We start from the raw sequence: 72,089 nt of genomic DNA on the forward strand, positions 1-72,089 counted from the left end.
CATCATCCCAAATGATCACCACTGATCTCAAGGTCGCTTTTGTCTTTCTGGCCTCTGCCTGTCTGGAAGATCTCTGCTGTGTCCACAACACAGAGGGAGGCTTGGGTACATCTGTAGCCTAGCTGAGAACACATCTTGGTGGCCTGTGATGAGCCACACAGCTGTTTACTATGTGGGGGCATGTCACTTCCTTGGACTCTGTCTGGGGAAAAGGCACAAAACCTCACTCTCTGAATCAAGCCTCCTTCCGTCCCTCTCACCTCATCTGGGGGATCTGTTTTTTGGTTGCCATAGAAATCTCACCTTTTTTCAGAGATACAGCCTGGTTCCCAAGGGAACTCTAGCCCAGGACCAATTCTTATAATGGCTCAAGATTCCAGTTCTCTCATAAACATGGGTTCATCTCCGAGTCAGTCACTAAATGTAGGGTGGATTCCTTTCAGATCCTGTTATGAGACAGTGTCTGCATCCTTCAACATTGCAGGTATGCCCATTTATATAAGCCATAGTCCCAGGCAGCAGCCACAACTTTCTTTTGGCCATATTTCAGAGGCTAGTGAGCCCTGCGCCTGCCCCAAGTTTCATGCAATTAACTTAACTCTGGTTTCCTGCCATGCACATGGAGCTCTGGCTGCATCCAGACCCAGAGCTCAGCAGGCTTTGGCTCCAGTCCCTGATTACTAACTTACCACTATGAACTTGTACTCCCTTTCTGGTCCATGGAGATATTGTTTTGAGTTCAGCATATCTTAATCATTTTCTTGCTCTTTAATCTTTAATCTTTGCTTGCTGTGTTTAGAGTTGATGGAGAAGTTCAAGCTTAAACTCATAATGTCATCCTGACCCTTCATCCCCAATTTTAAGTTTTGGATTATCTTTTCTCAGAGTAAATTCAGATACTGTGCACATGAAGACCCAAGTAGACAGGCAAGTTAGCACTCCATCCTGTCCCCAGCTCACCTGAGCCAGGAGAGAAGATTAAAGTGCACTGTTTTCCACAACACACTTCATGTGAGAGGCAAAGAATTAAACTGCGGAGGGTATTTTTTCATAATGAAGCCCTTGCTTAAAAACAAAATCCCAAGAAGAGTTGTGACTGAATTTTCTTAAAGAATATTTCCAGGCATGGACTTGCCTCAGGGATTTTGCTGTTGTGCCTAATTGCACTCCCAGTCCACATCACCTTCAGGGCGCTGGCTGGACAGTCAGAGTCGGTGATTATAGAATCCCTCTTCCAGCTTGAACATTAACAAATGTGTGAGGGATGACAGGGAAACCCCAAACCCTTCACAGCTTGTCTCCCCAGTGTAAAATGAGAATATTAATCCTTGCCAATACCGTGGTATGGCTATGAAAAACCAAGGAAACATGGCCGAATGATATAACAAATCTATGTTTTGAGACTATGCTCAGCAAACTTACCCACAAGTAAAATTTTAGCCTTAATTGCATTCATTTTAAAAGAGAGTTAAAAAAAGTGTAGCTAAGCATTAAATTAAAAAAATCTAGGAAAATAACCTCAGAATAAATAATACAGTAAACACATATTAAAATTATTCAACCAAAAAAAGTTTTTTTTTTAACATGTGAATGGAATTAAGACAAGATCTTAGATATTTCATTTTACTGAGGGTAATGCTGAAAAATGATAATACCTTTGTGCTTTCCTTGTGTCTTTACAAGATGACATTAGGAATAATTTTATGAGTAAAAAACCTTGAAAGTGTTAGAGAAAATTACTTTTTTCCTAGAGAAAATATAACTATCAAAAATGGCATCAGAAAAAAAAAACAGCCAACTTAAACAAGTCAAATATTATTAAGAATCAAAATTCCAAATGCCCTAGTATTCACCTGACTGTGTTAATTGTGACTCTGGCCAAACCACCAAGGAATGGATAATCCTTATATAGTATCACCTTTCCAGATTATAAAAAGAGGAAAAATGATCTAACAAACTTTATTTTGGCTTTAATTTTTGATTGTAAGATTGTTCATTTGCTGATAAATTATTGGAATCATTATATATATTATATATATATTAGTATACATTATTTTATATGTAATATATTACATGCCAATATAATTATTTATTATACAATCATTACATAATATAATGTTCATATTATATATGAATTATAATTATATTTTATATATTTATATATGTATACATAATTATACTCATATATATTATTCAGAGTTCATTATTTTTCTGAAAAACCAGATTGATATACAAAGGTCAATAGAATAGCAGAGTCAGCAGTAATAACAACAAAAAAGGGTAGAGTCAGAAAACAAATATTCATTATATCAGAAAAAACTAAGACACTAGGAATCTGACAGGATGAAAGCAAATAATTATAGAAAAATAATTATAAAACTTTAGTGAACGATATACATGAAAACCAAAACAAACAGTGAAGGTCTCATTATTATGGACAGGAAAATTCATGACAGTAAGACTGTCAGCTTTTCCAAAATTAAAGTACAACCTACCACAATAATTTTTCTAGGATATAACAAACTAATTTTATACTTAATCTGAATGCATAATATCCAGAAATACCCCAAATGTCTGGTAGTGGGCCTGCCCTAACAGATATAATTTTTTTGCAAAGTTATAATAATTAGCACAGGGGAATATTGGCACAGAAAGAGACAAATATGAGAAATTGAGAGCTGATGTAGAGACTCAAGTTTATAAAGTTTTTCTGCTAAACAGCTTTGTGTTTTCACATATGTACATTTTACATATAAAACTTGCATATGTTTAAAGCAGTAATTTGATGTTTTGACATTCAAGTAAACCTATGTAATCACCATAATCATACATTTTTGTGATCCTCCACAAAAATTTCCTCTTCTTCCTTTTCAGTCCCCTCCCAAGGCCTTCTTCATCTAGGAATCAAATGATCTCCTTTCTATCATTACAGATTAGATCGCATTTTCAAGCATTTTATGAGTCATACTGCATGTATTCTCTTTTTGTCTGGCTTTTTTCACTCAGAATAAGAGATTCATCAGCAGTGTTACCTGTATCAATAGTCAATTATTTTTATTGCTGAGCAGTATTCCATTGTATGGATGTACCACAGCTTTTCTGTTTATGCATTGATGGATATTTGGGTCACTTCTGGTTTTGGCTATTATAGTAAAAGACTTTGTATAGACGTATGCTTTCATTTCTCTTGGGTGCAAATTTAGCAGTGAAGTGATGGGATCATATGGTAGGTGAATCTTTCACTTTTTAAGAAACAACCAAATCATTTTCCAAATTAGAATAGATTAGAGTGAATTTTTCTCTGCACTTTCTTGACATAGATTGGCATAGTCAACCTATTTTATTATAATCATTATAGCAAGTGTGCAGTGTACCTCATTGTGGTTTTAATTTACATTTCTCTGATGACTAAGGATGTTGAGCATCTCTTCTTGGCATTATTTACCATACATATATATTTTTTTCCAGTAGAAAGTGTCAGTTCAGATAGTTTGTCCATTTTTACTTTGTTTTATGCTTTCTTATTACTGAGTTTTAAGAGGTCATTATATATTCCAGATAGAATTTCTTTATCAGATACATGATTTGTAATATTTTTTTACTGTTACAGTTTGTCTTTTAATTTTCATAATTGTTTTTCTAAGAGCAGATGAAAGCTTCTAACATGAAAAAATTAGAACCAAAACATAGAGATGTAATGTGACTTGAAAGAACAGAAATCAATGCAGGGAGAAGAATAATTTTTAAAAATCTTGTCAAGTATTAATATCCCCATAGAGATAAGAGAAGATACTGTGTTTTGGGGGGAAAAAAGAATAGGATACTAGAAAAAAAAAGAATATTCAGAAAATAAAAAGCAACTCTTAGAGTTTAAAAACATGATAGCTGAAATGAAAATACTTTGTAAAAAATAAAAAGATTAAAAAATAAATTTTGGAAAACATCCCAGAATCAACAGAGAAATGGAAAATAAGAGTGAAATAATAAGACAATTAGAGCATCAGTGGAGGAGGTCCCTGGTGTTTAATAGGAATTCCAGAGAGAACAAGAAAGCAAACAAACAAATAGAAGGTATAAAATAAACAACAAAATAACTAAAATTCCCAGAACTGAATGCTTTGAAGGACACATCAAGTGCCCAGCTCAGTGGATGAAGCTAGGCCCATACCAAGGTCTATCACTGTGAAATCTCAAAACACAGGATACAAAGAGGAAATCCTATAAGCTTTCAGAAAAGAGAGAGAGACTTCAAAATTCTGAAGTAAAATTATTTCCAATTTAGAATTCTATGACTAGGCAAAAAATAATAAAGGATAGGGCAAAAAAAGACACTTTCAGAAAAACAAAAGCTCAAAAAAATGTACCATCTATGCACCTTTTTTGGAAAGTTACTGAAAAGGTAAACAAAGCCAATAAAGAGAAGTTTCCATGAGAAAAGACAACTGGAGATTTAACACGGGAGAGCTCGATGAGACATCCCAGAAGGACAGTGGTACCATTAGAGCAGAGAGACTAGAGAAGCACAGGTGCACACTAGGGGCTGTCATCTCTCATATTTTTTAAGACACCAAGTCTACCAGCACCTTGATTTTGGACTGTCCAGCCTCCAAGATCTTTGTACATGAGAGTACACTTTTTCCCCATCTTTAAGAACCCCTGTGTACATTTTAGCATATCCAAATAGTTTTAAGAAACAGGGAAGCCTCTATTTGAGGAAAGTTTCTTCTTGCTACAGTTGAAGCTAAGAGAGTTTTTTTTCCTGGCACACAGCTAAAAATTAGCAAGGCCAGTACCTGAACCCAAAAGTTCCAGCTCCAAATCAAATGCTTTTTCTTTTTCTTTTTTTTTTTTTTTTTTGGCTATCTTCTGATTCTATTTATTGTAGCAGAGTTCATTGGTTAAGGGAGAAGTTTCCTGCCTGCCACTGAACTGGTGAATGGCATTTAATTAATTATCTGTTCATTCAAAAAATATTAGTTGAGTTCCTCTTGTAGTTCAGGTGTTACATAGGACTATGCAGGGGCAACATACCTGAAATCAAAAGTAACGTGAAGAATCATTTATTTATAATTTTAATAACTTATTTGAAACAGAAATGTAGATAGTATGACTGTATGAAAAAGGAAAGTTAACTTCGTTTAGGATGATAAGACCTCAAGGAACTTTAAGACTTCAGTGACAAGTAGGCACTTTTAGGACATTGAGCTTGTTATGAACAAAATGTTTGGATCCACAGTTTCATAGGCTGAAATCCTAACCATCAATGTGACAGTATTAGGAGGTGGTTCCTCTGGGAGATTATTAGGTCATGAAGGTGGAGCCTTCATAGATGGGATCAGTGCCTTTGTGAAAGAGACCCCAAAGAACTCTCTTGCCCTTCTGCTACGTGTGGATGCAGCAAGAAGATGGCTGCCTATGAACCAGCAGCCAGCCTTCACCAGACACCAAATCTGCCAGCACCTTGATTTTGGACTGTCCAGCCTCCAAGACAGTGAGAAATATATTTCTGTTGTTTATAAGCCACCCAGTCTATGGTCTTCTGTTATAGCAGCCTGAAGCCCAGACAAGGATGGACAGAATCTTTCCAAGAAGGACACATAACTTGATACAAGATCCTCACACCTTAAAGGAGATCTTCGTATGTTAGAAAAACTAAGTGAAGTCAAATGTGCGTGGACTATAATGAGTGAGGGGCTAGGCCATGTCTGTAGATGAAGAAAACTTCTGCTTCACATTCAACTTCCAAAGAGCCACTCTCTTATCTCCTGCTCCACGATGCCGATCTGCTTCTCTGTACCCAGGAGCAGTGATTACCTGGAACAGCTATTTCCCCTCGCAGCAGAGAAGCATTTTAAGTTTCATATATAATTCACAGTGCCATTGCAAACATTTCTGTGTAGATGTCTACTGTGCTACCTAGAGATGGAGAAATGGGAACAGATAAATAATCTAGCCGTAGAATTCTGGAACACTGTGTAAAGATTTAATTTCCTCTGGATTTCCATAGAGAGGATTTTCAAAAAGGAATGAAAATGAAGCTGCAGCCCAAAAGAAGTATGAAAAAAAAAAAAAGATACACACACTTTAAATTAGAATGTTTTTAAACTATCCACTTTATAACCTAGCCAAGCACTGAAGTCCCAGCAATTCTAAGGATCAGGGACTTGCAAAGGTGCCAACTGCTGAAACGGAAAAAAAATTTTTTTTCCTGTTTTCTCTTATAGTAAAACCATGGACCACAGCTTTTATTCCTCCTTCTCCCTGTTAGTTTATCTGTATTGAGGGGCCAGGTTTTTTTTTTTTTTAATCCTAATTAAGTTGCTTCTCATTGACATTACCTGTTCTCTGAAGTCTAAAGCCTGTGATTTTCTATGTCTGTATTCATTCTCTTCACTATTAGAAATTCCAGGAAGAGATGATAGGTTTCTCCCAAAGATTTCTCTCTATATTGCTAACCAGTTATCTTTTTTCCTTTTTGTTTAGGACTAATTTTGATGAAATAATTATATGCATATATTCAAATACCTTTAAGCTTTATTCACTGTCCTAATTCCACAAAAGACTACTTATAACCTAATTATGCAAAATTACTGGTGGTGCAAGTGCCAGCTTGGCAAACTGTTTGACAAATAATTACGTAGTCACCTATAAATTGGCTTGAGAAAGTGATATATGCTGGCATCTGTGAACAGCAACATCTTCATCCCTATCAGTATCAGGACTTATTCTGAAGCAGACAAAAAAACTCTGAAATAATCTATGAGTGAGCACTGCATGTAATATATCCATCTAGCACACTGAAAACTGACACAAAGCGAGAACTAACTGGCAATGCCAGACTTCAGCTTATGTCATCCATCTTCACTAAACAATATGAAAGGCCACGCGAAGTGCTGAGTTTAGCTCCCATTCTCAACACTGAACGCAGGGAAACACAGTTATACCCACAAAACTCACCTGCATGGACTGACCCTTCCTTGGTCATGCCAACTTCTACACTTCATGGGTGTCTCAGCTGATTTTTTATGACATTAACTCTGAACTGGATTTTCCAATGTTAGGAATAGTTCTGAACACACCCATTTATAACTACTTCTAGTCAAAATAACCTAACATTCATGGAACCTTTCCTATGTGCTAGACAAGTCTTTCTCAAAGTGTGGTACTCTTACTTCATGTAGTATACTATTTGGCTTAGGTATCCTATATTTATTTAAAAAAAACTATGAGTTATTTACTTTAATATATATTAGAAAAAAATAGCTGGCACTCTAAATTCAGGATTTAATGTTATGACAAATAGAAACTTCAAAAAATTAGTTAAATGAAAACATGAAATATTGCTGTAAGTGGCAGGCTTTTGACAATGGTTGCCGTGGTGTGTTCATCAGGAGGTATATAATGAATGCTTGTCTCACCTTTAATGAGGTTAGAAACTATAAATCCTGAATGCCTATACCCATTAATTCAAGAAAGTTTCTTAAATTATTGTTTTTGGTATTTGTAGTGATCCCTTGCTTTGATTTTCTCCTTATAGAATCCTGTAAGCCATATGTTGAATCTTCATCACCTATCTTCAATACTTGTCATTTCATTTTCTCTTTTTATCTCTTTGTTCATATTTTATTTTATTTTATTTTATTTTATTTCATTTCATTTCATTTCATTTCATTTCATTATTTTATTTCATTTCCCAATTATCATAGGATATTCTGATATCAGTAGATGACTCCCAGTGATCCCCACTTCTGGACATGCACATGCTTCTCTGGAGTGTGAGCTGAAATTAGGGAATCACTGCTAATAAATGGAATACATTGAAAACAATGGGATGCCACACTGAGGTTAGGTTACAAAAACACTGTGGTTCCACCTTGCTTGCCTCCTCTCACTCCCCCTTTTGTTTACTTGGAGAGGCCCACCTAGCTAGGAATCAATAAGTAGCCAACAGCTAGAAAGGAGGCCTGTGGCTTGCAATAGACACATGAATAAGCTTGAAAGCTGACTCTCCCCTACTGGGCCTGGAGATGACATCACTCAGGCTGACACCTTGATTTCATCCTCGAGACCCTGAGCTGAGCTAGAGACATCCAGTGAAACTGCACAATTTCTGACTTGCAGGCATTGTGAAACAAATGTTTTCTTTGTTTGAAATGGCTACGCTTGGGGATGATTCACTAAGCATCAATAGATAATTAATACAGGCATTATTTTCGTCTTTTTTCAGTCTTGTGTTTCCTCTACATTAGTATGCATTGCTTAAATTATTTTTTCTTCTATTTCTAGTTCATTCCCCCAGTTCGAGTATCTCATACTCAAGTTTTTGTAACTATGACTTATATTGTTGCTTCTTGTCTTTATCATTTTCTTAATGTCTGTTAGTAATTTTGGAACAGGTTATAGTTTTAATCTGTTCTGTAGTCGTGACTTTATTTCACAATTTCTGTAAAGATACTTTCATTCCTTATTCTTTCTCTTTTTATAATAACCTTATATAGAACTTGAGTTTGATGCCCACTGAATGCTCATTAGTCCTCCCGAGCTTTTTGAAAACATATTCAAGGTAGTTATTCAAACTTCACATAGTTCCATCTTGTCTGATTTTCATGCAGAGTAATACAGTATGGCAGCTTGCTTTCTGAGCTTTCCTGTCTCCGTTCTCGCTCCATCTGCAACTTTTTTTCTATTTCTGTTCTCTAACCTGCTCAGTTATTTTTCCCATTCCTGCAGTTTCTTCTCTGTGAGGTGTCATGTCCTCCACGGGGACCCCTGTTGGTCAGTTTTGAGAGTTCTCAGACCTTAGACTGATTCAGCCCTTTCAAGCCTTCCTGAGGGTCCTGTGTGCTCATTCACTATCAGAGTGGGCAAAATGTCTTCAGTGTCAGCTGTCATTCTCAAATTAGCTGTCAAACCTTTCCAGTAAACTCCTCCTGGCAGTTCTCTGGTTTTTAGGTTTATAATACTCCCCATTGCACCCCTCTGATACCAAATATTTCTGATACCAAATAAAATTTGTGACTATTGGTGGTTTTCTCTTACCACCAATCTTGAGGTTTATGTGGATAACTTGTACCTAGATTTGCTGTAAGTGTTCGTGGCTTTTTGATTTTGCTATCTAGCTCCTTTTTTATGTTTCTATGTGGAATTCCAAGAAGTTCAAAAATTCTGCCCCACTACTGCTACCGTCAGTCTGTACAGACTGTGCATTCAAATATTGTCTGCTACGTCTTCTCAAGACCAAGGGCACAGATTACAAGGGAGGGGCGCTAAAAGACAAAGTGGGAGGGTGGTTTAGTCTGCTACAATGAGGAAATATATCTTATTTTTTAATTTCTATAAAATATGATATCTAATAATTGATAACAATTAGCTATAAAATGCCTCTTCTTCCAGCCCCTCCACCTATGTTCCCCATGGCTGTCTTATTGCCCAGTAAACATGCTCTATCTTCCAAATGAGTCTGTTGAGAATAGAATGTTAATTTGTTTAGGCACACAGGCTTCAACAATGTCATGAAAGGGAAAAATGTATGCCAGCTCTTTATTTTTTTAATTGCTGAGAATGAAACTCTTAAGTCCTTGATAGAAAAACCCAGGTTCTCACATGTCACATCCATTAATAATAGACGAAGCAAGGTTAAAATACAGAAATTACCATTTCAGAAATAAAAATATAATGAAGAGCCAAACTGGGATCCCTCATTTTGCTTTTCTCTGATCCCTTTATTCCTTGGCCCGAGATTATTTAAAAGAGTTAGGAACGTCACCCTGTAAATGTTTAGCTTTTATACTACATGTCTTTAGATAACTCTTTTCTTTCTCGATAATGTGGCTGGGAAATGGATATAGCACTCAATTACCAAAGTCAAAATGCATGATCGAGTGCCCCTCTGGGCCGTAGGTCACACCCCCAAAGAGACCTGCTATTTACCGGCTTCCCTTTTTCCCTACACTTACGAGCCACTGCTCAGTATATGTAATATTGTGAATCCCATAAGAGCTGGCAGGAATGAGAAGGAGAGAATTTGTTGCAACAGAAATAGAATGGACTTGCTCCAAGGCCAGATCGGCTCTTTTGATTGTATATAAAAAATAAGGCTTTGAGCAACACAGTGCTAAGAGTTCAAATCATAGTCTAGATTGACAGCACCTTCACCCAGAATGCTCCCTGATAGTCACATCTATGCTACAAACAAATTTTGTTCCCCAAAACAATGGCCATAAAAACAAGTCAGAGACGTTTCAGTACATTGTGTTGTGTGTGTATTCTATGAATGTATTTGTGCATACATACACTCAGGCATATATATCTATATCCTTTAAGAAGTCAAAGAGAAGAAATGAAACAATGAGTCCATTAGAATGTATCTGATATTCAGCTGCTGAGAAATTTGCTTTGATATCTTTAAAGGAAGTAAAAGCTATTAAGCCTACTTTTCATTTGAGCAAGTGTTATTCTGCAGATCTTGAGGAACAACTGACAACCATGAGGAGTTGGAGGATTTTAATTTTATTTTTCTTTTTAACAGAACTCGAGAGAGAACAAGTGAACCACAGTACTAAATAATTGAAAAACTTCTGCTAGTAGCAACATAGAGATTTAAATATGTTTATAGTTTTGCTGTAAAATTAAGCAAAAAAAAGAAACAGCTAAGTATTATCCAGTGTCAACATTAATGATCTTATCCTAACATTACAATCATTGTACTTGCAAAAGCAATAGCTATTAAAATAGAGATTGTTTGCTCATTAACTATACTGAGGAATAGAAATCCAGAGATAAAATGCATTGCTATACATTGGCAACAATTTTGAGAATTCATGTTTGGTCTTCAGATATATAATATTACCTGAAGTTTCTATTTTTAATAGACATTTTGATTTTTAAAGACCTTCATTTCAAACATGCATATAAATACACAATGCTCTGGTATAAATCATAAGCACACAAAAAATGTTTGTAAATTTTTCTAATTTATAGCATGTACACTCTTAAAGGCATCCTTACTATCCAATAAAATATTTCTAAGTCCTTGCAGTGACAAACTTGTGTCAGGAAACAAATGGGATACATATTATTCACAACAGCTAAGACATGGAAGCAATCTAAGTGCCCATCAGTGGATGGATGGATTAAAAAAAAATGTAGTATATACACACAATGGAATATTACTCAGCCTTAGAAAAGAAAGCTATACTGCCATGTATGAAATCATGAATGAACCCAGAGGGTATTACGCTGAGTGAAATAAGCCAGACACAAAATGACAAATACTACATGGCATCACTTACATGAGGACTCTGAAGTAGTCAAACACATAGAAATAGAGAGTAGAATGGTGGTTGTGAGGAGCTGGAGGGAAGAGGGAAGAGGAGATACTATTGAAGGGGTACAAAGTCTCAGTTATACAACGTACATAAGTCCTAGAGGTCTACTGCACAACCTAGAGCCCACAGTTAACAGTACTGTATTGTACACTTAAAAGTTTACTAGAAGGTTATGTTAAGTTTTCTAACAGCAAAATAATAAGTTAAAGAGGATGGGAAGAAATTGTTGAAGGTCATGGATGTGTTTACAGCACAGGTTGTGGTCATGGTTTCATAGGCATATATTTATCCCCAAACTTGTCAGGTTATTTGTATGCATTACATACAGCTTTTTCTATGTCAACCATATCTCAGTAAAGTGGTTTCAAAACACTAAATGAAAATACAACAATGACTAACCAGTTTTAAAATTAGTCTCTATTTACACATCCTTCCACACATAACAATAGATTCTATTTTAGCTCCCATATTATGGCACCTTCTCTGTAGGTAGGTCTTTCCTATATTTAGCAATATAGTGAAAACGTAATTCAAATTAATTTCAAAGTAAAATATCGAATCTTGCAAAGATGCAGCGATTTACAAAGTCTCAAACTGGGATGTTGGATGTGATTGTTGGGTTTCTTAAATTACAGGTTAAATTAAAAAATTCAGATTAGGTAGAACTCTATTATTTAACAATCAAAGAAAATGAATCCACATGGATGATGACATGGTAGGTGCTCCAAAAGAGTAACGATTTTAATACCAAAGGAAAATTGACAAGCACCTTATATATTTTAATTTAAAAAAATTTATAACATGATATCAGTGTTAAAAAATGGCCTTTTATTTATTTTCCTTTCTCTAAGAAATAACTCACAGCTTCATTTAGAACTTAAATTTAAGTGAAGAATTAGACAAGAGTGCTTGCTTTCACCACTCCTATTCAATATAGTACTAGAAATCCTAGCTACACCAATCAGGCAAGAAAAAGAAATAAAAGGCATCAGATTTGAAAAGAAGGAAGTAAAACTTTCTCTATTTGCAGATAACATGATTTTAATGTAGAAAGTCCTAAATACTCCACCAAAAAGCTGTTAATTCTAAACAACAAATTGAGTAAATGCAAGATACAAATTATTACATAGTAATCAGTGATGTTCTACACATTAATAACAAACTATCTAAATAAAAAATAAAGAAAATGATCCCATTTATAATAAATAAAATACTTCAGAATAAATTGAACCAAGGGAGGTGAAAGACTGTCACACTGAAAACTACAAGACAATGATGAAAGAAATTGAAATCAAGATACAAATAATGTAAAAATATCCCTGATCTTTGGATTGGAAGAATTAATATTGTTAAAATGTCCAAACTACCCAAAACCGTCTACAGAGTCAATGCAATCCCCATCAAGATTTCAATGGCATTTTTTATGGAAGGAGAAAAAAACAATCCTAAATTTTATATGGAACTGCTCTAGACCCCCAATAGCCAAAGCAATTTTGAGAAAGAAGAATAAAGTGGGAGGTATCACACTCTCTGATTTCAAGTAATACTATAAAGCTATAGTAATCAAAACAGTGTGGCACTGGCATAAAGACAGACACATATATCAAAGGAACAGAACTTTGGAGCCCAGAAATAAACTCATGCATATATAGTCAACTAATATGACAAAGGAATCAAGAATACTCAATGGAAAACAGCCTCTTCAAAATGGTGGTGGGAAATTTGCACATCCACATGTAAAAGAATGAAACTGGATGCCCACCATACACTACTCACAAAAATTAGCTCAAGATAGATTAAATACTTAAGTCCCAAACCATAAAACTTCTGGGAGAAAACTTAGTTAAAAAAGCTCCTTCATGTGACTCATTAGTGATTTTTTGGATATCATACCAAAAGCACAAGCAACAAAATTAAAAATAAACAAGTGGAACTATATCAAACTAAAAGCTTATGCAAAGCAAAATAAATGACCAACAAAATGAAAAGACAATTTACAGAATGGGAAAAAAACTGCAAACCATAAATCTGATTAGGTATTAATATCTAAGATATATAAAGAACTCAAACACTCAATAACAAAAACAGAGCAAAGTAAAGCAAAACAAAACCAAACAAATAATCCAATTAAAAATGGGCAGAGGACCTAGACATTTTTTTTTCAACAAAGATACATGAATGGACAACAGGCACATGAAAAGGTGTTCAACATCACCAGTCATTAGGAAAAGGCAAATCAAAACCACGATGAGCTATCACCTCAAGCCTATTAAAATGGCTATTATCAAAAAGACAAGATACAACAAATGCTAGTGAGGATGTGGAGAAAGGAAAACCCTTGTGCTTTGATACTGGGATTGACTGTGTAGCCACTACAGAAAACAGTATAGATATTCTCAAAAAGTCAAAAATAGAACTACCATATGATCCAGTCATTCCACTACTGGGTATTTATCCAAAGGAAATAAAATCACTATGTCAAAGAGATACCTGCACCCCCATGTTCATAACAGCATTATGGACATTAGCCAAGACATGGAAATAACCTGTCTATCAACAGATGCCATTTGTGACAACATGGATGGATCTTGGGGGCATTATGCTCAGTGAAATAAGTCAGACCAAAAATAAAAAAATAAAAAAGACAAATAATGTATGATCTCACTTATATGTGAAATCTAAAAACAAAACCAAACTCTTAAAAAAAGAGATGAGATTTGTGATTATCAGAGTTAGAGGGTGAGGGGAAGCAGAATTGGATGAGGTGGTCCAAAAGTACAAATTTCCAGTTATAAGATAAATCAGTACTAGGGATGTAATGTACAAATGATGGCTGTAGTTAACACTGTTGTATGGTATATTTGAAAGTTGTTAAGAGTGCAAATCTTAAAATCCTAAGAGTTCTTATCATAGAAGAAAGACACCTTTTTCTTTTTCTTTTTCTTTTTCTTTTTTTTTTTAACTATATCTGATGATAGATGTTAACTAAACTTACTGTAGTAATCATTTTGCTAGGTAGTTAGATAAGCGGGGGCACCGGACAGACAGGTGGAGGAGAGGGAGGATGGTCTGGGAGATGACGTTATGCCTGCCTCCAGCATAAAGAGACATTACTTCTTCTAAATGAGTATCATCAAGAAACCAGTTAGAACCTGACAGCCATGACTGTGAGACAGCAGAAAGGACTTAACCGGACATGACCCTGTGCTCATTGTATTATAATTAGCATTGCAGTTTAGCCCCCATCTGCCACCACCCCCCCCCACCCCGGGCCCTGGCCGCCCATGGTTTTTCTGTGTACACCATGGGTAAGGACATGCGCAAAAGGGGCCAAACATGGCTAAGCATTCCAGGGACAAGAGCCGTCAATCAATCAAAAGACCACCTCTAAGCCAGGGTATAAGAGAAAGGGGAGGCAAAACCCCCGCTTTTCCTCCTTTGGGTCAGCCCACTTCCCGTTCTTGGAGGTGAACTTTTTCTTTTCTAAACAAGTCTTTTAAAATCTTTCACTACACAACGCACCATGTCCCGACTGTAAATGTATCTTTTGGGCATGACAAGAACTGGGGTCTTTCCCTTTTGGGGTAACAATTTCACAATATATGTGAGTTAAATTATTATGCTGTACATCTGAACCTTATACCATACTGTACGTGAATTATATCTCAATAAAAGTAGAGGAGGGGATCAAAGATACGTATTTAGTGATAGTCACTCTCATTTGTTAAAGTTAAAACCTCCCCCCTCCCCCAATTTACTAAACTATGTTGGTTTCTGTTTTAACGGAATCATAGTAGGAAGATTTTTCTTACCAACTGTCCTCTGATATTTCCACACTGCCCTTTGGAAGGCCATTCAACCATCTAAGTTTCTAATTCATTACTGTATAAAGGAAGGGATTGGAACAAGCAATATCTCATTCCCCACCTGAGCCTAGATTTTTAATTAAATAATCTTGTCAGTTATTTTATTACGATTCCTCTCACATGTGTTCTTTCTTCATGTTCCCACAGCTGCCCCCTCAGTTCGTGCTTGGACTATTATTCTACTTCATACCTTATACTTAATAGTCGTTGCAAAAATATCTCCTGAGCCAATACAGGCGACAATGTCAAGAGACAAGCATACACTAATACAATTACAAGAAATCCTTCCTACTTTAATTAATGATTGTTAAAAAGTTTTTTGATCGCTGTTGTACAAAAACATAAAATTGCTTTAAGCTATAGAAAAGTTCAGGGAAGCAGTTTATCATAATGGTTGAGAGTTTAAGCTTTGAAATTAGAGTCCTCAGATCAAAGTCCAGTTAGAGGCCAATTAAGTGCATGTTCTGGGGCAAGTTAAACCTCTCTAAGCCCTATCTATTCCTTAACTGAAAAACTGGAATATAACAGCCCTCAATATTAGTTGAGAAGGATTAAATAAGAACACTGCTCATGAGGGATACACAGTGACTGCCTAGTACACAGAGATCCCTCTATAAATGTTAGCTATTGGGAGTTTCATGACAAAGCTATGAGCATGACTTACTTTTTCATTTTCAGTTCACATGTAATATGTTTTATAAATGGATTATTTCTTGCAGATGGGGGTTGAACCAGGTTGGGTGCTGTTGAAAGCTGTAGCTTCCTGAGGCTTGAATAAGCTTTTCTCTGTCAATTTTCAGGTGGAAAAAGCAGTTTACCAAGTGATCAGTTTATCTAAATGAATAATAATATGTGTGGGTGTGACCAGGGTGATATTCAGAATACTTCTCAATACAGCTCCTGGTCAATCAGAATGCAAGCCAGTTACAAGCAACCTTATGGTTGTATCAATGCTTATCAACTGAATATCATCCTTAAATGTTACAAGTACATACTTTCTTACCTCTCATTATCACTGACCGCTGATTTAGTCACCGTTTGTTTTGCAAGTCCACTTTTCTTAAAGGTTGGGAAGTTGTGTGTAGCTAATAAACTCCCTCATCTTAAGCTTAGAGATAAGACAAACAGCCCACGATTGTCATTTAAAAAATACTCCTGGGGCCACATGAACGAAACTGGCATCCCCAAAGGTTGGGCCTGGGCATTAGCACAGTTTTAAAGCTCCCTGAGTGTCTCTAGTGAGTAGCTAGAAACTATAAACCACTGCTTTATGGTTTAACTGTCAGCCATCTATTTCTTAAAACTTAACCCATGAATTTTTGGTTGAATGAACTCTTAAAACATTTACTGTGTCTGCTGGGTGCAGTGGGGGTTGGGGAGAAGGGAAAGATGCAAAGATGACTAAAACAAGAGTTGCCCATCCATCGACTAAAACCTGTATTATGTTAACACTAGTGAAGCATCCTCTGCAGCACATAGCAGCCCTGTATTTATAAGAAAGTTACAGGGCACAGTACAGAACCACAAGACTAATAATTGCAGAGCTGTTATCACCTCTCAGGCTGAAGAAGCAGGTAGAAAGGGGTCCCTAGCCCTGGATGGAGAGAGTCCTATAGGGAGGGCCATCTTGAAAGGAACAGGACCATTTATTGGAAAAACGCAGCTAGTCCAGACCAGCCCTCTAGGGAGGGAGCCAGGGGACATAAAATTCTACTTTTAATGGAAAAAGATACGAAAATGAATGTATGTATGCATATGCAAGACTGGGACATTGTGCTCTACACCAGTGATTGACACATTGTAATTGACTGTACTTCAAAAAAAAAAAATCTACTTTTCTCTTTCCTTCCTCTGATCTCTTGCCATCACTTACTGGCCAAATGCTATCAGAAACCAGAAAGCAAAGGGCCTCCTTCATGGTGTTTATAAAGCTCAGACCCTTAAAACAAAATACAGAATCGAGATGGCTGGAGCATAGATCCAAAAGGGCAGGAAATAAATACCTGATACAACTAACTTGTCTCTTTTTATCTCATTCTCCAATCAAATATTTAATTCTGAGACCAAACAAATCTATGAATGGTTCTGACCTAAGTTGTCCTGTGATTTAAACCCTCACAAAAGGGCATATACTCCAAGAATGAAATAAATATGACACTGTCATTAGACCCTCCCTGTCTGAATTTTTCCCTTAGAAAAATTAAACGTCTGCTCTTCTTAATATTTAAACCATTATTACATTTTATATCAGTCCAGCCTTCAGACTGACACAGGAAGATTTAAAATATAGATCCTTCAACTTACCACAAAGATGTATTTTCCTTAAGTCAAAAGGAGAGAGTTATTGCAAACTTTGAATTGGAAAGGCACATTCAACATGCACATGAATAATTGACTCTGACTCTACCAGCCGAGGGCTCTCACAAATTTTAATAAAATATTATGAATTCCAAGTGAGAGACATTGCTTTGCCAACATTTATTTTTTTAATGCCAGTCGCTGACTCCACACTCCCCTGTAGGGAAACAGTAACAAATTGCAGGGAAAACCCACTAGAAAATAATGTTCCAAGATACAAATAGGGGAGTTAACGGAGCAGTAGAAATTTCCAATACCTTGTGAACACAGTAACCATCTCCCCAGAACAGTGGTAGGCAAATGGTTTGTGGAAGGCTGGGCACAGCTGGGCTCAAAGTTTATCAAGGAGGGATATGAAGGAAATACACCTGGACTCTCCCAAACAAAATGATTCCACTCACTGTGAGGTCCATGGGCTCGGAAGTGACATTATTAAAGACATTGTAAAAATGAGCAGGAAAATCTAAAAATTAGAAAAGGCAATGGAGTGTTACAGGACCACTCTACTTGTGGTGAATAAAAGTGTATTTTATAATGAAAACCAGAAAATTCTCCACAGGGTCTAAAAATCTCACTGTAAAATGGAATGAAAAAAATTGTCACTGGACCTTGTGAATCCCTTCAGATAGAGTAAGAAAGATGAGGTAGTCAGGCTAAAATATTAAGGAACATAAGATTGATGATCTGCTGTCAAAAAGACCATTCTGCACCCTCCTCCCCAGTAAACTGATATTTCAGTCTTCTTTAAAAAAATTTTTTTTTATTGAAGTATAGTTGATTTACAATGTTGTGTTAGTTTCAGGTGTACATCAAAGTGATTCAGTTATACATATATATATATATTCTTTTTTCCATTGTGGTTTATTACAGAATATTGAATATAGTTTCCTGTGCTATACAGTAGGACCTTGTTATTTATCTTATTGTAGTCTTCTTTGAGCAGTACACATTTTATTTCCTTATTGGATAAACTACCTAGTTATGGAAAATCCAAGGGATAGCTTTATTGAGAACCCTCTCAGGCCATAGGTGATTAAGGATTACCTCCAGAAAGTCCAAAATCCCCCTTGGATCCTCCCAAGGGTTCAAGGTCTTCATTTTCCTCCTGTCTATTCAACTTTGAAAAATGGTCCACAGAATGGAATATACTAGGGTAAGCCATTGACTAATTCTGTCCTCTCGATCTTGTGACACCTACAGAAGAGCAAAAGATTCTGCAAAAGAAAAACAACTATATGCTTCCTACAACCTGAACTTTTCCAAAATTTACAAAAGGGAGACTCAGTACTGAAATTTTAACTCTGAGAAGAGATTATTTCTAAACCATTTACATTACCAATTTGTGACATAGAAATCTTAGGTAATCTATGTAACAGTACTTTGTGTCCACATCTTCCCTGAAGTCACAGCAGCCACAGAGGAAACAGGAGTCGTGCCAGAAGGCAATCAGAAAGGTTTAGATATTCACTCCAGCCCAGATAAAGCCTAAATATTCAGTGCCAGGTTCAAAGGAAAAACAGGAAACTCAGAAAAACCGATGTTGCCTAGAGCTTCCCTACATGGATACAAGGAGCAAACAAAAATCTCCACTTGTTGGCATGAAAGTGATTTTTTTTTTAAAGCATCAACTGAAATTAAATTTTCAATACCTGTGCAATAAGATAATGAGTAAAAGCTTGCCAAATCACAATTTAACATTTTTAACAAAGTCAGTGATCGACTCAGCCATACTTATTTATTTTGCTTCCATTGCCATTGTGATTTTCCTGGAGAAGACAGGAATAAAACTTATCTTTATAGCTGGAAAGGATTCCTGCACTAAGAAGTGCTTTTGTGAATGTCTAATATTTTTGGTTCTCAATCGTCACTCTGCATCAAAATCAATTGCTTAGAAGATTAAAATAACAAACAAACAAACAAAAACAATATTCTGGTCCCACTCCTGGAGGGTCTCGTTCTATTGCTCTGGGATGGGGCTGGTCACTGGTATTAGGGTCTGTGTTCCCAAAGTAATTTGGTTGCACAGTGTGGGCTGATAACCACTGATCTAGTTGAACCTGGATCACCCACTTCATAATTAAGAGAAGGACTACAGAAGTTATGTGATCCACACAAAACCCCTGTTAGTAGAAAGAACACTGGACTTGTGGTCAGAAGATACTGGTTTGAGTCACAGCCTCCTCGCTGAATAATAATGCGAAACTGTGCAAATCACCTTAACTCTGAGTTTCAGGATACGCATAAGGAAAATGAAAATGAAATGCCTGCTTGACTTACTTCACAGGATTGTTGAGACGATCAGTATACATAAAACGTTGAGACCTACACTATGCAGAATGACTTCGTAAAAGGCAAAGTCCGACGCGTGTATCAGGACTTGTCTGTAGTGGAGGCAAGACCAGAACAGTAGTCTCTGTGATCTCCTAGTCCTTTTACGTTTGAAACCATTCTCTTTTTATACCACGGACTGTATGATGCCGCCAGTCATCAGGTATTATGTAAATCAGCACATACTGTTAACTAGCTTATGTTCAGACAGCGGTGACTGATTTTCACCATCGGGACCCAGATGCTCTGCATCCTCACTACCTGAAGTATGGTTGGCCTAAGAACCAGGAGCACCTGCACCACGAGGAAGCGTTCCAGAAGCAAGAATCTCACGCCTCACCTCGGACATACTGAATTGGAATCTTCAGTTTAACAAGGTCCCCAGGTGACTCAAAGCACATTAAAATTTGAAATGTACTGTTCTACAAGATCTTGAAATGTCTCTGGCATGATGAAACTAGGTTCAGCGCCATGTGAGCAATTCCTTTTCCATTTTAATGCTTCATAAACTAAAAATGCACATGATCTATACGTGGGTATAGAAATGTGATTCTGTCTGAAACTACTGGACTGAGTACCTGTCCCCTTTCTGTTTGGGCTGAATAACAGCAGTCATCGCCTTAATTTAATCAAACTCCCCTCAGATTTCCCCTCATAATAATCAATTCTTAGCAGCAATTTAGATTCTTTTGAGCTAATCACTATTAGGTCTTGTGGAAGCTTAGGGATTTGACTTTCTCATTTTAAATGAGATTTTTTGAGCAGAAGTGATTAGACTCTATATGATCAAAGTCCCTCACTAACTATTACATGCCTTTTCTCCCATTCTCCAAAGCCACAAGCTCATTTTACCCAGCCCAGGTGGAAACTAGCTTGCGATTTCCAGGGGTGACCAAAGCATGCAGCTTATTATTTGGATTACATTTTCTTAGTTAGGGAAGACATACCCTCGGTGATTTTAATTTAATCACAAGATTGCAGTTTGGGGCAAGTTAAAAGACAAAGAATGTGGTCCCATTATTCAGACATTTTTAAAAAGGAAAAAAAAGAAGTAAGTAGTTTGTCTTTCTTTTTCTCAAAGATGCTATGCTCCAATTAATTACCCTGTCTTAAATCATTCCCTAGGCTCTGCACAAATTAGGAGTGTCTGAATGGAAATTAAATACGTGGAAGTCTTAACACATGGCAGCGACATCAGTCACTCAGCCATCACTCAGACTCCGCACACTGAGTGAGTGAAAATTTTCCTGCAACCCCAGATTTCCCTCCACGTCTAATTGGGTGTAAACTGCTGCCTATTTATAGTCGATCTATGAATAGATGTCAGTCCAGAAGTGTCATGGACTGGAGGTATATTGCAAGAGGCTTATGATTAATTTGTTTCAACAGGAGATAATAATTTTTGAAAAGTGTGGCCACAAAACGTGAGCAGGGCAACAAGATGTGGCAGGAAAGATATTTCCCTAGAACATCTTTTAAACCTTTTGTGAAATGAGCCAGCGGTAAGGAAATTCAAAGGGATCCACAGGGCTTGGGCAGAGGCAGGGGGGTAGTGGCCTCCACTTTATGTCAGTTTCACATTGGAAACGGAGAGAGAAACTAAGGTTCGGACAAGGTAAAAGCTTGTTGAGGAGGATGAATTTGCTTGAATAGATTCCACCCCCAAGAAAACTACTGATTGTCAGCAATTAAACATAGGTGACTAGTCAATGTTTCTGGCATAGTTCTCTGGCATGTAACTTATAGTGAATGAATTAAATCATGCAAAATGTACCATCTCAGTGCTACAGGTAACAGAATCAGCTATGCATAGAGCCAGACCTGTTTTACAGTAATTCATATAAGTCTATATTATGTCATGTGTCCTTTTCAATTTAATACTACATGAGGCGTGATCATTTTTCCCACTGTTCAGCATGACTATTTCATGCTAGGGTAATAAGAAATGCTCATTGGTACATTCACAGATACTGATTGTCACCTCAATTATGCTCTCAATGTCTCTCTCACTAGAAGCATTTCTCCCTGTTCCTCCCCATCCCTGCTCCAGTCATGAGGACTCATCTCTGTCAGGAATTTATAGAAAGTCTGTACAGATACATTCTTTACAGCTGTGAGCATGTTCCTCCTCAGCTTATAGACCAAGAGATGATCTATTAAAAATAGCACTTGGGGATGACAGAATGGACATTTACCAGGAGCAATAAATAGGAACTCTAAAATGCTCAGAGGTTACCCTGAAGATGGAGAAGTTTCATTTCCACTTTTCAGTAAATACGCTGGATGATGGAGCTCCTGAGGGGTTCTAGGTCTGGGTCACTAGGTTTAACTAACTAGGTTTCACGGGCCACAAAAACACTGAAATATCCTAGCTTCTGGCAGACTGTAACAGAAAAAGAATCAGACGAGCAGGTTGCCAATCCTGGTTTTGCCACTCGTTTACAAAACATCTTCAAACCCTTCCATGTTCTCATTTGTGAACCTCAGTGTGTTACTCCAGTGATAAAATGGGACATAATAAGAAGGTTTCAACAACAACAAAAAAGTTCATGGTATTTTCAAGAAGATCAAGGAAGATAAATTGTGTGCAAATAAACAGCACAACATAAAGACAGGCTAGAAAATGCAGTAAGGGACAAATGTGAACACCCGTATGTTACTTGTGACTGATAACTGAGACACCTCCCGCCCATGGACGTCGATTTGAATTTCTAAGTTTCTAAGCTGATTTTGTGTTTACTGTGTCATTGAAAAATGGAGTGCTGCCCAGACTCAACCTATGTGTCTAGATTTGCTCTAGAATGTCTTTTCTGTCAATTCAGGTAGCTCGTATTTCACATATTTTGGAACTGTGTGAGCTGTTGGTCTTGGAGAATAAAATTAAATTTGAACCTGGAATTTTATAATCAAATGGCTCATGCATTCCATCTCCAGCCAACATCTTCTGGAACACACGGATGTAACAACCCCTCAGCCCCTTTGCAGCACTGTATACTCATATACACAGCATAGCACGTGTTTTCTTCTGATACCCTGATATTCTGCCTGTGTGTATCAATAGAGCTATATTAATGACCAAAAGAAATACTGAAATACTGCTGTACATTTGGTAAAGAGCTAGCTACTGCCTGGAGCCTTTAAAGGGCCCTTCTACTCCCGCTGCCCTGGCCCTGGAATTCCCTACACATCCCCACCATCCAGCAACCAAACACATTTGTGCTTCCACGGTCCTACTGGTGCTGGTGCTGGAGTCTGTCCTCTTTGATCCGAGCCTGTGCTGTGCCTGTTAGTAAACAGTCGTGTCCCGTACGTATCTGCGTCTAGGTTCTTGCCCTTATTTCTCCCCAACATAGCACAGAAAACCACCACCAGCTTATATCCACAACTCCTTGCATTTCTGCTGGTCTCATACCCTTTGCCATTCCACTGACCTTTGACAGTCATGGTACTGACAGCTTAAGGATAAATCTCCTCTTTTCAGTCCTCAATTTTTATCTCTTCTGAGTCACTTTGGATCCTCCTCTTCCTACACAGACGTTTTGGACCTTCATCCCACTTCAGTGCCATGATGATGACAGATACTTCCTTTGCATCTGGCTGCTCTGACTGCAGTCTCCCGAAGCATCGCCCTGTCCATTTCTGTGAAGATGACTGAGGGGATGAGAGGTTATTCTCTCTTCGTGCCACGGCAGCAGTCTCGTCTGGTATTATACCCTCCAAGAAACGCTAGATGCTTCTTAAAGGGAAGACATGAGAGACACAAAAAAGGAACAGTTGATCTTGGTTGGCTGTGCTAGAATGCCTTCCAGAATGAGGCGGAGCAATGAAAAGTCAGGATAGATCACGTCAGTGGTATGCATGAGCTACAGATTGCGGCTGTTCAGTTGATCAGGGTTTTGTTCTGTCATTCTTTGGGGGTGTAGGTGATGAAGTTCTGCAGAACAGTGAGAGGATCTGATAATAGTGAAAGACCCAAAGCTGAAGGTCTCTGCTCCAATGATACACCTTCCCTTCCGGATAGCCCTTCCACAAAAAAGAGCTCCAGTTGGTCAAGTTCTGCCCCAGTTCTCTCTGCCTTCTGCCTTGGTCCTTGGAAACCTGACTTTTTTCTTTTTTTATTCCCCTGGCTTCTGACTGTTTTTGGACTCTATATTACCCATGCTTCATCCTTGATGATTGATATAGTTTCTCTGGCATGAATCATTGCTCCCAGCTTTTGAGGACAGGGATTTGAATTTACTGTATGACTCTATCTAATTTCTGTGACTCTTGAAAACTACCCGGCCTCTACTGCTTTCCATGTATTCTGCTGGTTTCTATATAATTGTAACCCAACAGAATGTAACCTAAATTGCTTGAAGTCCGTATAGAATTATTCAAAATTTAACAATTGAATATGAAATTGTTCAATTTATGTAAACTAAGTTTTCCTACTAATAAATAAACCATTCTTCCAGGGTATGGGAAAAGGCCAAAGAACCTTGATGTCTAGATGTGTCTCTAAATTGGTTCACTGAGCATCACGTAGGAAGGGTAATCTCTCTCCTTCCCCAGAGACTAGACAGCACTGTAGATAAATTCCAGTACTGGGCCTCTAGCTAGAGCAATGTCCAGAGGCTTCAGCCAGAGACTTCAAGCTATAGACAAGCAGAGGGACCTTACACAGCCTGCAGCAGGAATAAGTGACACTGAACGATGGAAGCACAGGGCTCTTAAGCCCTTTTGTGAGGAACTGCCTTCCTGTGATTCGTTCTGTTTTCATCCTTGTTATTGCAAAGTAACTTATCTTAATTGGTTGATTCTAAATACGGTTAGTGAACATGCTAGCGCTATGACCCCCACCCATCTGGCACTGGTCTCTGGACGTATGGATTAAGCACTCTTCACGTGTTGAAGCTGATGAAATGCTCTGGCCGGAACTGAAACAGAGCTCAGTTAATCACTGAATCTTCTGGTCCCCCCTACCCCCACCCCGGGCTCACTCTCCTTCCCGCCCTATCTCAGGCTCTCCTGTTAGCAAGTCATTAAGGGATGCCAAAGGAAATCACACCCATTGATTTGGGTGGAAGTCAGAAAGTGCTGCATTTTGAGCTCCTTCCTGGTTTTGCAGCATTTACGGTGACACGAAATGCCTTTCTGTGCATTGAGGCAGACAAAGGATAAAACAGACACCCATTAGAAAAATGTTTGGATTTGTCTTCTTTCCTTCTTGAACCTTTACCTGAAAATCGGCTGGTAATCTCATCTTATCTTTAGTAAGGCTCACTAGGCCCTGCCCCCAAAGAATTTCTGGCTTTCTTAGGAATCAGAGCCCAGGAATCCACAGTTTTGGAAATGCCCGGCATGATGTTGATAAATGTGTTGAGGGCTCAGTCCCCAAGGGATCCCAGGCCAGTTCGGAACAGATGCTGCTGACTTCCTCACGACTCAGCAGATGGGGTCAAATACCTTAAATATGCATCAGTTATCTGATCAGAAAGAAAGATGAAACACAGGATAATATCAATGATAAACCAAAGTGCACATGGCAATTTGATATTATAAAGGTGGCATCTCAAATTAAAGGGGGAAAAGAGAACTTTTTAAGAAATTGTACTAAGACAAATAGTCATTTGAGAAAAAAGGTAAATCTAGATTTGTACCTCATACTTTATGCCACACACAGGGTACAGAAATCTAAATATAATCAGAAATCTAAATATAAAACTATATCGTGAAAGAAGAAAAATCTGTGTATTCCTTTACAGTCTCTAAATGAAGAGATATTAATTATGATTTGATCTAGAAATAATTATAAGAAAGAGTAGTATATTCAACTGCATACTTTAGACTTTCCTTGGGAAAATCAATATTACAGAAAATAAGGGGGGGCTGACTAATGTCCCTATACATAAAGGGATGTTCCCCCTAAAAACAAAAAAGAAAAATACTGATTTAAATAAATATGTAGACACTTCATAGGAAAAGAAATACAATAGCCTTTACGTATTATAACATGCTTAGGGAGCGAGCCATGTTGACATCTTGGGGTGTGTTCCAGGCAGAGGGAACAGCAAGAACAAAGGACCTGAAGCTGGAGCACGTTTGATGTTAACAAGGAAATATGTGCTGGTTTCACACACTGAAGCACAGTAAGCAAGTGGGAGTGTAGTTGGAGATAAAGGCATGGATTGTTCAGGGCCTTGTAGGTTCAGGTCAGAATTTGGGTTTCATTGCAAACAAGGTGGGAAGCCACTGGTTTTAACTGGAGAGAAACCTACTAAGCTTTGCATTGCAGAAGGACAACTCTGGCTATAAAGTGGGGAATAGCCTGATGGTAGATTGGCCATACGTCCCTTCTCATACTATGATCACTGTGCTTAAGGCAAAAACACAGGGCTGCTACCTGCCTTGCCCCACACTTTCTAGGGTACACACACACACACACACACACGCCCCTACTCAAAAAACAGATTTCTTAAATGCCGGAAAGAACTGGGCTAATGCCTGGCTCTGGTGTGCATTAGCGCATAGCCACAAACAAAACACTTACCCTCCCCAAACCTCAACATGCCCATCTGCCGCATGGGTGGGTAATGAATACTTAAGACTGCTGACAGAACTGAATGAGGTAGTATGCACAGGCACCTAACTGCAGATGCCCACCTGTTATTTCTTCCCTTTCCTTCTCTTTCCTTTCAGGCTGGTCTCTAAGGTTTGACTGTCTGTACATGAAGTTGTTTTAGGTAAGGTGATGACAGAGTCAGGGATGGGGAATCGGGTGAGAAATTGTTCTCAGCCAAGAGATGGGAGGCCTCGTTCTCAGAATCTCCGCTGTTCTTGACAGTGTTCGCAGGCCAGCCTCAAGTGAAACAGGATCTTCCATATATGGTAGGAAGGTTTACTTTTTCTGAGTTCCTCAAAATTATAAATCTTTTCCTCTCTAGTCCCATCAGGAATTTGAAGATAGAGTTCTCTAAGCCTAACAGGGACCAAGATGGCCTTAAGCGTCCCCTCAGCTTGACTAAACTGCCGAGAGTTTTCTTTCTGACATAGGCCCCTGGCCTTCCTTTGCTTAGAGCAGTTATTTTAGAAAACTTGCTGTTGTAAATTCTTTTTTTTTTTGCCCCTTTGAGATATAAATTTTCTCCCAACCTCTTGCCAGAATTACAATTTAGGAATGTCTTTCTTAAGGACCTGGGAGCCACCCCTTTGAAATGTAATCATCAAGAAAGATAGTCTTCCAGCCTCTGTGGGCGGACAGGAGCCTCACTTAGCTAAGCACCGATTGGCAAACACTGATGGTGGAATCACACTGACCAACCTCCCTACCCAAATCTTGCTTTACTTCCCACTGGCTCACCCCAGTGTCTAAAAACTCCCCTGCCTTTTATTTTAGCAGAATTGAATTCAGTCTTTTTCCTCTATGGCAATAATCTCTAAGTCCTTTTTGCCAGACCTGAGCACTCACTGAAGCCCATGACTGAGACTTAAAATCCAAGATTCCAAGGAAAATTGTGTCCTGTTTCATTATTACTTTCAAAGCTACTACAGCTAGACTGGGCATTTGTTCATATGATGAGGAACTACTTAAACAATTGCTCCTAGGAACAGAAATGAGTTCAAGGAAGACACCACAGCTTGCTGATAGATCTTCCTTACCAGTGACATTATTGATTGTCATTTTCAGTTATTCAGTTGTATCATGTGGGGAAAAGGAATTGGCAGCTTTCTACACATGACCATGCTCCCCTCCATCTTCATGGTTCAGTCAAATCAATTTCCTACATTTTCCAACTCTCCGTGAAGCATCTGTCTGGCCACTTCAACAGGTAACCAGGAGCACCTGAGGGACCCCTCGCTGTGGGGCTCCTGTTCAGTGTATTTCTTTGATACGAAAGCCGAGGAAAAAGATCCCAGATGCCAGGAACATTTATAGACAGAAGGCTGTCCCTAGTTTTCATTTGCATCTCTTTGTTCTTATCATCAAAGACACTTGTGTAACAGTTGCCAAAAGGAGATCCTGCTACTTGCTCATCATGTACATCTTCCTGGGGTAGCTGCATAGCTGACATGTCCCTTGCTAAATCGCAAAAACTCTGATTAAGGCACTGCCCTGGGCGAGTCGCTCAACCAGCCTCAGGTGCAACGTGAATCTCCTGCTTCTTAGAGCTTCCTTTATGTGCTGTGCAGAAAGGAGCTTGGAAAAGAAAGCAAGCTCTGTGCGGACACGAGCCAGGAAGGGAGCGAGGAATATGATCTCTGCTTAATCAAGAGCCGTGGGAGCCTTGATTCCACCCACCTTCCCAAAGAAAAAGTCACCTTAGCTAGGTTTGTTTGGAGTAAAGACTGAAAAAGAAAAAGCCTACTTATTTATTAAATCAGGCGATTGATAACCCCAAGTCTAGCATTATGCCATTTTGAATTGGAAGAATTAGCAGTCTGTTACCACTTCAGAGGGTAAAACGAGGGCCAGAAATTGGGGGATCAACTTAAGGGAGAGAATGTTAACAGCTGAAATGCACAGAACAAGCTGCCTGGGGAGCGGGTGACGTTGTTCCAAAGGGAATTCATGTGTGAACCCTATTTCTACCTTTTCTGAAATGGCTGGATTCTTTATGTTAAATTTCCCACAAAAATACACTAAAGGCGTAAAAGAACGGAAACAGGAATCTGCTCCGATTTTACTGGACTTTTGCAAGGCTTATTAGTGCATTTGCAAGCGTGGATGAAGCAACGGAATGGCAGAGTTTGCCTTTTTTTCCCCTTTATATAGGTTATACCAGGTTACACTTCTGCTAGTGAATTAGGCGGTCTGTTTCCCTACGCTCTGGCAAACCCACAGTGTGTAATCAAACTTTCTGACCTTTTCCAGCCGGACAGGTAAATATGAAGACTAGTATAGTTTTAGTTTACGTTCTTTTTTTTTTTTTTGATATGTGAGGCTGAACAGGTTTTTGTATGTTTAAGATGTTTGTATTTCTTTTCCAGTGAACTGCTTGTTCATTCCCTCTGCTCATTAATTTATTGAACGTTTGGACTATTTCTCAGAGATTTATAGAACTCACAGCCATTTTTCTGTGATATGATTACCCAATGCTTCTCAGAGTTTCACATTTGCCTTATGACTTTATTGTGTTTTTCTAACAAGATTTTCAAAAACATTTTTAGTGGAATGTATCCATTTCCCCCTTCACTTCTGGACTCAACGTAATACTAAGAAAAACATTTTTTAGAAAATTATTCTCTATTTATTTGAACAATATTTTTAGCAGTCTATATTTCATGTTTAAATCTGGAGTTCATTTAGGTATAAACGATGGATACAATTTTATTATTTTACAGGTGACTGCCCGTGCATTTTAACATTTATTGAATAATCTATCAGTTCCTTGCCAAGATGAAATGTCACATTTACTACATACTTAAAAATTCATATATATTTGGTACTAATTCTAAACTTTCTGTGATATCACAGTGACTGGCCTCTACCTGTAACAGAACTACACTGGTTTAATTATTCTAGCTTTCTAACATGCTTTAATATTAGGACTATCCCCTCCTTCAGTCAAACAATGTTATGAACAGTGTTGTTTATTTTTTCATATGAAAATTGTCCAGTAAGAAAATAATAGATGAAATTTATATTAGCATTATATTCAACTTATAGAATGAATAATTAATGAGTTGTCAGCATTATTATGTGAGTCCTTCCAAGAATACGGTTATTTCATTCCCCCTTTTTTTTTTGTACTTTGGGTGCCCTGGTGGTATCTTTCTTCATGTAGATCTTGAATATTATTTGTCAGGTTTATTCCCTCACGTTTGTCCTTTCTTGAAAATGGAGTATTTTCAAGATGGGAAGGAGGTTTTTATTTTCAAAGGAGGAGGGAGTTGGTTTGTCTGTGGAACCTTGATAAGAGGTCAGATTTTAAATGGCCTTGGATGCTATGACTTTCAAATTTTACTCTTGACATGACACTTCATGTCGAGAGATTTTTAAAAGATAGTCTATTATTTTTGGAAGATGTTAGTTCTGGAAGCAGCATGAAGAATGGACTAGAATCAGGTCAGCTAGGTACAAGGGATCTAATTCAGAAAAATGCTCTGCTCATTTTCAGGAAGAATGAAGACAGAAAGCCAGCACTTACTAAGGGCCTATTATGGGCCCAGATGTCGTGCTAATACTTGCAGATTTTTCCCCTAAAGTGGACCCAAATTGTACCCTTGCCTCTGGCTCTTAATCCAGGTCAGCCAATTTATTTATCACCCATTGCTTGCCTATTAAAAGAGACTTAAATAAAAACTGGTTTACTCCTGGTAAATTATCAGCATTCTTCTCATAACTGACCTGTCCTTCCATGACAGTTGGTCACGCCTGCTGTTCATCTTGCTTCCCTAGGTCAAGGTCGTATCTCTGCAGCTTTGGCAGCTTCAAATTAGACCTCATCCTCACCTACCACAGCTTTGGGCCTCTGTTCCTCCTCACCAGCCCTGGCTTGGCCTGGTGTTTGGACCACCATTTCTCTTAGTCTCTGGTAAGAATCTTGTTGATCAGTTCTGACCCCACAGAACTACACCCTCAGACTAGTCACTGGACCAGCTCTTTAGATTTGAGAAGAGGGAAGTTGAAGGTTTGATTGTTTTGGAGACTCAATTATCCTAGATGTCACAAGTCAGTATAGAAATGAGGTCACACTCGTGTGTACCTGGCCTTCACTGGCTTCATATCTTCCATTTGCAAAACCATGGTTCTCAGCAGCATCCCTGCCCCTCAGTTATTCAAGGTCATCTTCCTCCTTTAAAATCTCAGAAGGTTCCGCTGTTATCCCACTATATTTACAAGTCCCTCTGGTTTGTGTGACTAATTTGTCCCCGTTTGCCCAGGGCCTTCCCATATTAGCATGGAATTCCCCTTTTCTAAGACTCTTCTCAGTCCCTGGGCGAACTATCAGAGCTGGTCCCCAGTGCTCAGTCCAGGCTCCTTCTTGTGTCTTTTCTTGTAGCATTGCTGTGTGCCGCCTTCTGGAATGAGATCTTTCACATCATCATGGACCTTACTTGTGTAGTTACCCACTCTTAGGACACTGGCATTCCCTTTGGCTGCTATTGGCACCACATTCACCTCTAATTCTGACACCTCTGGTGCACCCTCCTCTCCAATCTACTTGAGCAGACTTCCTTTCCCTCCCTTTTTTTCCCCCCGGGACCTCAGTATTTTGCTCATTTACAGGGTTCCACAGCCAGCTGGCTGGAGCATCTAGATGTTAAAAATATTTTAATATTTATAAATATAATATTTCCCTTTCCTAGGAAGCATAGGCACTACTCAGACGGTTGCTTCTGGCTGGTTTCAAGTACAAAAACAATGCACTCATTCCTTCCCCCGTATGACCCTCAGGCTTGCTTGTGGAGTTTGGCTTACTGAGCTCAATATCCTTCCTTTCTTGAGTTGGATGAATTCTCTCTCGAGACTTCTGTATTTTTGTCCTTCTTTCACTATCCCCATAGGCCTCCATACATGTTCGTATATTCCTGACCCCCAAGTATGAATGGGTTGAAGTTCATAAGTTCATTGCCAGGATGCTCCAAACTCCCACGCAAATCACTGGATAGTTGGTACAGGACTGGAGGTAGAAGTGGATAATACACCATCAGTGCAGCTCTGATCTGGAATGAGTTGATGTACCCAGTCCAGACTCAGCAAATTTCCACTCAATTGTCATGTCAAATGCAGTTCCTTTTTTCCCCCTGAATTTTCTCAAGTGGAATGAACTGTTTTCCAGGTATGTTTTCACACCACTTCATTCAGACCGTTTCTCTTCTCTAGCCCATGTTACTTTCTATTACAGTTTTTGTTGTTGATGATAATCTATTTCCTTTTTTTCACTTTGCTACATAAAACCCTTGTATCCCAGGTTGCTAACACACACCTGATACTCAGATACCTGCTGTTTGCTTGACTGGCTGAAGGCAGTACATCTGGCCCCTTTGGCGGCTTTCACTTGTCCTCCTGGTTCACCAGCATGGCTATCAGGCCCTAGGAGACTCCCTTATTCTCTATATGGTTGAACTCAAGCCAAGAGGGCAACATCAGAGACTTGGGGCCCTGCATTGTTGGTTTGAATCCTGGTTTTCTCTGGAATGAAACAAAGCAAAATCTCCTACGTACAGACTCTGGTGTTCATACCACAAAAGATCTTTGGCTGCTCAAATGTTAGGAGAACTCATAGTTGCTTCCACTTCATTCTCCTTTGAATGGTCTCAGTACTTCTTCTAAGGTGTCATTACCAACCTACCAATGTTAAATTCTGAGAGCAAGAAATCATAAGATAGCATCCTTTAGTCCACAAGACACACAGGGGAGACAATGGAAAAGAGAGGACTTCTGAACACTAAAAAACTAGAACTGATTTCTTTCTTGTCTCCACAAAAATTATTTTCCATGTTAGTAGGTACCTGAGGAACACATTCAGACTACATGGATTCTAGGCCATGCCTATACTTTTAAATTCCCACCAGCATCATGATTTCCTCTTCAGCTAGACCTTCTTACCCCTAGTCTCAACATCAGATCTAACGAGTGATTTTAAGAACCTCATATATTCCAGATGCTCTAACAGATATTTGTACTTACATTAGTCATTTAATATCCATAGTCATTCTGTGAGGAAAGAAATATTATTGGTATTTATAGATGAGAAAAGTGAGATTCAGAGAAGCTAAAATAATTTTCCTTCCTAAGCCCAACATCCACTACATTTTGGAATCACGATTGAAACCTAAGGTTAACCCTAATTCTCATCAAAATACTTTGCTTCATTATTTTCTATAAGGTGAAAGGATGAACTGTTTCTAGCAAGTATTTGGACTTATGATACTGTGATAAGGAGACTCCTAACATGGTCTTCAATGATCCCTGTCTCCTGGTGCTCACATCTTTGTGTAATCCACTCCTCTTAGGTGAGGACTGGACCTTGTGACATGCTTCTCATGAACAGTAATGGGGGATGGTATGTCATTTCTATGATGAGATTCCAAAAGACTGTGACTTCTGTAATGTTCTTTTGCTGGCATTCTCTTTTGCTCCCTTGCTTACTTGCTTTGATTTGAGATGCTATATGGAGAGGCACCAAGAGAGTCTTCCAGGCATTGTGAGCCATTGATGGCTCAACACTCTCTGAGGAAGTGAATTCTGCCATCAACTACATGAGAGATCTAGGGAGCAGATTCTTCCCAATTGATCCCTGGGATGGCTATGGTCCACCAATATTTTCATAGCAGCCAAGTGACAGACCTTGAAGTAGTGGACCCAGACAAGCCACGACCAGAGTCCTATAGTAAAAGTATGTGTATTTAAATGCTAACTTTGGGAATAATGTGTTACACAGCAGTAAATAACCAACATGCATGTAGCATCTGTCCTTGTTACTTGTTACTGCTGTAGAACAAATCACTCCAAAAACTTAGTGGCTTAGTAAACAACAATTATATATTTTGCTCCAGGATTTTCAATGTGGTTAGGAATTATTGGGTTGGAAGTTCTCTGCTCCATAATATCCAGAGCTTCAGCTGGGATGATTAGACTTTCTAGGGATGGGAAGAGATGGGAACACATTGGGCATGCCTCTCTCTCCATGTAGTCTCACCCTCTCTCCATGTGTCCCTAACATAGTGGCCTCAGAGTAGCCATTCTGCTGACTTAGCAGTCCAGGGCTTCAAGAAGAAGTTGTGTAAGAAATCACAGCAGATGTTCCAAGGCTTCTTATGACCTAGTCTCAGAAGTCACACAGCATCGTTTCCACCATATGCTATTAGTTACCCAAGGCCAATCACATTCAGTGTGGGAGAAATCTACAGAAGAGCATGCATATTGGGAGATGAGAATATCTGGGGACTATCTTGATGTCTGTCTACCATACTGTTCTATATCTATTCCTCTTTCTTCTCCCACCAGATGTCAAGTGCTACCTTAAAAGAAAATAGGATTGAGAGTTGGACAGATCTGCTCCTTACTGTCTTTTTTTTTTTATTTTTAAGTGAAACACTTCGCCTGTATGTGCCTTAGTGTCCTGATGCACACAATTAGGACAAATTTCTGTACTTTTAAGGGCTATGGTGGAAATCAATAAGGTAAACTCCAAAGTAGAGCGCTGGTACGTTATGTGCTCCATGTTCAGTGATACTGTTCCTGCTTTTCTAATTCCTACATTTATTCTCTCTCAGTCCCATTTTTTTCTAATCTTCTCTGCTAGGGCTTACCACATCCTGCCTTCTCTTAAAGTTGTTTGTATACATTTATTATGTTACCTAATAAATGATAAAAATATTTTAAAAGTAGGAATTTCATTCATCTTTACAATCCCACTAAGTTAGCACATGGCAAGTGCTTAATGTACAGTCATCAATCAGTCACTACTTCCTCCTTGAACTGTTCATCTGGCACTATTTATTCATTGCCTTGTCTCCCAGCTCCTTAGTAGAAGCAGCTATGCCTTGTAATTCTGTCTCCAGTGTTAGGCTCAGGCCCTGTACAAAGTGTTCCCTAATTCAAGTCTATGAAACAAATTGAAATCTCCATTGTTTTCTTAACACATTCCCTTATGCCTTCCATTGGATCCTTCACATCTCCTGGTAGGAAACAAAAAGGCAAAGTGGAAGGATGCAGTAGAACAGAGTTTAGGTACTGATCCTCAGGGTACCCAGCTTTGAACCAGATTCAGGCAGTTACTACTAGTAAACCTTAGAAATTATTTAATCTCTCTAAGCCTCTTTTTTGGTCATGTGTAAAATGGGGAAGAATAGTTTCTCTTCATAAGGTACTTGTAAGAATAAAATGGTATAATGTATGTATAGAACTTAACACATTGCTTACACAAAGCCAGTGCATAGTAAGTTCTGACATTTGTTTTTGTTTTTGTTTTGGGGTTTTTTTTTGACTTTTGTTAAATGTCACCTCTTCCAGGAAACCTTACATTGCCCAAACTGAAACTCTGCCCGCACTGCCTATGTAATTTTGCTTGATTTTCCTTATGGAAAATGTCTTCCTCAACCCTTTATAATAGTGAACTATGTGGTTCATTTTACTATCATCCATATTAGACTGCAAATTCTTAGACTATAGCATCTGGACAAGATTTCACAAGAAGTCCTGAATACAGCCTAAGTAAAGGAATATTTTTGTATCCTTTCCCCCTACTTCTGACTCTGTCTTATCTGCCATAATGACGCTGATTAAAAGAATTTGCTAATATTATTGGTTAAAATCTGGTATTGGGCCATTTTTACTAGGCAGCACTTGTGATTAAGTCTACCACTCTGATTACCATTTTTTCTGATAAGCAGACTCAGAGTTTCTCTTGTAACCAGCATGTCTCTCTCAATCTCGTTCTCTCTCTTTGAAGCCGTATTTAAGTATGTGCTACTTCCAGTGTTTATCCTCCCTTTCCTCCCTTCTTGGAATTGAAGACAGGAAGAGTTCATTTTATAACTTCAATCAGAGAGCCTTGCTTTGGGCACTACTGAGCACTGACTCAATATTCTTCAGTCTCCTTTTGTCCTATGTATATACCTCTTTCTGGAACTTTGCTGAGAGGGCAGGATCTGACTGTACTTTTGTTCCTGGAACTAATACCATTAAAACCCCATCCCCGAATATCCAGTGCACAGCAAATAGCAATACTAGTGGAGCAACAGTGGCTAATACGCACCGAGTGCCTCGTGAGTCCTTCTAAATGCTTTGTAGGTAATCACTCATGAAATCCTCAGAACAGCCCAATGAGCGAAAAATTGAGGCACAAGTACATTAACCACCTCTCCAGTGTCAACTAGCTGACAAGTGGCAAAGGTGAGATGCAAACGCAGAAAATTTATCACTAGCAAGAGACAGCTCTAATCTTTCACTGTATACTTCCTCTCACTGGATACCTGTAAATAGGGGGTGAATATAAAAACCGAACTACTCCAATCTACTCCCATTATTATTCCTGAATGAGAAAGTTAAGACAAAACCCCTACCAGCTAGATATCAGTTAAATAAAAATGTCAATTATCAATCCATTTCCATGCAGAAATGGGAAAAAATAAAAAAACAAAACACTTGAGGACATAACAGACTAGTAGCCAAGTAGCTGACTTGTGGGGAAGCAAGGTTATCAATGCCTAGCTGTCATCAGCAGTGGTAGCTTCTTCTCTCAAGTGAGTTTCAAGTTCTTCCTTTTATCTTGAGAGGCAAGAAATCAGATTCCATCCACACTTCCACTACCAAGATTAACTGAGGCCCAACCATCCACTGATAAAAAGTTACCTGGAACCAGCCACTCCTTCATTCCTTTGTCCCCTCAGTGGTGGGTGGGTCTAAAGCCAATACGCCTTCATATCGACACCGAGCAGGATGAGGTTAGCAGGTTTATTTAGCTAAGTTCAACGTTGGTAATTTACCTGCAAAGTCACAGGCAAAAAAAGCCAGCTTCCACTGCCTTTTAAGACTTGCAACAAGATTTGCAACCTTAAAAAATAGACTGATCAACAACAGATACACTGATGGGGATACAATGATCCTGACCACTGATCAGTATTCATCCGCTTATAACCTGTAAACAAGAAGAAATGCATCAGGAAATCAAAATACATTGTTTAAGTAAATATGGGAGCCACGGTCTGTCCAGCAGCACAGGCAACGAACCAGGAATGGACCCCCACCTTCAAGCAGCCTAAGGGTCAGCTTAGGGAACTAAGACTTATATAAATAAGACGGGAGTCAACACAAGACAGCATCAAGGGTATCAAAGATATCAAAGACAGTGGGGGAGGCAGAGGAGGTGATGATGGGGGCAGAAAAACTGAGGCTATCTCTCAGCTAGCAGTGAAAAGGTACGTCATTACATAACAGTTCCTGAAAAGCAGCATTGCATACGCACACTATCATGCACTTAGAAATAGAAATTACATGTTTGAAAATACAATTTTTCATATTTTTTACATGTACAAGGTATAAGAGAGTAGCTCAAATAACAGAATCCCAGGCTATATGTATGCTAGGGGAGTGGGAAAATGGTAATGATAGGTCAAAACCCTAAAATTTCTAATAAAAGATGTAATAAAAGAAGTAATCTGTGTTCTTTCTTTGCGTCTTACACGGCTATTATATTTAGTAATTCATTTTTGTGATTATTTGCTTAACGTCAGTCAAGCCCTTTAAAGGGAATTTTGTTTTTGTGTTTTCCTGCTTATCCCCCAGGGTCTATTACATTCAAGTCATCTGAAAATTGAGAACTGTAGACCGACATCAGCTTTCACACAGAAAGAGCTTTTCTTGTTTTATTAAGGGGAAGTTATGTGTGTGTACTATATACACAAGTTTTGACATGCACACATGCACTCAACTATGATTTGCTTAACAGGTTAGAGAATGACATTTTCCTGGACTCCAGAAATACACTGAGGGAACTTATTAAATGGTGTGCTGTGCAAATGCCAAACATCCCAAATGGTCAGCCTTCCCCAGCCATTTCATAAACAAACTTCAAAAGTCAATTGCTTTAATTGAACTGTCAAAGTAGGTCAGACTGAAAGGGCAGAGAGTATATGTAAATAGTCCAATGTCTCTCAGTCTTGGGCAGCTAGTCATTAGATTTCAATCTTATCATAATTAATATATTACTAAAAATCTTCACAAAATAAATCAGCTTCCTTTCAATTAGAGCATTAGAGTCATGTAAAGAAGTGGGAAGGGAGAACATTGAGGGTAATTTCCTGGAATTCCAAATTTGGACAAATCTACAGAGGCTACATTATTTTTCTCCTTGGTTAAAATAAGAGATCTTTTCATTTAGTAGTAGCGTACTCACAGTCTAAAGTTTTGGAAACTTAGAATGAACGTCTCTAAATTTGTCCGTATTAGGTCAGTGTCATGAATTTCTCAAGCCAATATTTTGTCTCCAACAAAACAAACAAGTGCAGTGTTTTGCCCACCTGCATGTCTGCCTCAGGGTTTAGATAAGTCCACAAAATATGCACAGTACCCAGCACAAAGCAGAAGAGTACACACATAACAGATATTTGTTGGAATAACTGAAATCTAACTTCCAAGAATAACTCGTTCATGTGTTTTTCCCTATCTTTTTCTAATTTTTCATCTATTTTCTTACTGAATCTATTATGGAATTATCCTGTATCATGGAGGAAGCACAATGTGTGTAAGAAATGTTAAGAAAAATTTTACTGAATGTTTGCTATATGCCAGGCACAGTCTCCATTTAACCTCCTTACAACCTTATGAAGGAGGTGTTAGTGGTCTATTTATTTTATATATGAGGAAGTTGACACTTTGAGAGATTAAATTGTCCAAGTTTATGCACAAAAAAACACAAGAGAGCCAGGATTTAAACCAAATCCTGATATCTTCAAAGCATCAGTTTTCCTTAACTCTTTTTTTTGTTTGTTTTAATTGAAGTACAGTCAGTTACAATGTGTCCATTTCTGGTGTACAGCATAACGTCCCAGTCATGCATATATGCACATATATTTGTTTTCATAAAAAGTTATTACAAGATATTGAATACAGTTTCCTGTGCTGTACAGAAGAAATTTATTTTTTATCTATTTATATACATACATAGTGGTTAACATTTGCAAGTAAATGTGGTGAGAGAAGCAACATAAGCCCTCTCCCCTCAGCACTCTTTCTGTCTGTGTCTTAGTATCTCCTGCTTCAGAATGTTTGGGGCTAGGGCAGGAGTAATAGAGGTTTTGTCGAAAACACAAATTCATCAGCTTCACTTAGACCTACTGAAGAAAGGTGGAACTCTCAAAAAAAAAAAAAAATCCTGGCACATTGGAAGGAAAATGAGAGAAGTGAAGTGAAATTCTGATTAAATATTACTGATATTTTCAGGACTGACTAATGTGAAAGGCAAATTTATTGTGTATCCATGGCAGCTAAGACTAAGCTCAAAGCAGAATTTCCGTCACTTCAAATACCACACTTACTCATAAAGACAAAGAGTAGCAGGTTAACAGAGAAAGTTCAGTACTGTTGAAAGGATGAGAAGAATTCTTAACGTAGAAGAAGATGACTGATTTGCATACTACACTGGGTGACTCTTAACACACTGTTTAAACGTCTCTAAGCCTCGGTTTACTCATGTATAAAATGGGGGAAGTAACATCTATAAAGGAACATCAACACCAATACTGTAAGTAAAATTGTGTAGCTGAGTGTCTGGCATATAACAAGCACTTAGCTAGAAATAGCTTCTTTTTTCTTAAAATAGCTAGCTTCTCCTGTGTGGATAGTCCTCCATCCTCTGTAGATTTGAACATCCCTCTTTGTCACTTTGGCTACATACTAAGCTAGAAGGCTGCTTCTATAGTCCAACAGCTATACTGCAAAACCATCCCTCAGGATCAAAAACAGGAAAAAAACAAAAAACAAAAGACAACCCACAGCATTGTCTTGTGTGAGTCCCTGGAATAGCAATGTGCTCATTTTCTCACAAACCAAATGCCCTTTACAAGCACTGACCTATGCCAAGGTCGTTCTGCTCCAAATATTCTAAAAACGGCATGAAGATTTTTTCAAGTTAACTATCTGTCATTGGGTCAGACTCATAACCTTGGAGCTAAGACAGCAGGCGTTATCAGAGAAATTCAGCAACCAGTTTAGTGTCAGATCTGCTGGGTAGAGTTGCTAATAAGAACTGGGTCACAGGTTCAATCCCTGTGTGGGCCTGTTACAGTCACCTTCTTCTGGGACCTCTTGGCAGCACGATTTGGGCCACTAGCACAGCAATGTTCACAGGAAAGATGGAGCAGAGGGCAAGGCTTCAGCACAAACCATCTCTATTCTTTAGAAACCTCCACGCGTTTACTAGATGTGGTGCATTTCTGTCATACACCAACCCTTGCTTTGATTCTCAAAGCATGTGCTGAATCTGTCTTCATTTTAAGAGCAACTCGAAGAGTCAATGTCTGGGTTGCTGGGTAGAGGAGGGACATGTGTGCACAATTTAAAGCACGAGGACCCGTGGGTATTACAGTGTTTGTATTTTCAAAGAGATGTGCTTCTGGTGTTAGAACAAATGAAAGAGGGGAGGCAGAAAAAGGAGGAAGGAAAGGTAGTCACATTTATTAAGCAACGTGAGAACTTTATAGAAACCCTTTATTTATCCACCTGTTAACTGTTTCCAGGTGGCAGGCATTGTGCTGGGGGTAACCCCTGGGAAACAGAGGAACAAGGTGGACAGTGTTCCTTGTTTTTATAGAATTTACTCTCTGGTGAGGGACATAAATAACAATCAATTACAGCCAAGACAAGAGTGAAGGGCACTATGGAGGCATATGGCTAGGGTTAGTTTCAGTTACGATTTCTGCATGGCAAATACAGAAACCATTTCTCACTAAATTTAAACTGAAATGGGTTTATGAAATGAAGATTATGACAGTTCACAAAATCCAACAAAGAATACAGTATCCAGGCCTCTTACAGGAGGGGCCCCATTGTAATCTTGGATTCTCATAAACAAGGCATCGTGAGTCCACCTGGCGATCCTACTGTGGCACAACTCTGCTACAGCCTCCGCCAGTCTCTATGTTTCTCCATGTAAGAGGGGTGGGAGGACAAATATCTGATCGGTTTATTTTATGTCATGTGTCAACCATTGCAGGATTTGTTACCAAACAGAAGATGAGGTGACTTACATGTGGAATCTAAAAAGAGATACAAGTTTTATTCACAAACCAGAAATAGACTCACAGACATAAACAAAAAAAATCAGGAGTTTGGGATTAACATATACACATTACTATATATAAAATAGATAAACAACAAGGTCCTATAGTAAGCGCAGGGAACTATATTCAATATTTTATAATGAGCTATAATGGAAAATCATCTTAAAAATATATATACATATATATGTATGTATATGTGTAACTGAATTTCTTTGCTATGTACCTGAAACTAACATTGTAAATCTACACTTCAATAAAAAATAAAATTAAAAAAAGAAGATGAGGTGGAAGTGAAGCAGTGATGTTCTGCAGACAAAAATTACCACAGAGATCTCACTGAGGTGGTCGTATCAGGGAGCGGAATTTCAGACGAAACTTGAACCATGAGATAGACATTATGTCCACTTTCCAGATGAGGGAGGGAAGGTCCAGGAAGGTTTAGTGACTTATCCAGGGTTACACAGCCATTAATTTAAAGGAGTGGGAATGGAAATTCAAGACTTCTGGTTATAAAACTCATGGCTTTTCCATTACGTTACATTTCCCCCAATTTGTAAGTCATTTCTATAATTAAAACATGGGCTCTTAAAGATACCATGGGCCAGGTTTTAAATAATGAATTTTTATGTCATTGGTGATCCTCAAGAAAACAAAGGAAAATCTTGTCACTCTGATGTATTTTGCACAAAGTCTATGAAAGCTGTAGCAAGATCAACCTTATCAAACTGTGGTGGATTATATACATATACAACAAAACTGCAAGAAAATCAGTCTTAGAGGAAATATTTAAGATACAACTTGACTTATGCTAATTACTGCCAGCCTGGCCAAAATCATGGGTGGCAGGTGGAGGCACAGTTAACAGATGGGGATGTCTTTTTCAGCTAGTCTGCTCCTCTATGTACCAAAATGTTGGTGAATTAATTCTTTTCCCAATATGGTGCAGCAAAAGTAAGCGAATCAGCCAAAGCTAGCATACCAATCATTTTAATTTTTTCGTCACCTTAACCATGGCAGACACGATAGTGGTGGGGTACCTTATGGAGAAATATAATAAGATGCAATGTTAGTTTTGAACTATTCCAAGCACTGGCTTTAATTTTATCACTTTTCCTCCCACTCAAGAAAGCATTCCAGAATACCTGTGAGAATGAGAGTGATGTTATAAAAGAGACAACTTGAAAGTGACTCTAATGTATGTAAAGTTTAAACAACCCCATTTTGCAACTTTATTTAGCAACACACTCATAAGAAATCATGATACAAAATACATTCTGATGATTGTTGAGAAGATGAAAAGCTTCTCTAAAGCTCAGATCTCAATTCACCTGTTTCACAGGTTATCTCTGACTACTCTGGTCTATACTTTCACTTTAAAAAGACCTGATTGAATGCTGAACCACAGAATTTTCACCATGGTTATACACCATCCCTTCAGAATAGGCACCATTTCACAATTTTTTAAATTATCTCGCGTGTTTTCTTTCCTGCTGGATAAGAAATGCATTGAAGACAGTAATCAGCTCAAAATACAGAGGTGGGCACAGCTGTTCTGTGAACAGAGATTTCTCTTCTGTGGCTTTGGTCTTTGAATTCATGGCGATAACTTCAGAAAGGATACATAGAAAAACTGTACTATCCCCCTGAAGTTAGACAGTACCGCAGGAGCAAACTACAACTTCTCTTAAACCTATTCCCAAGGAATATAGTTTTGATTAAAACCTAAGGCTAAGGGTTGAGGGAATCCTCACTGGGTCATGATATATTTATATACTGCTAAATCTGATTTGCTAACATTTTGTTAATGGTGTCTATGTTTGTGTTCATGAGGAACATGGATTTAGAATATTCTTTTTTTGTAATGCTTTTGTCTGGTTTTGGAATCAGGATAACTCTTCCTTCATAAAATAAGACAGGAAGTCCTCTCCTTTTGTCTGTTTCCTGAAGGAGTTTGTGAAGGATTGGTATTATTGATCCCTCACATGTTTGGCAGAATTAACAAGTGAGCCATCTGGCTTAGAGTTTCTTTTATGATAAGGTTTTTGATTATGGCTTTCTATTTCTTCTTAAGTCAGTTTTAATAATTTGTGTTGTTCAAATAATTTGTTCTTTTCACCTAAATCGTTGAATATATTCACATTAAGGTGCTCATAATACTCCCTATTCTCCTTATAATGTCTCTAGGATCTATAATGATGCCCTCTCTCTTATTCCTAAAATTGATAGTTTGTCTCTTTTGGTCTTAATCAGTCCAATAGAGATTTATCAACTTAATCCCAAAGATTAGGAACAAGGATGCTCATTTTAACCACCTCTATTCAACACTGAACTGCAGTTACGGGACAATATAATATATCAATGGTAGAGAAGATAAAATACACACATGGAGCTCCACATTTTTGGTCAATAGATTTCCACAAAGATGCCAAGATAACTGAATAAGAACGTCTTTTTAATGAATAGGGCTGGAACAAGTAGATACCAATACAGAAAAAACCAAATCTCAACCCTTGCCTCACATAATACATGACATAATTAATTTAAAAGGCTCATTATCATAAATGTAAAATCTAAAACTAAAATTATAAAACTTTTAAAAGAAAACATGAGAGAAAATCTCCATGACCTTACTACAGACAAAGATTTCTTAGGATGTAAAAAGCAGAAACCATAAAAAGAAAAAAAAATTCAAATTGGACTTCATAAAAGTTCAAAACTTCTGCTCATTGAAAGACACTGTAGAAACTATAAAAGGGAAAGCTTTGGACCAAAAGAAAATGTTCACACACATATATTTGACAAAGCACTTTTATCCAAAGTATATTAAAAGAAGTCTTCCTACTTAACAACATGGTAAATAATCCAGTAATAAATGTATAAAATTTTTGAAAGGGAATCTCACATGAGATGATATACAATAGGCTGATGTCCATGAAAAGAATGGTCAAAATCATTATTTATCAGAGAAATGAAAACTAAAACTAAATTGAGATACCACTACATATACATTAGAATGGATAAAATTTTAAAGATTGGCAGTGACAACTGCAGAAGAGACTATGGAGAAACTGGAACTTCCATATACTGCTCGTAGGAAAGTAAAATATTACAATAACTTTTGGAAGCAGTTTTCAGTTTCTTACAAAGTTAAATGTACAATAACTATACATCGCAGGAATTTCACTCCCGGGAATCTACTAGAGAGAAATTAAAACATACATTCATACAAAAACTTCCATGTGAATGTTCACAGCAACATTTAGTTCAAAACTGGAAACAACTCAAATGTCCATCAACTGAAGAACAGATAAACAAATTGTGGTATATTCATACAATAAAATATTATTCAGCAATTAAAAGGAATAAGCTACTGATACACACAACAAAATGAGCAAATTTCAAAAGCATTACACTAAGTGAAAGAAGCCAGATATAAAATATGTATTATACACATACATATACTATATGATTTCATTTATATGCAAAATTACAAAGGCAAATCTCACCTATAATGATAGAAAGCAGGCCAATGATTACCTGGAGCCAGGATGGAGGATGAATTACGATGGAACACCAATTAACTTCTGGGGGTAATGTTCTATACCTGAATTGTGGTAGTGGTTACTGTCCATTGAAATTTGTCAAACTCATAGAAATATACAATTACAAGAGGTACCATATTTAAACTGTATTTCAATAAAATTGTTTTAAAATTAATACAACTCCCATTACAACAATTTTCATCCTCTCCCAATTTGCAATCCTTTCCAATGCCATCACACATGGGAGAACGTTACAGGAGTGGAAGAAACACATTGTCAAGAGACGTAAGTGTTGTCAGTCTGTCACTGGAATCTCTACCACCTTTTCAATGGTCTCTCCTTTTCTGTTTGTTCCCTGTTAGCACTGTGTGGCCTTCACAATCTGTCCATAGACACTTAAGCATCTCAGCCTCAGTGAGCATTTAGCACTAAAACATTTTTACTTGAATTAACTTGAGTCTACAAATACCTAAATTTTATAGATACATTTTATCAACTAGAGAAGAGATGAAGAGCATTGCAAGAGAACAAGGGAACGCTGCTTATTTCCTGTGTTCCTGTTTAATTGACATGGATACAGGATGACAGAGGATTGCAACATTGCCTAATCTAGGAGGGCAGTGATGAAGAAATCTGAAACAAGAAGATTTACCTCCTCTGGTTAAGAAAAAGAGTGTCCAGGACCTCTCAGTTTCAGCAAATTATCCAGCCTTGTACGTTTCCCAGGTCCAATTGATATCAATATATTTAAGGCAACTTTACCTTTTCATTTCCTAGACAGGAGAAGGCTCTATTTTTGAAATGAAGACAGGAATAGGAAAAAAAAACTGAATAGAGGAAAGGAAGATGAGCAGGTGACAGGAATAACATGAAAATAAGTTATATAATTAGTCTTACTTGCTTGGTTAACCTATGAAACTGACCACCCTTCATTTTACAGAATCTGATAATAACAAATAAGGAAAACAAAAAGCCAGAAGATCTTGATTAACCACCTACCCCCCACAAAAAAAAAAAAAACAAAGAAAAAAAAAAAAAAGGATAACCTGGAGAAAAGATTAAGGAGAGAAACCAGAGCATCAGAATCCACACTTAGCACATAATTTGAGGAGAGAGGCTGGAGAATCGAGGTTGACATCATAAAAAAAAAAAAAAAAAATAGAACCGCTGCAGTGGGTGTGAGAGACAGTGTGACAGAACTGAGAGAGAAGATGTTAAAAGTTTTGCGTAAACATGAATTAAGATGCCATTCGATAAGCTTTGAAACTCCAACAGTGTATGAATTGATATTTTAATTATTTTTGGTTATAGGTGGTTATGATTTCTTCTGGAAAGTATTTTTAAGAAACTTTGTGGATTGTGTAGATTACAGAAGAAATAAAAGACCTCTTCAAAAAGGCCAGGAGGCAGTCCTTTAGGGCAAGGGGTTCCACTGATCCCACATCTAGGCTGCTGACCAAGAAGTCAGCTCCCATCCTCAATCCAGCTGCAGACCCGACCCCCCACCATCAATGGAGCCCTCCTGCTTGTTTGGTGCCTCAAATAAACACAGATGTTCCCACCCTTAAAAATTAAAAAAAAAAAAGCCAAGAGAGAAAATGAGGGAGAGAAATAGCATCTCTTGGGTGCCGTGCTGGATACTGACATGCTTTCAGTGAAAAAGCACGATTGATTCCCTTTAAACGAATTTTGAATTTCCATCATCTTAGCTTCCCTCCTGGATGAGACTCTCAGGGTTACAGGATGCTCGAATACTTTCTTGGAAACTCTGTAATGATTAAAATCAAATTGCATTCCCTCCAGTTCTTTATGTTTTGCTGTCTTCTCAGAGTTTTTATTTTTTGAAGGGTGGCACAACTACTTTTTCACGATTTCACATTTTTTGAGATCTTGAGGATAGTACACAAAGAAACATTTCCTGACTACGAGAATGCTGAGAGAGAGTAAAAGATCTATTTGTCTGTCTGTCTGTCTGTCTGTCTGTCTGTCTATCTATCTACCTACCTACCTATCTATACGTTTTATTTGAGTGCAGGTATGCCAGCAAGTTCATATGTATACTAGGATATGTTACAGGGGTACAATGAACCTTCCAGAAAAGATGATCCAGCAACCAGAGGAGTTTTTACAGAAGCCTCACCCCATCTCCTTTGGGGCAAGTGGGGAGTCCATATTTGAAGATATTTTATATTGTAAATGTATATGAGAAATAGCCTGGGAACTCTAATTGGATAAGACATTACAGAAGGTTGGTTATTTGGTATTAAGATTAACAAGAACTAGCTAAACATGAATGATTAATGTCCACTTTTTAACCTGGATTGGAGTTGGGTAGTCTGAGAAAACTCAGAATATGCAGGGTTCTAAGTTACCTCTAACATTTTGGCAAGTAGCGACAATATGTAAAAAAGAGTAATGCACCCTAGGTAAAATTTAAATGTTTCTTCTGTTACACTGCCTTAATCCAGATGGCCTCTTTTGACAATTATATAAATGCTTATGTATATCCAGAAATTGTGGATAACTCAAAAGTTACTTTCACTGCTTCTAAAGAGGATTTCCAAACTTATTTCTTAATCCTCTCTACACAAACTGAAACTGAAATTTTCTTGGAAAATGGCAGAAAGAATTTCTATTAGATTATAAATGATACCTTTTCCTCACTTGCTCACATAAATGGGAATATTTAAGGTATGAAAAAAACAAGAGCTGATCAAATGAGCAAAAGTCATTCCTAGAACAGCTGGGTCTGTGCTAACTCCCTTAGAGGTAGGTCATAAATCACATCAGGGCCTCCTTTCCCCCAATCTGTACACAGTATTAAATAATGGAATATAATTTGAATGTTCACTGTCAAAGAAGATATCAAGGTCATCTGCAGAATTCTAGCCAATATCCATCTTTCTAGCCATTCACCTTCTGAAAATATTATTCAACATTTAGACCTAGGATTTAGGGTAAATTTTTAACGATGGCATAAAGGCTTTGAATCAACTATAACCAAATCATATTTTCTGGAAATATTCATTATTTATGATTTAGAAGTAGAAATATTTCAAATACCTATATTCACTTTCATTCATATCATCAATCTAGACCTGGTATATCATTCAGTACTTTTTATATTTATATGTAAGTTTCATTTTTTTTTTAATGGTTGCTTTAATCTTTTGATAAATCTTTGTTGAGGATCTAGCATGTGCCAGGTACTGATTTTGGCATAGGGGATAGAGTAGTGAATAAAACAAGAAATCGCTACCCTCACATGTTTATATTTTAGTTGTTGAGGATTCTCCTTCAAAAAGATATTTATTGAATATTCAAGAAATGTTTGTGTAAGCCCACTGGAAATAGGGATATGGAGATGAAGCTGAGTGTTCCAGGCAAAGTAAATGGACAAATTAGGATGTTCTGTTTAGTAAGACCCTAGAGAAATCATGGTAGAGACATCTGGCATTTTAAAGCAAAAGCATCCCCTCTTCGTGTTTAAAAACAAACACTTTTTTTATTAAGTTATACTTGGCATACAATATTATATTAGTTTCAGGTGTACAACATAATGGTTTGATATTTTTATACATGATGAAATAATCACCACAATGTGTCTAGTTACCATTCATCACCATATAAAGTTGTTCTAACATTATTGACTATATTCCCCATGTGTACATCACATCCCCACGACACTTATTTTACAGCTGGAAGTTTGTACCTTTTAATCCTCTTCACCTATTTCATTCATCTTCCCATCCTTTTCCCTTCTGGCAACTACTAGCTAGTTCTCTGTATCTTTGACTCTGTTTCTGTTCTGTTTTGTCTGTTCATTTATTTTGTTTTGTTTCTTTAGAGTCCACATACAAGTGAAATCACACTGTATTTCTCTTTCTCTGTCTGACTTTTTTCACTTAGCATAATACCGTCAATGTTTACTCACTTATCACAAACGGCAAGATTTTTTAATGAGTAGTATTCCATTGTATATACATACCATGTCTTCTTTATCCATTCATCCATCAGTGGACACTTAGGTTGCTTCCATATCTTGGCTATAAAAAATGCTGTAATGAACATAGGGTACATATATCTCTTTGAATTAATGTCTTCATTTTCTTTGGATAAATATCCAGACATGGAATTACTAGATAGTATGATAGTTCTCTTTTCAGTTTTTTTGAGGAGACTTCATACTGTTTTCCATAATGGCTGTCCCAGTTTATATTGCCACCAACAATGCACAGGTGTTCTTTTTTCCTCACATCCTCACCAATACTTATTACTTGTCTTTTTGATGATAGCCATTCTGACAGGTATAAGGTGATATTTCATTGTGGTTTTGATTTGCATGTCCCTGATGATTAGTGATGTTAAGCACACTTTCGTGTGTCTGTTGGTCATTTGTATGTGTTCTTCAGAAAAATGTTTATTCAGATCCTCTGCCCATTTTTTAACTGGTTGTTTCTTTGATATTGAGTGATACTAGTTCTTTATAAATTTTGGATATCAACTTCTTATCAGATATATCTTTTGCAAGTATCATCTCCTATTCAATAGCTTGCTTTTTTGTTTTATTGGTGATTTCCTTTGCCCTGAAAAAGCTCTGTGATTTGATGTAGTCCCATTTGCATATTTTTGTTTTTGTTGCCCTTCCCTGACAAAACACATTCAAAAGAACATTACTAAGACCAATGTCATACAAAAGAATATTATGAAGACCATGTCAAAGAGTGTACTGCCTCTGTTTCCTTCTAGGAGTTTTATGGTTACTAAATCCCTTTTAATTTGCTACCATGCCCTGGTAGAGAGTGAACATCTGGTCTTGAGATACCAAGTGGCTCTGACACCCAAGCAGCTGATTTAAAGAAAACATGGGCTTGGTAATAGAGGCAGGAAGAATAAATATCCACCATGACCCCGTGACTGAAAGAAATAAAGATTACTATATCTATTCATGTTTTCTCTTTTACTATTTATTTACTTCAAATAAATTTCTTCTGTTTTCGTCTTCCTTTGCCTTACTATTTTATGTCAGATGTGTTGTTGTTGGTTAACATTATAATTTACTCCATAAGTTAGAGAATATTTAGGGGTTCATCATGGAACTAGAGGCATAATGGATGTAGCAACATATCAGCAAATGCTTACATGTTAGGGCTTATTTTATGCCAGACAATTTCCCAAGCATTTTTATTATTATTATCATATTAATTATATTAATTTATTTAGTCTTTCTAAGAGAATAATGGATAAGTACTTATAACTGAAAAAAAAATGAGGAGGTAAAAGGAGGTTTATAGATTCTTTAGGGTCAGAAGGCAAGAACATGATGGAGCCAGAATTTTTCCCAGGCAGCTCAAATATTAGGGTCCTTGCTCTTAACCACAGTGCTATAAGGACCCTGCTCAAATGCTGGGTTGGATTCCATATGGCAACTTGATTTTCCAAAGATATCTTGAGTTCCATTGGCTCCATCAGGTCAAAAGAGTCACAGGAGAGGTTTTTGCACTACAGACTGGATTACCTACAACACGGAATTGAACCATCCCCTAATGAGACATCTGCTATAAATATTACACTCTCCTACTTTTTAACGGAGAGGAAACAAAGATTTTATTTTGTTGATAGAATAATTGCATTACATCAGGCAGAAGTATGTGGTGGTGTACTTCCTGTCTGAAATTTAAATATCATCTAAATGTATAATTTGATATTGGGAAAAAAAATTGATACTGGGTGGGTTGTAGTAGATATGTAGATAGAGTGCACCAAGTCTTTGAACGCTATTCCTACGTTTATGGAATTCAGTTCTTTATGAGACCCTGAGTCCCTCTTTAGAGCACCAGATATAGAAGCTTCCACTAAAACTATACATTCATATTAAATTATTTTGAATCAAAAGCTAGTAATCTGCAACAGTGTGAATGTATTTAATGCCACAAAATGGTACATTTAAAATAGTAAATTTTATGTTATATATATTTTATCACAATAAAAAATACCTAAAAAATTTTTAAGAGCTAGTGATGTGAAAACGTAGGCTCTTTGAAGAAATAGCTTTGTTGGGGGGGTGCATGTGTATCTATATCTTAGAGGAAACGGTACAGAGGTTCTAGAAGTAGCCTCTGGAATCCAACATCCATGAAGTTAACTATGCCAATTTCAGGGTCAATTCCCCAACAGTAGTGTCACCACTGTGTCAGTTCTGAAACATGATGTTGGACATTATTCTCACTGTGTAGCTTCAAAATTTAGTCCTCATCTTTCTAGGAATCCAGTGAGCTACATGATATCTTTTAGTGCATTTATTTTTTTGCTTAAACAAGTTTGGATCGTTTTCTGACATTTGTAACAATAATCACTGGTTGGAAACCAACAATTTTAGGTATTATCTGTCAGCATTTATTGTGTGCTGGGCACTGTATTATTTATCTTCATTATCTCACTTAACAGTCAACAAAAATAAAAAGAAATGCTAACTATGATTATCCTCTTTACAGAGGAAGAAAACCAAGCCGAGTGGAACTGAGTAATTTGTCCAAGGCCACATAGATGGCAAATGGTAGCCCCAAGACTACCCTAACCCTAACCCTAACCCAGGTTTGCTTGATACCAATGCCTATGCTGTTAACAACTGTCCCATAAACGTTACTGAGTTACATTAATATATTCCAGTGGTACCATACTTTAAAGACTTGAGAGATATAATGTAAGATTTTCAGTTGGTATCTACCAAACCTAAAGTCTGAAGAGCTGATTTGCAGATGTGACTTTTCTCTGAACTTGAGCCAGTGACCCATCTTTCTGGGCCCAAGATGTCTCCTCTGTAGAAAGAGGGGCTGGGTCAACTAAGGGTCAAGGTCCTGCACAGCTGTGCCTCTCCACAGCATGCACTCTCTAACTAGAAGCCTCTCCTCCTATCCACCTCATTAAGAAGAAAATGTGTGCGAAAGCTTTGAAGCTGTCCTCGCGTCCTCCTCACCCCCCTCCTCTCTGTGCCTGAAGTCCAGGGAAGTTTTTTATGTGCAACCCAGATAACTTAAGGTCAGTCTTCAGAAGCTGTTGTGTAACTGCCGGCTGAAAATCAATAGTACACGGCCCTTACTCAGGGACACAGACACACAAATAAGCACAAATCACGTAGGATGACATCTGGGCCTTTGATTCCATCACAGAAATGCCGAAGGGTCATATTTTTCTCAATGTCATCTTATTAAGGCAAAGCATTCCAGAGGGGGCAGGCTTTGGGCCCAAGTATGAGAAAGGTCATTGTGGCTGAATTCCAGGATTCTCCCTAGGACACCAGGTGTCACTGCAGAGGCTGTGTTTTCTTTGGCCTTGGGCAAGCAATCAATTCCCCTGCAGTAGTCTTTTATTCGTTATGACTGCTGTATCCATTCTCGTATTACTGATACTTTGATCACCCACATTAGTTTTCAGAACCCAGTGCCAAACTAGGGAACTTCGAACTGGAGACTGTGTTATCCTATTGTAGTATTTGGAGACAGCTGACTGCTGTTAACAGTAAAAACAGTAATACTTAGAGTATTTAATCAGTGCCAGGTATCGGGATAAGAGGTCTGTATACATTATCACTTCCATAGGCGTGGCAACCTTATATAACAGGTACAATTATTATCAGCTTTATTTCAAATATGGAGACACTGAGGCTTGGAAAGGAGGAGTGATTTCCCTGAAGTCATATAGATAATATCATAGACCTGCCTGAATTTAAGAACTAGTCTCTTAATCTTCTCATTACGGAGATAATAATACCTACTGAGAATCAGCCTGCCTAAAATATACATGAAATAAAATCTTGTTTAGAAATTCTAATAGACTGGCTGTGCTCATCCTCTATCCATTACTAGAGAAGAGTTTCTTTTTATCTGAGAAGGCCATTCCTTAGACTGAATTTCAATAGTGGGAGACACATGTGAATGTACCAGAATTGAATGGGTAATGGCCATGAGGCAAGACCAAAAAGAATACGAGGACGGATGCAGTGATTTAATTTCAAATCCAGTCCCAGAGGCAAAGGCTGGATTGAGGACCAAAGGCAAGGTCACTTACTAGGCATCCAAATGAAACATGCCAAGCGATGAAAGAACTCATGAAATCAGTAGTTAGCCAAAAAAACAACAACAAAAATGTAGCTAGAAATTGGTCCTCGTTACAGAGTGGTTTAACATACAATCAAAAGAGAGCCTTGTGGGTTCAGGACTGTTTTTGAAGCGCTTAGGTCACGCCTACTCCCTGAGGTACAACTGTATCTGAAAAGATGAGCTGAATCAAAGCTGGTACAGAAGGGATGGACAGACTTCACAGTCAGATGAGGACACATTTACAAAGACTATTGCAATGTATAACAAAGAAAAAATGGGATTCTAACTTGGTCGAGCCCAGATCTGGGCTCAAATACCTTGAGTAGAGAAGAGCAAATAATCAGGCTTATAAAACTTAATAAATACCACTATGGAATCCCATTCTGCCAGCAAGCTACTGTCTGTTGGGAACTGCTGGGAACTCTCTGCTGAATAAGACTATTCAGGCTGGGAGTGAGGGAGTTGGGAAGGGCAAAGCAGGGTACCACTTGCAGATATCAGGGTCTGATTGATACAGATTTCTCCCATTGTCCAAGTCTATTTATTCCTATTTATTTCACTGGTAAATATTTTTCGCATATGTTTTGTGTTCTGGAAACATAATGGTGTGCATAATAGACAGGGTTACTACCCTCACTAAACTTACAGTCAATTAGAAGAAACAATAAAGTGAAAAATCAATGACAGACAAATGGGATAGATACAGGGTGCAAGGGGACCTATACAGAATGAGGGGATTGGTGATGGCTTCCCAGAAAAAATTATGCTTCATATGAGTCCAAGGGGTGAGTAGGAGTGCTTCTGGAGAACAGAAGCAGGGAGAAGAGTGCTCTAGGGTGAAGGAATAGCAACTGGAAAGACCCAGAGTCTACTGAAAGTATGATAGGTTTTATAAATGTCAAAAGTTTAATGCACTTGGAGAATCGTTTACAAAGGGAAAGTGGAAAGAGATGAAGGAGGCAAGATTCATGGAAGGCAGCTCAAGATGGCCCTGTAGGCTGATATGAAGAAGTCTGAACCTTCTCTTGAGACCAACTGGGAGCCGAGGAAGGAAACGCATGATCATAATTGCATTTTAGAAAGAGCTTTGGCTGGCCTTTGTGCCATGTTAGTTAGTTTGGCACGTGTTGTTTCCCTGAGACAAACTGGTGAATACCTTGGGTCACCCCAGAGTGAGCTAATGAAGTTGAGTTTCTGAACCTATGAGGCTGAGGCATTACCCCTCCAGGTGATACCACCATAGAGGAATCTGGGTGCTCTCACCCTTTCATTTCCAAAATGTAATACATAATGACAGTGACTTGGGAGTCCCAAGTACTGTATTTAAAAACCCAAACTCCCTCCATCTAGTTAATTCCAATTCTAAACTGACCACGAGCTCACATAGCTGTGTTTACAGACAAAAACAGTGGTTCAAAATAGCAAAGGTAAAGAGACAAGATTAGCCCTTCTGGACCAAAATTTTTGATGGCCTTACCCTTTTAAAATGGAACCCCACATAATAATGCCTACTATTTATTTTTAAAGGTTTCTGGCACTACGGTAAATACTTCATGTGCATTATCTAATTTAACTTCATGATAATTCTCTGAGGTTGGTACTAATATTATTCTTATTTTTTTTAGATAAGAAAACATAGATTTAGTGAGGTTGAATAGCTTCCCAAGGACACACAGTTAGCAAGTGGCAAAGCTTGTCTTCAAACCCCAGATCTGTCCTATTGCAAAGCACGTGCTTTAAATCACAATTCAACCCTGCCTCCTTTTTCATAGAGCGATGTGAGAATTGTTACAGTGCTAACTATTTTACCTGGGGATGGATGAAACCAGTGTAGAAATCTGTCATTTTTATTTCCAATCACATTTGAGCTCAAATGTGAATGCGCTCTAGAACTCAGTAGGACAACCCTATAGAAAATGAGGTTGATCATTAAATCAACCTAGTAAAATGAATAACAATTATTGCAGTTGTTAATCTCTGCATTCCTCATGTGAGCAGGTAAGGACCTGAAAACTCAGACTTAGATGGGGATTTTAAGAGTCCAAATTAAGTGAATATATATGTGCTGCTGGAATGGAAAATTACTTAGCTTGTATCTTCAGAACAAGGATATGTTAGAAAAAAAAATCAAAGTAGAAAAAAGTATCCAATTAAAAGAGAGACTAGGCAAAGAGGCAAAATTTTAGTTCAATTTAAAGGGGAAGCAATTGGTATCACCAAGACTTAGCAAGTTTTTATAGCTGGGGAAGTGAATTAAGACAGAAAGAGAGATTCCATAGACACTCCATCACGTATAGATCCAGGCTCCCTTGAAAACATGAGTTGCTCTGGACTCACCCTTCAAGCACATGCAGGAGATTTACACATGACGGAGTAACCGAAAACTTTATCACCCATTTCTATTTCATGGAAACCCCTTCCTAGTAGATTAGAATCATGGCTATGCCAGGACACTTTCTACAGTCCAGAAAGCCCCATATAGTGTTAAGAGGCAGTAGAGGAGAACGGTTGAGAACGAAGTCTCTAGAAGCACTTCTTAAGTCTGACACACAGCTTCACCACTGTGTGCCCTACAGGACTTGGTTCATCCTCTTTATGCTTCAGTTTCTTCATCTATAAATTAAGGCTAATAATATCAATGTCTAAATTATAACACTGATTTAAGGACTACATGAGGCAATCCAGTGGAATACCTAATACAATTACGTGTGCAAAATCAAAACCAATAAAAACCATCCTCATCATCATCATTGTCATAATTATATTTGTATTCTATGCTTGTCAAGGTAAATCTTCAGAGTACATAATTTTGGAAAACAGGATGGAAATTCAAGAGACAAAGAAATAAAACAACCAAAAAGTTCAAGGATCTTGAATAAGGCCAGTGGGACTTGATGTACCACACAAATGAGGAAGTGCTGAGACGGGGCTGTAGACGTAGCACGGATCTGATCAGGCAGGCCTTGCAATTCTATTGAAATATTCAATTTTATTCCAAGGGCAGCACAAATGTCAATAAATGCTGTTCTCTTCCCAGTGGGACAGGCAGGCAAATAAATAGATATGTCAGTGAGTGTAATGCTACGGCAGAAATTACAACACAGCTTTTGGAGCAGAAAAGGGAAATGAAACATCACTCAGCCTTCAAGGAGACGTCCAGAGTTTAAAAATACAGAGGGGGGAAATATACACAGGCTACATTTTCATGAAAAGAAAGAAAAGAGTTTGGTTTTATCCACATCTTACTGAAGATTTTTCATTCTAATTGCACACAAAACATGGATTATCTGGTTCACTATTTCAGTGAAAAACAACAGTAAATTTGGATGATACTGATGCCAGGAAAGAGTCAGTATCTATATTGGTTCCTCCAACTTTCTCATCAACACACCTCTTGCCAGAAGTCCCTGTTGTTCAAAGGTTTATAACCTCTCATATCATGACAAGTTGGAAGGAAACTCAGATTCAGCAATGGTCAGCTGGGCAGAAATTAGCAGACAAGCAGAGGCAGATTGCAACAATCTCGGAGGAGAAATTAGAGCTCATTACTTGTTTCCTCCAATGATCATATGGAGACAACTGTTTGTGATAGCTGGGGAGTTCTGGAGAACCCCTGAGATGCTGAAGGACAGAAGGTACCATCTTCAGGCTTTTCCTCCAGACTTCTGTCACTTTGAAAGCACAGTTGGCCAAGTATGTTGGCAATATCGGCTGGAAAATTTATCCCGGGCTCAGAAACTAATGAGTGTGGTCCCAGGGCCCAAAGGGCTGGCAGGGCCATCACACTGGATGACATCTGGCTCTCGCATTAATGAAGAGCATTTGAGTTTTGGCCTCTTCCCCAAAGCTGTTCATCAAGGCATTAAAAGGCTTAAATATGTTCTAATGTCAAGAGGTAGATAGCTAAACTCCATAGCAAGAACAAGATTCCAAATCAAGTAAGGATACCTTACATAACAATTAAGCAAACATTGTATTCTTTTTTTCCCACTGCCTCCAATTCCATTCCAGTCATTCCATCCTGAGTAGACCTCCACATATGGCATGCACAGTCTTACCTTCCACCCTTGATTCCTGCTAGTCAACCCTCCTCTCTAGTTGTCTGAATCTTATCAATCCTTTCAGATCTAGTTCCAGAGATCTCTCCTCTATGGAAGAGGCCTGGATCACTCTGTCCCAGAGTGGAGTAATTGCCTTCCTCAGGACTCCCTTAACTTAGTTGATAGGCCTAGAAGCAAACTTTCTGAACTAGACCCCAGAAGATACAGCTAATATATAGAAAAAGGTAATAATCAGAAATATGTATTCACAAATAAGCTTTCAAATAAAATCAGCCATTTGTAGCTTTTTCTTCAGTTAAACATATGGTTACTGGTTTGTTTTGTCTTTAGTGAGCACTTGTTAGCAGACAGGAGGTATAAGTATTAATGCTTTTAAAAAAATCATGGAAGACAGTAATTCCACTCCTGAGCATACATCCAGAAAAGAAGAAAACTCTAGTTCAAGAAGATACATACACCCCTATGTTCGTTTACAATAGCCAAGACAAGGAAGCTATCCAAGTGCCTATCAAGAGACAATCGGTTTAAGAAGATGTATTGTGTGTGTGTGTGTATATATACATATATACACACACACACACAATGAAATATTACTTAGCCATAAAAAGAACGAAACATTGCCGTTTTTAGCAACATGGGTGGACCTAGAGAATATCATATCAGGTGAAGTAAGTCAGGCAGAGAAAGACAATATTATATGATATCACTTACATGTGGACTCTAAAAATTAGTAGCAATGAATCTATGAACAAAACAGGAACAGACTCACAGACAAAGAAAACAAGCTTGTGGCTACTAAAGGGGAAAGTAGGGGAGGGATACATTAGGAATATGGGATTAACAGATACAAACTACTATACATAAAGGAGATAAGCAATAAGGATTACTGTATAACATAGAGAACTATATTCAATATCCTTATAATAATCTATAATGCAAAATAATCCATATATATATACATATATATATATATATATAACTAAATTACTTTGCTGAACACCTGAAATTAATACAATATTGTAAATCAACTATGCTTAAATTTTAAAAAGCAAAGTGAAAAAAATACATGGAAGAAAAAAAAGCTTAAGCTAACGAAAGGATCTTTGTGATTTTTGATACTTTTCTGGAGATTGGAGAAGTGTTAACAGTGAGCGATTTCAAGTATGGGATGTCTCAGTATAGCCTATAGAAAACCAGTGTTTGTTCTAAACGTATTGGGACCCAGTGACCCAGATTTTTTAATAGCCTGTGTTCAGCTCTGTCCAACTATATTTAGTATGCTTCATCCAGATAGGGACTGAGCCTCCTGAATCAGGCAGGGAATGCTGAAATACTTGCATTTTTGCCTGACTGATCAGCTGGTAAACAGGCAGGCTATTGGACTTAATGTTTGGCAAACTGACTGACAAATTCCACTGGAAAAATACAAGCCCAATAGAAATATACACAAATATGGTACGCTTACTAAGTCCTGGAAAGAACAGTCCTGCTTAGGAGAGAGCAGAATCTTACTGGCTTTCTTTGAACACACAATTGACATTCACTTGCTTCTGGGACATGAGATATACAGAGAGTTGCTATCATGGCTATCAGTGGTAATTGAACTGATGCATTCCAGTACTTTAACCCACAAAAACATCTTCCTCAATGGCTGCTGGTGTGTACACATGAGAAAAAGCCTGACTGTCCTGCTGTTGGATAGGACAATGTCATCCCTGCAAATGACAGCTCAAATCAGATGCTTTCCTCGCCTCCACGCCCCCATCATCCCCCCTCAGCCCATAACCCAGGAAAAGAGGATCTGATAGGAGGATAGGATTAAAGACAAGCGGTTTAAATCACATACGTAAACACACACACACACACACACACACACTCTCACCCTGAGCTCTTATCTCAAGAGAAAGTCAGTTGTTTTTCAAAAGCACCCTCTTTAAACTGAACAAAACAAACAGGATTAGATATTTGCATCTAAACAAACATTGCCTAAAATATACATGCTCTGAACGTGAGAGAGTTAACTAGGAGCGTTTGTGCCCGCGACAGGAAACTGGCACTGGGAAATGTATTCCGTAGACAGACAGTCATTCTGAAAGCACGGTTGACCAAAGTTATGTTGGCAATATCGGCTTTTATTGCAATCCGTAGTGCTCCCTGCCTCAGGGCAGGAGGGAAAAGCTAAGACCTCTTTGACGCTTGCTACCTGTTTGTCTTTTCAGAAGGCCAATTAAACAAGTCATGCAGAATCTTTGTGTCTCCAGCAGCTCTCTTGGCCAGAGTCTTGGCTTGAGACTGAGCACACTGCGGGAAGCTGAGGGTTAGACAGAGACCAGTTGGCAAGCTGGCTGACACACGGCTTCTCACCAGTCTAATCCCAGCAGCATGGGCAGGCACTTCATCTTGACTTTTTAAACTTGGTTTGAAATAATTAACTTGTAATACACTCTAGGACCAGAAAGAAAGCTAATAATTCCCAATTCACATGGAAAATATTTTTTCAGCCTCTTAACTTTTTCTCCTAACTGCATCCCCATTTCTGTATCTATCTCATACACAAAGCATGCACCACATTACCTGACTCAAGTGATAACCCATTAACATGAGTATGAATAGAGATACATATATATTATGATGATGACTTTAATAGCTGAAATGATTTTAAATTTCATTCAAAATGGATGGGAATATGTTTTTGATAAAGGGTGACTATACAGTTATGTATACTATCGGATCTAGAGGCATGAAACTTGGCTGTATTAAATTTGCAGACTCCTCAGGAAAATCATTTAATTTGCATTGACTTCGACTTATCTATCTGTTATAATAAGACAATAATTTCAGATCCATTGTTGTGGTATGAAAATGAAAATCTCGATAAGAAAAAATTTTAATGCCAAGTACCAATTCAGTAAGGTATTATCAAGAAAACCGCACGATGATAAACATTGAGAAAGATGGTTAAGATCTTTAGCTCTGGAGGCTCTGTAACCAACAGCACCGAATTCAAGTCCCAGGTCTTTTTTAGCTGTGCAGTCTTTGTCAGGCCTCCAAACTAGAACATTGACTGCTTCGTTTGTGAAAAAGTGAACACTAATAATATCTACCTCACAGACTTCTTTTCTCAGGTTTAAACTACATGATGAATATGGAGCTCTTAACACAGTGTCTGGCAGGGAAGAAGTGCTTAATAAATTAAGCCAGGGCCCCCTTGGGAAAAATATGGCCCACACAGGTTATAACAATTTGAGGAGAGTTCAATAAAGGGGTAATTTGCAAAGATGTGTAGACGGAAGCCACAAGAGAGAATGCAGACTTATTACCACAGCTATATGGGAAGGGATGAAGGCATGGCATTATCTGACCCAGAAGAAGAGGATAAGGAAGAGACAGCTGCTTTGAGAAGAATAAAGAGCTTTGACAGAGGGTCTCTCTTGCCCAAGGAAGTCTCCAGTAGAACTCACTCTTTCCCCCTCTCCAGTCTCCAGCTTTGTACTCTATTCACCAACCCATCTGGAACTTAGGAGGCAAGGAAGCCCACTGCTATACTCCAGAATTAAGCAAATATTTTTTTCTAAGAGTCAGACAGTCATTATTTTAGGTTTACAAATCATAGGTTCTCTTGAAAACAGCCAAAGACAGTATGTAAACAATGTGTGAAACTGGGTTTCAATAAAACTTTATTTATAATCAGGTTCCAGCTTTTTGGACACCTGATGTAGTCCATACAAATTCTATACAGACTCCTGGTTTAAAGAGACGATTGTAAAATGGATCAGGAGGGGCCGATTGAGGATTTCCAGCTCAAAGTAATGCTAGTTGCTTTAGCTTTGTTATGCTTGCTCCAGTAATAAACACCATTTTAATTATATACCAACGGAACATATCAGCATATCTTCCTCAGCTGTAAAGTGGCTTTAGTTAACCGTGACAGTCTTACACGGGTCTACCACAGAAAGCTATAAATAATCAGGTTATCTAAGCTCCGTGAAGGTAGAGACTACATTTTATTCACAACTGTAAATTCTGAGCCAAGTTCAGCATCCTGGTATACTGCAAGTGTTCCGTAAATGCTTGACAAATTAGTGAATCCCAAAAAGTATCAGACGTCCTAAGGGAGATGAGGTCACCATGTTACATAGAAGTATAACACACACACCAAAAAATGCACAAATTTTAAATATACAGGTTCAAATTTTAAGGAAGTTAATACATCCATTTAATCACTCGGATCAGAAAAAAGGTCCTTTTCAGATATATGAATTGCAAATATCTTTTCCTACGCTGGCTCGTCTTTTAACTTTCTGAATGGTGTTTTCTGAAGATCAAAAGTTTTTATTCCAATCTTGTCTCATGTATCAAATTTTTCCTTTATAGTTTCCTTGAAAGGCCTCTTTGAGAAATATTTTCAATCTCCAATAACATTAAAATATTCTCCTACATTAACTTCTATGAACTTGATTGTTCCTCTATTATAAAGAAATCATTCTAAAGAAATAGGCTTTGTGTGTGGTATGAAGTCAAGGTCAAGGTTTAGGTGTTTCTTATGGATATTAAACTGGTCCAGAACCATTTATTTTAGAGACTATCTTTTATTTATTGCACAAAAATGTCACCTTTGTAATAGTGCAAGTGACCTGTGGGCCTGTTCTGTGCTTTCTATTCTGATACATTGGCTTGTCTGGCTAATTACATGTTGTAATTACTTCATCTTTATGAGAAGTATTGTCTCAAACTTTTCAAGATTGTTTTGGCAATTCTTGGCCCTTTGCACTTACAAATGTATTTTAGGATCAGCTTTTAAATTTCCATCAAAATATGGCAAGTATTTTTTATTACAGTTATATTGAAACTTGAGATACATTTGAAGAGAATTTTTATTTTTACGATATTGAGACTCCTGGTACCTGAACACAGTATATGCCCCATAAATTTGGGACTTCAACATTTTTTAGTTTCTTCGCTTAAACAACTTACAAATCCTTAATTAGATATATCCCTAGGTATTTTGTATTTTAGGTGCTATTATAAATGGTATTACTTTTAAATGTTCTTTAGTGTCTTCTGCTGATATATTGAAACACAATTTTTTTTTGTATATTGACCTATTGTCACGCAGTTTTACTGAATTTAATCACTACTCTGTAGAGCCTTTTAGATTTTCCATGTTATGTTATTAGTCTGCTTGACTCCCAAAACAAAATATCACACATTGGGTAGTTTAAACAACAGAATTTTATTTTCTCACAATTCTAGAGGCTAGAAGTCCAAGACCAGCATGCCAGTAGGGTTAGTTGCTGGTGAAACCTTGTCCCTTGGCTTGCAGATGGCCACCTTCTCACTGTGTCCTCATGTAGCTTTTCCTCTGTGCTCTTGGAGAGAGAGGACAATCTCGGTGTCTCTTCCTTTTCTTACAAAGACACTATTCCTATGGGATTAGTGTCCCTCCTTTATGAACTTATTTAACCTTAATTACCTCCTTAAAAATCCTGTCTCCAAATAGAGTCACGTGGGACTAAGGCTTCCACATATGAGTTGTGAGGGTCCACAATTCAGTCCACAATGTGTAGAAAGATATACAGTAATAGGTAAAGGTCTTGATTCTTCAGAGTGAATCATGGTGGCAGCCATGAACTCCAATTTTTTCATCTCTGTTGGCCCTTGAGAATCTCAAAAGGCACTTCTGAATGTACTAGCTTCTTCCTAGCAGCTTACCTCTCAGCATCTCACCTTCTTGGTTCATGATTCTTAGGAATCCGTGAATGTCTCCAGAAAAAGCAGTGTAGTGTGTCAGGTTCACTCAGCACAGTGTTTCTTTTCTCTGAGATCGTAACCCCTCTGTCCAGATGCCTTCAAAGCTCTCTGATACCTTGAAATCACTTACTTTAACTACTCTACCTAGCTTTTCCAGTTGTCTGTGATGGCTGGAGTTGTATCCTATAAAGTAGCTTATTATGGCTAGAAGCAGAAATCCATATAAATTTTGATTGGGGAGTTCTTGAAAGAAGGTTAGATTGAGTAGGAGCTTAAAAAGACTTACCGAACTTAACATGGAGGAATAAACATTGCAGAGAGTTGGAAAAATACTAGGAAAGTTGCAGAGACAAAAACGAATCTGTGGAAGTAGAGAGTGCATGTGAGAGGCAAGATCTGGCAGACAATCACTTATTGACAGAGCACCAACTCCGGAGCTATGAGCTGATGGAATATAAGGACACAGTGCCTGGCTTCTGGGAGCTTGTATCATCAAGGGAAGAGAAGAGATGTTACCAATTAACCATAAAGCACAGTTTAATAGATGTATGCCTTATAAAGGTCTTCATATGTATAATTAGAAAGGAATTCAGAGAAGGGAGAAACCAAGAAAGGCATTTTAGATGGGACAAGAGAAATAGTTTTTGTTTTGTTTTGTTTTGTTTTTTGTGTTTCTACCAGGCAAAAAGAAGGAAATACAGAGCATATAGGATAAAATAGAGAAAGCAAAAAGTATGGCCTAAGGCAGTGGTTCTCAAACTTCAGCATCAATCAGAGTCACTCCGTGGGCTTAAAATGCAGATTTTTGGGCTCCATCTCTGGGAGTGAGCACAAATAATTTGCATTTCTAACAAGTTCCTAGGTCTGTAGCCGATGCTGCTGGTGTGGGAACAGCGTTTGGAGAATAACTAGTCTAAAGTAACTGCTGAAAGAATTGTAAAGGAATGTGTAAACAGCTAAGAGAGAGGTAGAGTTAAATAATAATTTTGAAAAACATTTGCTTCAAAGAACTGAAATGTGTTTCTTTTGGCTAAAACACAGGGCATAAATATAGAGTTCTGACATTTGTAAGATCATAAGTAATTTGGGCCCAGGCTTATAAAAAAGTTTCTAATTTACTAAGAAATGTGATGGCCATGCAGCTAGTAAGGGGGTATAATTGCTTTATTAATCATTTTTCCTGAGCCAGCATCCCAGTATCTCCATAACTTTGTAAGTAGTGCAATTTCTCTATGCAATATTTGTACTAAAATTCAGCCTGGTTAGTTTAAGAGCTGTTACTAGCTCTCCATGATAACTGAATACATTAATAATTGTGAGGAACAAAATTACTATCCAGAATGTTGTTTTAATTGAATACCATGTGACTGTCATTTTCCATCAACAACATTCCTGGAATAGATTTTCGTTGAGCCATCCCTTATGATGGAATGAACCTAGGTGAAACAAATTTCCTTAACATGAGGGGAAATTATTTAATAGAAGTGTCAACTTAGAAAAAGTCAAGTTAATATTTAGATGTGGCCAAACATTACATTTATACATTTCTGGAAAGTTAACAGGAAATATTACTTTGTGGTAAAATAAAAATTGAAATACACTTACAAATGGTCACCATACCACTTCCATGAAGGAAAGGTTATATTCGTTTTCAGTACTGAATAAAAATTCAATTATGGGAAAACATTTTAACTTGCTATTCCTTGGTCTCTGCTTAGAAAAATCTAACTAGGTATCCGCAATCATTATGCACCCATTTTCTTCAAGTGAAACGCATGCAATTGTTTTAGGAAAGTTAGACATATGTAAAGAAGGTGCAAATAGTGACAAGTCTTACTGACTGTCCTTCCAGGCTGGGTTAACAGCTGGTAATGGGTTAATCCACATCAATTCTGAAAATTCTTATATAGGCAAAAATCACAGTGGAAATTGCCAGAACTCAGTACATTAGTGCATTAACCATTTGAGAAAAGGTAATGAATCTGGAGATAGAAGAGATGAAAATGGGGAAATGTCAATTGTGATAACATCAATAATGAAATTCATTCTATTCAGGTGTAAGTGAGACTGAGTGAGCCAAATCTCTCAGCTCTTTAAAATGATTCTAAAATGTCCAATAGTTTCCATCACCTGCAACCCAGGACTGATCCGCTAGCAATAAAGGGAAGGCAAATTGGATTTCTAAGCTTCAAGCACCCAGTCAGCAAATCCCCTATTGGTTCTTGGCTCTTTTAAATAATTGACTGTGTGATTTTATTAAGCAGACATTAAAGACAGAGGAAGTAAAAGACTCCATGAAATGCTGTGTAAAGCATTTTGATTTAATCAAAACAGAATGCCCTGCTTTTTATAGTAAAGCACCAAATTGTCTGCGGTTACCCAGAAAGAATTTGAAGAGTCCTGGAATTTTTTACCTCCTTCAATATTGAGTAAGGCACAATGTGTCCTCTCAGAAGGTTCCAATTTTTGATCATCAAAACAGAGTCTTTTGAGCCTCCTGGTGTTGATGGGGTGCTACGGTTGGACTGCCCCAGCTCATCGGGCCATCAAGGGACACTCCCATGACCATTTTCCCACAGGGAAAGACAATCAGTTCATGAGACAGAGTTCCCATTCTCTCTAGCCTGCCCAGCAACGACAGAGGGTTGAATTACTTGTTTATTAATTGCAACATTTATTGAATAGCTTTATGTTTTTTCTTCTTAACATCAAAGGCAAATTTAAAAATAATAGGTTTTCTCTCCACCACAAACCAAATTCAACATCTCTATCACAAACTAAATTTATTTTACCAGTGTAGACCCCTTGATTAATGCTTTGTGTGTTTCAGAGTTCTTCAATATGCACTCTTATTTTCAAATCAGGATATGGCAAACTTCTTCGTTAAAGGGCTAGATAGTAAATATTTTAGGCTTTGCAGGGTATAATATGATCTATGTCATGACTATTCAACTTTGTCATTGTAATGGCACTTAAATTGGAAACAGACCAACCTGAGTTTGATGTCTAGTTCTGCTATTATGTGACCTAGAATAAGATATTTTACATCTCTAGGTCTTCATTCATTTGTAAAATGGAATTTCTTATAGTCTGTCTTGGAGTACTACTGAGTGCCTAGTATGCCCCGGGGACAGCACTACACAATTCTACACAATGCCTCATCCTCCCAACAGCAGCCATCGAAGGCATTATTAGTCCCTTGGAAAGTTAAGGCAACAGACTTAGAGAGATTAGTTCTGGGTCACACAGCTAGCAGTTCAGAGTTGGGATTCTAAACTGAAGTTTCTGAGATGCCAAAGTCCTTTGTTTCTTCTGATCTGTGATATTGTTACTGAATCAAATTTGGGTCTGCTCATCTACTGTGCAGCAAAGTCAAGCTACTGAAACCAGGTTGTGATGAAGGAAAGTACAGCATTTATTGCAAGGCACCAAGCAAGGAGTACGGGAAACAAATGCTGAACAGACCTGAACTCCTTGATGGATTTCAGGGAAGGGTTTTTTAATGATAGTAAGTGTAAGGGAGAGGGTCACAGGGCGTGTGATCAGCTCACACACAATTCTCTGATTGGTTGATGATGAGGTAACAGGGTGATTCAGGATTCTCAATCATCAACCTTTTGTTTCCAACGAGTCTGGGGTCTACGTGCTTGTGGTCAGCATGCAGTTAATTTCATCCACCTGGTGGGGGTTTTAGCATCTGGAAAATAACTCAAGGATATGGCTCAAGATATTGTCTATAGCCCTTGAGGAAGAACTAAAGGTCCTTGACTTTGTTTTATGGCTAAACTATTATTATTTTACCTTGCCTGACTGCTTTCCTTTGTCTCTGCATTTTTTCACTTCTCTGAGTAGATCCATTCTTTGGAACTTGGGGAAGGCCTAGGAGGCTATAGCTTTTCTGCAAACAAGAGGCTGGGAATGTGGAAGAGTGGTCCTGTTCCTGAGAAGGCCCTGAAGGGTCCTGCTCAGTTTCAACATCTGGCTCTTGCTGTACTTCCTGTTAGGAATGAGAAAGAATGTGAAAAAGTGACTAGCACATTTTGTGGCCTATAGTAGGTGCTAACTAAGTGTTGGTTTTCTTTCCCTCCCCACAGAGGCAACCCAAGGCTTGTTACTGGCAGCTCAAGGAAGATCACCTGATAAATCTTCCTGAGGAGAGGAGAGAAGGGGGAAGAAACCTATCAGATATTCTCAATAGCTCTGAGTAGAAAATTCTGTCATTTCCAGCTCTCATGCGAGAACAGTTTCTGACAGGCAACAAAATAGGTCTTGAGACCTGAAGCCTGGCTGCAGCCCTGAAGGGTCCACAAAGAATAAGTGTCCATTAAACTTTCAATTCCAGATCCCACCTTGGGTTTGTAGCATTCTCATTACTTTCAGTGGCATCTGTTCAGTATGCCAAGACATTAGCAATCTGAAGTTCCTCTCTGAAGCTTGTGTTTTGTCCCAGCAGCCCAGAAATGAACCAGAGTATGGGGCCAGGCCAGGGCCAGAAAAGGAGATGTCTGCAGTCAGGACCCAGAGTGCTATGTACCTAAGCCCCCAGACACAGCTACCTGTATGGTACCCCTTGTTCTTCTTTGCTTTTTCAGGGTCTGACATGCCTGTCCAACAAGGGCTCCATGGAGCCAAGGAGAACTCAGCTACCATGACACAAGCCAAGTGGCCATTTTTATTAAGCACTGGGAGAAAGATATTGTACCAGTCACAATGAGCTAGGCTGTACTGGGCCAACAAAGTAGACTTGAAAATTCAGTGATGTAATACAACAAAGATTTATTGTTTCACTTTTATAAACCCCTGTGAAGTTGGGTGACTGAAGAAGCTACTGTGCTCCTGCAGTGACTGAGAACCTAAGTAGTTTCCACACAAGCTTTTGGGTACTTTGGTCTGGAAGTGATACACATTACCTAAGACTTCTAGCCCATTGCCCAGATTGCCCAGAGCTAGTCACATGACCTCTCCTCGTGGCAAAGCTGGTGGGTAAACAGGGGAGTAGGAGGGGAACAGGTGGAAAGTCACTCATCTGTAAATGTCTGCCAGAGAGGTTCCCACTGACAACCAGTGCAATGGAAATACACCTTTATCCAATGCAGGAAACATTTAACACTCTTTCCCACTGCATTTACATTCCACCGGGGGACCTGAGCTCAGTCCCCCAGTGGAACGTATGATGAAACACTCTTGGACAACCCATTATGGCAAGCATGAATCACCTTAGGCTTTACCCTGGCTCTAGTCCTTTGCCAAATTAACGCTTGAGGGATGGCATGCATGTGTTATTCCACGAGGCAGATCTAAGACCAGTGGATGTTACTAGGTATTAGGTCTGTCTTTGTATCAGTGGAGAAAGTCTACATTGGGCCTCACTTATGTTTTTATTCACAATAGAGAACTAGGGGTTGGAGATTAGACTTCTTTCCTAGACAAAGGGCAAGAGGGTCTAATCTGGACATCAGGTTCCTCAAAGGGGCTAAGGGAAGAGAGTCTGTCTTCCATTCTGCTCTGATAGAAAGTGAGGTGAATCCCAGGCACTTATCTGAGAAATACACCAAATGATCTAAGCAAGAGAATCAGAAGTGAGTTGAAGAGTCAGGAAGAGAAGATGGTCAGAACAAAGGAATCTGGACAAACTTCTCTCATTGGCTAACACTTACACCTAGGATTTGTATCTCTTCTAATTGTATGTATAGAATAAGAACATTCGAAGAAGCCAGAAATAGAACATACTGAGTAATTTTGACTAAAAGACCTTTGGCTAACAAAGAGATGAATACTTGTTCAACCACTATGAGCAAGTTATGGAGTTTTGAGAAGCCAAATGTAGGCTGCTCAGGGCAGGGAGGTTGAGGACCATGTGCCTTGTCCTGAGACACAATTCTGGTGTAAGTAAAAGAAAATGACCATCCAGCCTAAGATGTTCCCTTCACCAGGAGACCTCTAGTCCTCTCTGTGGGAATGTGGTATAACTTCCTACAGAGGGTTCTAAAGGAGAAAGAAGAAAAGCATCTCTTGTAGGGTAAGAATGATTATGGGGAAAATGAAACACCGTAATTGGCACAGAAAAACTATGACACTCAGGGGAGCAGTAGTTATAAGGAAGGCAGCCACAACACTTAAGGTATAGCCACTCTTCTAGAACTAGTTCCACCAGTCTGTTGCAGGTCAATGGTGGTGATGTTGGCAGCACTGCAGAAGAGTAAGGAAGTTGAAGGAAGAATTGCTGCTGGAATTGGATACCCAAGATCTAAACTGAGCTGGAGCTGTATGTCGGTGACAAGGAGTTGATTTCTCCCATCGCTGCTATGCCTGGGGCTTACTGAAAAGCAGGAGTTCAGAGGTGTGGTTGAATGCTCCTTGAGCTACCAGCAGTAGAGTGAGTTACCAGAAGTACTGATATCACTGTTAATGGAAATATTTAAGAAAGGGCAGGATGACCACCCACCCAGGTTACTGTAGAAAACTCCCTGCTTTGACTGAGAAGTTGCAAAGAACACTTGAAGTCCCTTTTAACATCTATTGAATTGTGAAGAGTCTGTTTTTTATGGGGTTTATTTACGTCAGATGCTGTGTGTGTGTGTGTGTGTGTGTGTGCCCACTTATTATTCCAAGCTCTGTAAATCCATGGTTGTTTTGAGACTCAAAGCGATAATATACAGGAGGACAAAAGAGGAAGGGATAAGCACAATGAACATGCTGCCTGACGTCTTCAATCGTAGCTTTCTCCCTCTTTTCGTCCCTGTCACCAGGCACCGCCATCCTGTCAAATAGCTGCTCCCAATCCTCCATGGCAGTGTTTCCTTTAATGACAGTCTGAACCTGGGTATTGATTCAGAGCAAGGTGAGATTAGCCGGCAAAGCTACATTTTGTATTTTTCACTGTGAACAGCAACAGGCAGAGTCAAAGCCTGTGAATTCCAGAGCATCTCTTGACAGGTGAGCCACCAAGCTCTCTCTGGAAGCCTGCCTCATTCCTGCCCCGAGGCACCATGGTTTTCTTCCCCGCCTCCAGCCCAGGGCCCACCTACTCCCACCACAGAACAGAAGGAAGCCGGATGCCATCACTCCCGTCGGGTCCGGGGCTGACCACAGGGCGGTTCTGCGCTGCTCAGTCCCAAAGCTTGGGCCTGTTCTGCAGCTTCCATTTCCCGTCGGCTGGCATTTCCCATCCAGGCCTCCCGTGATGAGGCCCAGACTCATCTGGATGCAGCTCAGCCTGCCTCCTGCCAACATGATTTTTCTTCCCCTCTTGATCACTAAGTGACAGGCCTACTGGGGCTTTCCCCGGCCACGAGAGAAGCAGGGCTTGGAAAGAAGGCCAAAATAGACTCCTGTCTCTGCCTTCACGCCTGTCCCACCTGTCCCCAGCCCCACCACTGTGTCCGGGCCCTTCCCACTCCCAGGCTAGAATTTTATCAAAGGGTGCAAAGAAAGCAGGAAAGAGAACAGAAGGAAGGCAGGACAGAGGGAGATGAGTGGGAGGGAGGAAAAGGCAAAGAGGAAGTAATTATTTGTTGAATAAACACAGAAAGAAAGACGAAACTGTTCATTCTAGAAACAGACTCACACCCTCTTATTCATCCCATTGGCGTGAACCAGGGGCCACAGCCTAAACCTTTTCCTGATCCCTGCCTCACACCCTCCTGCTTCCCTCTAACTGGATCCAGTGTCCCCAGCCACACCCTCACTGTACTCCTTAAGGTTCATGGGCTCCCAAACTTGGAGACAATATTTGACCAACTTCTTGTACTTGACAAAATAATATCTATTAGCTATTGACCGCCCCCCGTGACCCAGGCTCTGTTCCAATATGCTCTGTAAATATGCTTACCTCTGGTTGTCATGACCTCCCCATAAATTACTATCCGCTCCATTGTCTGATGAAGAAACTGAGGTGAAATAACTTGTCTCAGGGCACATCGGCAAGGAAGAAATCATGATTCAACCCCAGGCAATCTGAAGCTGGAAATCCTGCTCCTGAAAGTCTTTTCCTGCAACAAACACCACCTCCCATGAAGGAAAGGAGGGACAGGACACTTGCTCAGCTCAGACTCTGAAAGCAGAGCCTTCTCAAATACAGTATCCTCCAACAAGAAAGGAGGACTTCCTCAGAATCAGTGAGGATTTCAGAGATGCAGCCAGTCTTCTCTCCCCCAAGGAAGTGCCCCGAAGCCAAGTGGAATCGAAGTTTGGTTAAATCACAGAACGTCAGAGAGGGAAGAAAATTCACCAGACTCTTTATTTTCTAAATGAGACTGCCATACCTTCAAAGTGAATGGACTCAGAGTCTTGGCTGAGTGGAACTAGGGCCAAAGCTGCTAGGTCAAAGAAACTTAGAACAAGAAAACATCTGATAACTCATCTGGTGTAAGCCACTCATTTCTACCTGCCTCTCTCCTGCAGATGTGGGCTTTAAGAAGCTTAAATAACTGGTCTGTCTTTGAAGTACAGTATCTACTTTTCCACAAAATGTGAGGGCAGCTGTTGTGGCCAATTTCAGAGGAATAGTAGGATATTCTGATATCTAATACAGAATGGACATTGTTTAGAATAATTAGCAGACCACATGAAGGACACAGTGTATCAATGGGTTGGGTGAATTAATGGATTATGAATAAATGAATAAAATTTAAAAAGTGGAAGCAGAAACAACTGAAGTCTTTTCATGTAGTTCCAAATACAACATCTTAAAGCCTTCCCTGATGACAAAGAATTCTGCAAGAAAAATCCTAGCGTCTTCCCAATTAAGGACCTTGTTTCACTGGGATAAAGTCAATGGGACATTGTTGACACTGAGATAAATGTATGAGTGGGATCCAAAGTTTCTGTTTGATATACGACTTCATCGACCTTCACTGCTATGGCCAACTGAAACAGGAGTCAGGCTTCCATTATCCTAGTGACCTTGAGACAAGTGTCTGGTGCCTCAGGCTGCTGTCCTGAACAGAACCTCCTCAGAGATGCCCTCGGTGTTTGTGGATTGCTCTGCTTATTTCTCATTCGTCCCAAATCACCTGATATTGTTAGCTATCATTTTGTGTATGTCTCTACCAATTTAAGGAACATTAGCTTGAAGTATAGTGTAGTGGTTGGCTAGGGGTTTGGACTTTATTAGCTTTGTTTCATGCATATGGTTCTTGTTCAAATTGTGTGTCTATCACTGAATAACTATCATACCCTAAACTCATTGCTTAATCACTCTGAACTCCATTCAGCCCTCATCTGTACAATGGACAGGTACTAAAAGTCACTAACTTAACGGGTTCTAGGGGCAGAGAGTTAAATATGCTAGCATTTTGCAGAGACCTCATTTTGACCCTCCTAGAAGTTGCCCCTACACTCCAGCCCTGACCTAAGTTGCCCCCCTCCTGACCACTGGTGGACAATGTTACAATGACCTCTTCTCCCTTCCTCCTCTTATTTTTAACAAAACAAACTTCTCCTCTCGTTAATCATCAAGATATTTAATCCCCAAGCACTAACTATTGAGTCGGAGTCTGAACGAAGGCTGTTCCCCAGCTTTAAAAGACAATTTCAGGCTAGAGTGAAGACAAATTACTTGAGAAAAGAGGTTTGATTCCATTTATGCATATATTTACTGTCCCGATGGTCAGTGAACAGTGTCTCATTCAAAATTCATTTTAGGGAATTATGGTGTTTTCTGAAAAAGGGAAAGAGAAGCATCGATGAAATCACCACTAAATGACATTTGTATATTCCTTACAAGTTGGAAAAGTCACTGCAAATAGAAATGAGGAGTCTGCTCAGAGGTCTGTTCTGGTAGGAATCCTAGAAGGAGAACAGAAATTGGAAAAGAAGGGACGTTCTCTCTCTCTCTCTCTCTCTCTAACTGGCACGGTGAGCCCCTCTCTGGAAGCTTCCAGAGTGGAGAGGGAAAAGTATGGCTGAAGGGAGAAGCCAGAGGAACTCTTTGTTCCCTTTTTTAAAATTAATAAAACAGGAACCTAAATGGTGTAGTTTTTCTCAGAGATGATGCATTAGACCACTCACCAAAAGATGTCCTGGGTCACAGGAGTTCTCCTTT

This window comes from Vicugna pacos, chromosome 10 (assembly GCF_048564905.1).
Source record: "Vicugna pacos chromosome 10, VicPac4, whole genome shotgun sequence".
Lineage (NCBI taxonomy): Eukaryota > Metazoa > Chordata > Mammalia > Artiodactyla > Camelidae > Vicugna > Vicugna pacos.